The sequence below is a fragment of the Balaenoptera acutorostrata genome, chromosome 3, assembly GCF_949987535.1.
Source record: "Balaenoptera acutorostrata chromosome 3, mBalAcu1.1, whole genome shotgun sequence".
Taxonomy (NCBI): Eukaryota; Metazoa; Chordata; class Mammalia; order Artiodactyla; family Balaenopteridae; genus Balaenoptera; species Balaenoptera acutorostrata.
The window spans coordinates 100,886,759-100,958,847 of NC_080066.1; positions in this window are offsets into that span (position 1 = coordinate 100,886,759).

Consider the following 72,089-nt stretch of genomic DNA (forward strand, 5'->3'; position numbering starts at 1 on the left):
TAGTTGGCCATTCTGCTTTCCACACAGGCATAGTCAGCATACCACTGAAGCTCAAATACACAATTCCCTTGACCAGAACAAATACAGCCTTAGGCTCGACTGTCTAATCCTTCAATTAGTCTAGTAAGTGTACATAGACTATGATGCTCTGTCAGTCTAATAGCCAGCCATTTATTCTATCAAAGTGTATTTCTAACAGTTTCCTTTTCCTTTCTTGTTTTTTTTTTTCCAAAACAGAAAAAAGTTGAGTAATTCATAATATGTTTGTTAGTTGACTCAAAACATTTCACTAAAACAGAGGATTAAAATGCATTTGACAGACAAACCCATTAGATCTTTTCCTGCCCTGGGCAGATTCTCGGCTTCTGGCTCTATTACCTGATTGGCAAGTGATTGAAACTAATTGACAGATGTGGCAGTGAACACCCCAGTGCATTAAACCCAGAATGTCTGGTTTTACAAAGGCAATGCTTAGACTAAGAGAGGAGATTCACAACAGGTTGACTGTAGCACAGGGACTTCCTACATCACTGCACTTGGAAAGTAAAGCTTGCAGAAGCAAAGCTGGCATAAAGCCTAAGACGCCTCAGCTTGGTATATGCTACCAAGGCACAGGGAGGGTGCCATCACCATGGCAGTTTCTGCCCAGGGAACATTCCTCATGCTGCACTATTTACAATGGTGATGAGGGCTTAGGGATGGCAGGGGGCTGAATCAAGTTCTGGAATCACCTTCCTCATCATTTTTATCTCTGAGAGCTGTGCAGAGCAGGAGTGCCCTAGACCTGTCCCCTCTCCTTTTCTACTTTACAGCGGACCCTAAGCTCCATCAAAATAGAGAGGCTTTGGCTGTTTTGCTTTCTTGGTGTGTTTCCAGCTGCTGGAACAGCATCAAGCACTGCTTAGTGGTGGCATAAATAGCACTGGATCTAGAATGGAACCACCATGAGGACAGGGATTTTAATCTGTTTTGTTTACTGCTGCATTACCAGCACCTAGAAGAGTTGATACTTCAGTAAACTCACTTTTCTCTCTACCCCTCTCCTAAGAATACTCTTTCTTTTGGTAGTGACAATATGGAATTGCCTGCCCAATCCCTCCCCTCTTACTTCCCCTTGGATCTGCACTGGTGAAACTACCTCCTCTGTCCCTCAATATCTATATGGTGAGACTCATAAGTTCATTCCCAAATACAGTTGTTTAGCTCAGGAGTAGCCAATTAAAGTCCTCCCCTGAGATATTTCACTCTGTTACTGGGGGATAGGTTTGATTCTGATGGTAGAAGCCATGAAGATATAAAACTTAAGAATGGTCTGTAGCCATTTTGCCTCACAAGAAAGAAATAGTTCCATCTAAATTAAGGAAAAATAAAGTTTATACAAGATATATAGGATAAAAAGATAGAGAAAAAGAGTCCTGGTAGCATCTAAGACTCTGGTTTTCCATTGTGCCTACCTGGACCCAGCTACATCTCTCGCTTTCCCATGGGTTGGTTCTCCAACCCGTTCTGGGTTTTCATTACTCAGTAGATTTCCTTTTTCCCAAGATAGTTTAGGATTAACTAAAAGAGTCTGACGTTCTTGAACTCCATGATCTATTTTCCACATAGCAGCCAGGGAGACATGTTTAAAACATCTCTGCTTTATTAGAATTCTCCAGTGGTTTTCCACTGCATTTAGAATAAAATCCAAACTCCTCTTTTACAAAGCCTCTGCATTCATCTTTAACTCCATCCTCCTCCTTGCTCCCAGCCGTTTTTAAACTCTTTAAACAGTCTAAGTCCCATCCTATTCAGAATTTTTGCACAAGCCAGTCTCTTTGCTGGGAATGTCCCTTCCCCCTGTCTTTACTTTCCTGAGTCTTTCCTGTCATTTGAAGCTCAGTTCAAGTGTCACTTCCTCAGAAAGGCTCTTTCTGACCATCTGATGTAAATGGCTATTCAATCACTCTGTATGTCATTACTTTTTTCTTTTGCAATAGCAGAAAATTATCACTACATGGCAATTTTCTTTTTTATTCATCTTTTAAATTGTTGTCTGCCCCTTCCCACCCCTAGTCTGCAGAACAGAAACTTCATGTGTCTTATTTACCTACATATCCCCAATCCCCTAGAACTGTACCTAACACATAGTCAGTGTCAATAAATATGCCCTGACTTAAGAAATTCATTACACACCTTGTCATCCCAAATTCCAGGCATCCACCAGGCTCCAAAATGAGAAGGAGAGTAGCTCCTATAACAAACAAAGAGTTTGGGGACCTTTCATTCTACTAAATTACCTTGGTAAAAAATTTCAACTTAAAAACAGTATACAGGACTCTCTATTTGATATTCAGCAAGTAGAGTACCCATAATGATTAGATAGGTAGATGATAGATAGATAGATAGATAGATAGATAGATAGATAGTTAGATAGAAGATAGATAGCAAACCGTAGGTGGTTAGGCATTAGGTAAGACATCAGCCTACTTACCAAAGGACTTGTCAATGAAGAATAATTGATGTTATGAAAGACGTATATAAAATAAAACAGGTTATCTTTATTAAGCTATTACAATATGCTAGGCACAAGTGCTTACATGTATTAACTTGTTTAAACCCCATAAAACCCTATGAGGTAGGTACTATTATTTAAAGATTAGGAAACTTGCCCAAGGTCTCAGGCCCAGTATGGAGTTGTTCCAGGACACAAACACAGACAGTCTGCTTCATGCTTTTAATATCACCCTGCACCATTTATATATGCTATGAGAATACACCAGAGCCATCAACTATGTTTGAGCAATGCTAAAGAGCCATCATCTAATTATTTGATTTGGGGATTCTATGTAGCCCATAACTACATAAGAGCTAGCTAATATCTCTTATATGTCCAATAAGTAATAAAAAGCACTTATCAACATAAGGATAATTTTCTTTAAAAACAAGCACAAATATTAATGATAGACACCACAGAGCTAAGCATGGGGCATTGGAGGGCAGAGGTACTTCTTCATTCCCATTCTCATTATTTTTACTTCAGCTCATGAATAACTGGATGGAGTTTGTGGTCTTCTTTCCAAATCAATGAAATGATTTTCAAGTTGGGTAATTTAAATTTACTGTCCATATATCCATGTCATTGCTACCTCTCTTCTAAACCTGATATATATGATTATTTAGGTATCTTTCTAGTTTAAAGCTAGTGTCTACATGATGAATATGCAGGTCCCCATATCAAACACCCTGATTAATGATAATGTGATCATTTGTCAGGGTTAAGTTTTCAACATAACAGAAGGTGAAGCATGATGCTCCCCACCCACCACTCCAATCAAAACTGGCTGGGTCTCCACCCACAAGAGAAACATCAGCCCTTTAACACAGCATGTCACATCACCTGCTGACAGAGTCAAAAAAATAAGAAAAAGAGTATGTGTGTTCGTGCTTCAGTGCTGCCTTATTAAACATGGTTTCCTTTGTGTCTAGGTATTGAAGGGAACACTAGTTTATGGACAGCAACTTTTATTAATAAAAGACAACTAATTTTTGAAAACCCTACCATTGCTCATTTCTCCTCCAAGGGACTGAAATTTTTGTCCAGGAATTTATTTTTGAGCTGAAGGAGCAAAACAGTAGATGAGTCCCTCTTTTTCTGTCTATAGCTAGAATCTAGAGAAAAAGGAAAAATAGAACATACTATGTATGCACCAGTAATTGGACCATTATGAGGGTAAAGTTGGTCTAATGGAGCTCTTTAGTAGGGAATGTAATTTTACCAAATCATCACTGATTATCTTAAGTAATGCTTTGAGAACAATTATAACTCATCTTACTTTGTCTCAGTAAATCCTGCTTTGGAATTTTAAAAATACATATCACTATAATGACTGTAGTATAGGCCTCTGAAATATGTGAGGACAATAAATTCGACAGTGTTGCTCAAGTAGAATAGATGGAAAGCAAATGATACAGGTTTAATGCATGCAGCAATAGACAAATTAGTTTGTCTCATTGTCTCAGTTTCCTTATCTGTAAAATGATTTGAATATACCTAACACATGGAGTTACTGGAAGTTGTACATGAACATTTATATACATCACCTAGCATAGCGCTTAAGGCTGACAGACATTCCATAAATAGTAGCTATTATTATAATTAATAACAATTTATGTAATTATTATAATTATTTATAGCCATTGTGAGAAACGAAAGGGTTGCACCACTGGTGATAAAGATTATTTAAAGTTTAATTTGAGTTTCCTTTGATAACATGGAATTTTTTCAGCAGCAATCTTGTCTATCTTATTCTTAAACATGAAATATTCAAATTGCTCTGTTCAGTTATACATATATTCTACTATTCAAATATGTACATTAATGTATGTAGCATTAACCCTTAGTTTATATATTATGGAAGAGGGCTATTAAGTAAATATTGCTTACGTAAACTTATATAATTTTCATTGTTTCATTGCTTTCCATGACTTTTCTACAAGAAAAAAATCTCACAAGTAATTAAATTGAAAAATTGAGTTGAAGAGCAGTGTGTTTTCATATTTAGCATATCTTCTTAGCTATGGCATCTCTCCTTATCATTTACTTGACTTTCCTTTTTTTCTTCTTCATTTCGATTGTTCCCAGGCCATAAGAATGTCTACAACTAATAATAACACTCTAACAAACATCTCAAATGTCTAGAATTTATCTCTCCAAGTCCTCTTTTAGTCTGGGTTTCTATAAATCAGCAGAATTGGGATGCATTAAAACCTTTTTTTTTTCCCATGTTTTCTAATAATCTTAGCATAATGACTCTGAAATTGGGTTTCAAGGCTATACTGCCTGATTTCAAATCTCTGCTCTGCCACCTTCTAGCTGATAATCCTTGGCCAAGAGACTTCACACTCTTTTCTAAAGACTTCTCTTCCATAAGTGAGAATTATGATAGTAATCCCTATCCCAAAAGGTTGTTATGAGGATTAAAGGAGTTAATCTGTTTAGCACCTGCCGCATAAAAATCACTCAATTTTTATGATTTAATGTTTGTTATTATTATAACAGCTCCTACATTTTTTAGTTTAAGATATTTTCAAGCACGACAAAATAGTTTTATGACCTTAATTAATGTTTCCCCCGCCTTTTTTTTCCCTCAATTTAATGGCTCTAAAGTTCTGTAAAAAATGTCTACTTAAAATACAGTCTTAAAAGTGTACGATATTTCCTATGACTAGTACTTTTCAACTAGTGAATATCCAACAACATCAACTTATCAGCAGACCAATTCTACATTGACCCTTTTTTTTTTTACCATGTTTTATTTAACTAATTGATAGTTTCTTAGGGTTTATTAGCACATCAAATGCATGATTCTTAAAGTTTGGCAAGGAGAAAAGTGATACGCTTATAACTTATTCTTTGTCCTACATAATTAACTGTTAGCAGCAGATACACCTTCAGCTGTCCTAATTGGGGAAAAGTAAGCCACAAATGAAAGAGAAATATTTACAGTCTAGAATGTTGCCCTAGTCATTTCTTCAATTGCTTCCACCTTTAGAAATGCATTATGGAGAGAGAAATTTTAAATTACCTAGGAGGGCTCTCAAAACAAGTTCTGTTAGTTTATTGACTTTTAAAAAGTCTTTGCAACCATAAAAAAAGATTTGAAGCATCTTTACAAGGTCTGAGATGCAAGTTTTGAACTAACAAACTAGACACTTGGGTAAAGTCTAACTTCTGTGAGACATGAAATCTGCATAACATAGGAATACCATCTGCATTCCTGGCGAGAAAGCTCCCACTGAGTGTCGTTCAAACACCAGTAAGAATTTCTTATGATACTCAAATGGTTTGTAAAGTATCATCAAATGCAGTTTCTCTGGTAACAGGAGACAGATTTTACCTGTCTTATTTTTCATCCTAGCACAGATCAGGTCTCTTTCGAATCTTTGTATAAGACAGTCATTCATCAGCCTCAAAGTCTTTCTTATAGCTTGGGCGGCCACTCTAGTTAGGGTCTGTGCCTTTTATTGGTATGCTACTTTACTGACTGGTTTCATATGTAGGAAGACCTTTAGACTATATTAATTCTTGTAGTTTACAAATTAACTTCTGTTCATTCCTCTTATGTTCACTTTTTTGAGTTGGGTAATTAATTTCTATTATTTTTATTCATCATCACAAAATGACATGCCCTGCTTCTCCCTACAGGCCTGCTGTGTTGCCCAAAATAGGAGAGAACTCTACAGAGGAGATATAACTTTCCATATTAATGCTAGGTTTTTACTTAAGTGCAAAATTCTCAAAGAACACAGAATGCATAGTCTCCAAAGCAAAAGAAAAAAAATCTCAATAAAAAATATTTTACCTCAGTGGAAAAGAAGGGCAGGGGTTTTAGAAGATCATTAACTCCTAACACTGAAAATCACAATGTTACAAACACAAAAGCCATGGCATTGTTTTCATTTCAATGATGTCTTTCTTCTTTAAGGTGAAAAAAAGAAGTGATTGAAAATGCAATTTCTGTTTATTTACAATGTGTTAGGTAACAAAAATATTTGCCAAATATTGGACATTCTATTTATTTTCATGAGTCGAGTGGAGCAGAGTCTTCATCAATAAATATTTTTCATTATCAGGTTAAAAGCATGACTTTCATGAAATTGTAGTATCATTAATCCTTTACAACAAGCTGTCATTTTTTTTAAAAAAGTCTACAAAGGATTATGCTTTGTTGCAGGAATATTATGTAAAAAAAAAAAGTTTTTGCTACTGCAGATAAGGTCACAGCCAGCATTCCTTCTGGTCTCACATGATCTTCACTTGTTCTTTCCTCATGTAAAAGGCAACTTCACTTACAATGGACGTTTATTTGAAACTCATATAAATAATGCATGTTCCCATTGTTTGTCAAAGATGAATAAACAAACTGCTCCTATGTCTCAGGACTAGTTTTTGCCAAATCTATCTAACGTTTTTATGTTCTAATTTATATGAGATTGTCAGTGCTTTTTACTTTCAAGAATTTCCTTTTCCAGAGACCAGACTTGAAAACACTTTTCGAGTCAAGTGTTTACCTAATGTCCTGGGTGACTGACAGATCTAGGGCAGACCCAAAGTCAGTTTTGTGCTTGAAGATCAGCAGGAGGACAGTTCAGACTAAAATTAACTTTGCTTTTACTCTGGTTCACTACTGAACTCGCAAGTAAATTCTGTGAGGAATATATAAATTAAGGAGACAAGCAATGCACCACAGCTTACTGATGCATCTCTGGCTTCAAAGACATGCTCCTAAAGTTATTTGATCAACTCAGCCCAAACACAGTGAAAAATCTGCCAGGAGACAGGAACTCATGATGAGTGACTTGCTGCCCTTTTGACAAGGGGCCATGTCCACACCACAAAAAGTGGCCATAGTCCACTCTACAACCATGTAAGAGTGTCTTGCCATAAACATTCTTCTGATTCTATGACATGCTGTGTAGGTGGGCCTATGGCAGGTTGGCCATGGCTGATTGCTCTGTTTCTTGCCAGTTAAGTCATGTGCAATCCTCTGTCATTCAAAGCACTTCATAATTTGGGCCTGCCTTAATGTACAAACATCTGTCTATTCTCTCTCCATCCCTCACAACCCTCAGCCCAGTCAGCCCCTTGTCTATTTATTATTCACATGATTTCTACCCCATGGAATAGCCCCTGCCACCTGGAAAGATTTCTCTTCTCCTTTCTCTTACTTGTGTCTATACTTAACCATGAAATCTTTCCTTAACAACACAAACTCGTCCCAGCTTCTCATCTCTCCTCATCACTGACTCCCCAGCATTTACTGCTGTTAACAAATCTACACAAATTAGAAACTAATACAACTTAACTCTTAAAATCATCAAGTTATATACATCAACTTTCTACAGCTTTTATATATCAACAAAAATTAAGACTAAACACATAGAGTTACAATGGGAGGAGAGAGTTTAAAAAATATTAAGAGCCTTCACAATTACTCACTTTCCATATTCATTCCTATCTTTCATACTCACTGTTCTCAATGCTTTTTTTTCTTCTACTCTCTCATCCCCCATGCATTTATGTACCCAAAAAAGTAAAACCTGAACATTAGTGGGAAAACTAGCAAAACCTGGATAAAGTGTACTTTAGTTTCAATATTAAAAGTGTGTAAGCACTTCAAGGGCAAAGAATATGTTTTTATGACTCATAATTCCATAATAGACACTAGATATTTCCTACTGCTGTTTCTGCTAACAATAATTATTTTGGATATTCTTCGCCCTTCTTCTAGATCCACCTTCCACCCTTCTCAGTCTCCTTTACATCCTGACCTCTATGGACTGCACCAGTGTAGCTCCCAGTTTTGCTCAGACAATGGGAGGCACAAGCAGTTGATCAGGTGGCAGAAGAGAGATTGGGGTATTTATTGCCCAGGCTCTCTCCCAGATAGACTGCAGATTGGCAGAGACTGAATTTCTCCACCAAAGTTTTACAGCTCTTATTGATCATTCTACAGCTGCAGCTACCAATCCCCTTCCAGGTTCTGGGAAATACTTCATCTTCTTGCTCCTTCAAGCTTAATAGTAATGGCATCTTGTCCCTGCTAGTCTTAATATGCTTCACTATCTCTTGTTGGTTTCCCTTAATTCTGTCCATATCTATTGAAATGGTCCTATTGTAAACTCTCTTCTGTCACCCCATTTAAGTGCCATCTATTTCTTGAAGGGTCCCTGAGAAATATGAGGAGGAGGAGGATATGTTTTATATCCCATCAAAAATTAATCAATTTGTTTCTATTTAGCAGCAACTCTCAAACATTTTAGTGAGAAGATGGCATTTTCACATATTTTTTGATATCTGACTTAACAAAAGAGTCTAGATTCTCATATTTGCTTCTGCATTCAATCTGTCGTGATATGTTGTATTGGTGTAGTACATGAAGAAAATCCAGCTTCACATAGACATGTAGATAGAAAAAGGAGTAATATAATTATCCTTTCAGATACTTATGGATGTTCTTATTTGATGATACATCAAAACTTGACAATTAATAGTTACTTAAAGGTTAGTGGCAATGTAGAATCTGAAATTTGTCAATAAGCTTTTCATTTCTCTTTCCGTTAAAATCCATTGATTGCATTTACGTGTCTTTTACTCATACATGATTTTGTAACATCATAAACTAGTCATTTAGAAAATATTATCTCACCAAATTATACAGATATTTCAAATGTCACATTTTATTGTATAGTATCAAAAATAACATTTAATTATATCACCACCAAAATTATGAAAAAGTTTTTTAAAAATATTGGAATGCTATTAAGCTCATTATGAAGAATACGAGTTTTCCAAAATCACACAATTACACAAGTGCTTTTCCTCAAGATAACCATTATACTTAGGTATGCAGCAGAAGTGTTTTATCCATATTTCCCGTAGATTACAAAAAATATATACATTAAAAGAATGAGATTTAATAAAATTTATAATTGTTATTGTTTCAAAAGGACATTCTTAAATGAAACTAGTGTTTATTTTACTGTGAGTGCATGTTGGTGATGAATTCAATAACTGCCAGCACAGTTGGGTGCCACTGCCTTGATTTGTGCTAAGGAACCAGCAATTTTACCCAGCAATGTTTTTGCACCATCAGAGCAAATAACAAAAAAATGTTGGTCCGGGACAAACTGTGAGATCCAAAACAGCTATTCAATACTTTAAAGTACTGTGAATATTTCAGCAGTACTTGTTTGTTTGCCAAGTATTCACACACACAAACAAAGATCTTTGCTGATTTGTTGGTGCAGAGACCAGGAAAACATAAGCAAAACAAGAAGTCCAGCCGTGGCTGTAGAGTCACCCTTTTGTAAGGCAAAAAGCATCATCTGCACAAAGATATTAACTCAGCCTTCAGGTTTAGAGCTAAATCTTTAATTCAATGAGTCAATTGGCACTGCCATGATTTTTCTTTTTCACTGATTTTTTTATCCAGCAGGAAGTCAGCACTGTAAACCATACAAGCTATCGTGTGTATTTCTCCAGTCAAGGCAATGCGATAACTTACCCTGTAAGATGATTCATTTTTCACTTCTAGTTTGAAAAAATGTAATGAACAATTTTTGCCTTTTAAAGAGTTCAGCATGTCTACATTTAATATCCCAAAATAATGCTACAACATAGCTGGCACCCTACTACAATTCAAAAATATTCTGATGCATAAGATACACTAAGGTAAATGTTTAACATCTATAAAACCAAGGATAAGATAACTTGCATCATATTTCCATTTCTTTTTTATGTTTTTCCCAATTTCATTGAAGTAAATTTTTCCTTCCATGAGATTTCATCCTTTTTGGCAACTTTAGACAAAGCACACAACTATACAGAGAAGGCAAGTCTTCTACTGTCCTTTTTTTAAGCAAATGATCCAACTTTAAATACAAAAATACATTAATTTTAAAATTTTAGAACAAATATTACTAAATACTAAATACAGCTTAAATACAACAAACATTTATATAATACTCAAAAATATTTTTCTTAATATTATTGTAAAACAAGACACAAGGTGCCCTTACTTCTTGTGTTTCTATGTAGTTGCAAGGGAAATTTCAGCATTTAAAAGTAACAATTTATTGAATAATAATGAGTTACAGAGATTATAGGAGGCATAATCAAAAATAATTGGTAAAAGCAAGAAAGAAATAATTGAGAACAAACGGATAATTTCTAAAACCACACATGTATTTATACCCCCAAATCACTACCTTAGAAAATTCTATTAAACAAAAGAATTCACAAGCAAAAAAAAAAAATCTATTATTGTCAAATCAATAACAGTAGCACAAGTTATGTGGCATCTGGAAAGCTTTATACTCCTGAGAGAATGAGAGTGAAAAGGCAAAAACATCTTAGTGTTATTATGAAAATAGCTTTGTCCTTGAAGACATCCTGCAAGGATCTGAAGGACTCCTAGGGGTCCCTTGAGCCACACTTTGAGAACCACAGATTATAAATGTTATGGGTAGAATTATTTTATCATTTGCTTTTGAGTTATCAATTTTGAACAGCGAAGTGGCTTGAATTCATTGGCTCAGCAAACTAAATCCTGGCACTACTAAAAACAAGGTTAGAAGTTAAAAATATAATAAATCTCATGTAAGGGGCAGGACTAGTTTACAAACATACTGCCAACTGTCTGGTAATTTTGTAAGCTCATATGATAAATGAGCATGAATAAGATTATGACTTTTTAAGTCTAAGGACATCTTTTTTAACCTTCAAAAATATTTGCAAAAATTCCACATGATAGCAAATGTACTTTTAGTTTCCATTCATTGAAAAAGGAAAGAGGTGTTACGAAGACTACATGGGATAATAAATGCAAACTGTCTAGCACAGTGACAGGCACTTAGTAAATGCCAATTAAGTCTATTCCTCCTCACGCCCAGAAAGTCTTTCTTCAACCTATTGAGTAACACAAATTTACCAAAATTTCCAGGTAAGAATTTAAACTCTGATCAATGCCACAAAAGGTCTTAAGTGCAAAAATTTCAAGAAATATCTTATAATAACCTATAAAGGGATATAATCTGCAAAAAAAAAATGAATCACTATGCTGTACAGCTGAAACTAACACAATATTGTAAATCAACTATACTTCAATTAAATAAATAATTAATTTAAAATTTCAAGAAATATGTATTTATCATAGCAAGGATTTGCAAATTGTTTAGAAAGATTTAAGCTGATTCCAGATAAGGCGCACGTGACCTTGGGTTGGCATCAAACTTCAGGATTATATATATGTAACTGAATGATGAATTTTAAAAGTTTTATTTGCAAATTCCTTTGAGGTCTTAAGACTTCAGTATGTTCAGTATTATAGAACCTTTGTGTCTATTGGTAGTTATCTCTTCTATCAATTAAAACTTCCAGGTATAGAGTATTTATTTCTATCGATCGATGCCATTTCTAATACATAAATGATATTAGAAAAGTAAGACACACTTTCAGCTATTTTTTCCAAAGGGCAATAACAAACCCTGAAATATGCTCTGAATTTATTATTTTTCAATTTGTATCTCTCAATGAACCCAGCCCTACTGCCCTTAGGCAGACTTTAAAAAAAAAGAAATTCTTACAGTTAAATCAAAACATGCCATGTAAGTGATCAGCAAGACAAACAAACAATAAAACAAATATCAACCCATTCTCAAAACTAACATCACCTTTTAAAACAAATTTCCCTGTCTCAGCAACAAGTTCCCTGGAGCACATGCTCTAGCAAATTGATGGATCTTGGCTATGAAATTAAAATGCCCAGAATCTGTTAAAACAATATTGGAAACTGGTTCCATAAAGGATTATCTTCTATTTCAAATGGTGTGTATCCTATACTCCATAGTGTAAATCCATGGCAAGCAAGGCCTGTGGTCTAGTGGATGGCTTTAGGATCAGAAACCTGAGTTTATGATTTGGCCTGATTACTAATAGTTGGTTCTCAATAAAATTTATTAAATATATTAAATTATTGCAATATACTCATGAGTCCACTAAATAGTTAAACAGTGAGCAATTTTAACCAAAAAAAATGGCATAGAGAAGAAAGAAAAAATCTTACATTGTAATATATATGATGCAAAGGGCTTTTAACTAAGGAGTCCCTTCCACAGAGTTTTAGCTTTGTGGAGGATATGGCAGTATATATAAATCTCTTCTCACTAGAGCAACACAGAGAGATGGTAAAGCATTTAAGTGCAATGGTGGTAGGCATATGTACAGAAACTAGAGGATTTCAAGACCTCTTGAAGTTCCAGTATGTGCAAGAATGATGAAAAGCAGCTTAACAAGTGAGAATCAACAAGTGATCCAGAGGTAGAAGACCAAGAAGGAGCAGAACTCAGATCAGAAGCAAGATGTAGTCACCTCTCTTTATAGTTCCTAGTTAAGATTTTCACATATATCTTCTTAGGGGATTGGTTTACTGTATGTAAATATTATACAATTCAGTTTAATAATAAAGTTTAACAAATAGAACTGTGATACAACTATTCTGAGGTCAAAAGTACATCAGTACTTCTTCATATAACATGTCCAGTTATTTCAGTCAAATCCTGTCTCTTTAGTGTGTACTTTTTGTGACATTTCCCTTCCTTTGCTAACTTCATCCTCTCTAGGCAATGAGGTAATTCATAAACTCACATTATGTAAGTTTTTATGCAGTTGAACTCTGTTTTGTTCTTTGTTTTTTGTTGTTGTTGTTTTTTGAGTCTTGCTTTGTTTTATTGTCTTAAGCATTGCTTTCAAGCATTTTTTGATAGAGTAAACTCTATGGATTCTTAGATAGCTTAGTGCTTCCTGTTTGCTTGATTTCTGACAAATTTGCACTTCTTTAACTTTTCATGAAAAGTCAAGGTAGGCAAAAAGATAATAAATCACAGAGAGCACTATTTGGCTTGCTTATTGGCAGTTTGGTAAGCGTACTGAAAAATTAAGATCATTAGTTAATCTAAGTTTTGTATTTTGTGTGTTTTCATTTAATATTGTATTTATTTTCTTTCCTCCTATAAGCAAAAGTTGGCTTGGTAAATAATTGCTTTTGTTCCTATCTGTATGCCCTTGATTAGCTGTGGATGTTTCTCTGCTTTGTTGACGTCTTCTGCAAATGTTTCAGCTCTTACCAGTAAAAGCTGAAATTGAAACAACCTAAGCAACTCTTTGGCCTTAACCTCTCTAGTGAAGTTTCATGATCTCTTTTGATTTACTTCAGAACTAGATTACAGTCAATGGTGGCCTGCAACAGAATAGAGGGGTAGGGTTACAACAGCCTGGGAAATAAAGCTTGAAGCTGGTCTTCCAGGTTACTTTTTGTTGAGGAATTTGTCCTGCCTCCATACTACCATCTTTGCTCAATCAGCCTTCATTTCTCAAAAGTCTGTGCTCCTCAATTTGAACTTAAGAAATAAATTATGCAGATCTTTTAAAATTGGAGCTCTGTCTACCAGACATCAGTCTCTCCCTGCAAGAACTGGAACAGGGTGTGGAAGTGAGGAGAGAGGCAGGCAAGTTGAGAAAGTGGTGAACTCTCTATGCCCTAGTGAATAGAGACAGGATGAGAGCACATTCCATTCTCTCAGTAGGGCAATGCCCTCATATTCAAATGTAAATGAATATAAAAATGTCCCTCCAGAGACAAATACAAACGCTCTGAGGATTATTTCCCTTCTATCAGTGCCGATACTTAGAAGTTGACAGTACCTTGCTAGCTAGGGCTATCTACCCTGCAGTCTTTATCCTTTCAGAAAATAGCTAGCCAAGCAATGCCAGGCTCTGCTCTACAGAGCACGAAGGATATCACTTAAATAAATAAAACCATTCCCTAAAAACCTCACCATGTTTGGATTTCTAAACCTAAACAAAACGATATACATTTAAATATGGCATGGGTTTCTAATCTATGGGTTTCTAATCTATGGGTTTCTACCCTTTGCAGATTGAACCATTACGGTTTTTTTTTTTCAATGTAAACACAGATCTTGAAGTAACTCATAAAAATGAAGTATGTTCACTTTTCAAAGAGAGTTAGTCATTGGACTTTTAGAGAAAATGCCCCAATCTTCAGCTTCCTTCTATTCTTTTAAATATATCTTCAGTGGAAATAGTGGCTTCGTTTAATCTGGCTCAGAAACATACCCAGTTAACTGGAAAAGGAAAACTTTACAGCTGGGCCAGATTACATGGTGTTCATGGTAGGCATTATGCATTTTTGTGTGTTTGTGTGTGTGTGTGTGTGTATTTGTTCATTTATACTTAATGAGCGCCTGTGGAGAGACATCATGAGTAAGTCAATATTTATTCTCCCACGTACTTTTAAGAACATTTGGCAGGTTATTTGTTAATGGGTAGGAGGAAAGGAGATGGAAGAGCATGCCCAAAGCTTTTTAGCATGGCCTGCCATTTTTGTAGATACAGCATTGAACAGATAGCTGTGGCTTCACAAAATTCTAGTTTTAAAGTTGATCACTCTTAAAGGAGCTTGGATAAACCCTTACAAATTCTGGTTACTTTAAACCAAACTTTTATTCTTCATCATACAGAGTAAATCAAATTCTCAGTATGCTTTTGTCATTAACAAAAACTCTGAGGGTGGTTTCACAGGGATTTTTATGCATTGTTCTATGTTCTTTGATTTACAAACTGCTGAGGGGAAATGGGGTTGTAAACCTAATCCAGGTTTATGATATAAAAGGGCAGCACATTTTAGAAACACCTTGTGGTCTTACAAATAGAGTTAACTTTAAGCAATTTATTTAGCTAAATAACTGACTCAACTATGTATTAAATTGCTGCCAGTTGGAAATAATGGAGCTTGGCAGTTTTACTGTCAAATATAGTGGGTATAGGAAAATATGTGGAGACTAGAGACTTGCAAAAGACTGAGCTGCTGTAGCATTTAGTGATGGAAAAATCAAGTAATTCACCCTGACTATACTCAAAGGGAAAAATTTGAAAAGCAAGCTTCCACTATTAAACAGTTAATTATAGTGTGTTTATGTGTACAGGGCTTGATTGTTAATTGCTAAAGCTAAGTTGTCCTATAAAGACAAGTTCTCTCCTAGATTCCTATGTGCTTAGAGATTGATATGAGTGGTGAGCTGGTCTGTTTTGCTGGGTGTAAATTGATTGACATAAATTTGTAGTCTGAATTTTAGAAAATAGGTTTTATTGAATGTCTTGAGCGTAAGATTAACTATGTGGAAAACCCACAACATTAAGGGTAAAATTTAAAATATTACATGCTCAGTCTTACCATGACTTTTGAAGAAGCATTTCTTAGCCTCTTGATTCCTATCAGTGAGAAAAAGAAAAAAAGAAAAGGGGGAAAAGAAAAGACATAACAGATTCTGGATTATAAGATTTTATGGGTTCAGAGGATTTGTGATTAGTTATGGAAAATAAGATCCCTGGGAAAAGATCAAGGAACATGGAATTGTTTGGTGCCAGAGCAAGGAAGGTGGAGGATTAATATAAAAGATCTTCAAGCCTATGAAAGCCATATAGGAAACAGACAATCAGCTATTCTATTTGAATATGGACACGAAGCTTAACAGGCAAAAGTTGCAATAGAAACAATTTGGGATGGAAATAATATGAATCTATAACTGTTCTTAAAGGTTTGTTTTTTTTTTTAATTAGACACTAGGATTATAAGACGACATAGTGGCATTCCATATAGAAAATAGACCCATATTTCAAATTCTGCATTACAAATTCTTATAAACTTTGGTTTTCAAGCCTTCAGATTTGATCAGCATAGGCTTCAGGAAAACTATTACTATGACTTGTAATTTGTTCAAATTATGTTAACTACAGCATGTAGTTAAATTGTAGGCTTATAAATATCCAGAAGAAAAAGAAATAATGATACAAAGTAAACCCAGTGTCAGGTGAGGTCATTCTGTCCTTTACATTTAATTAAAATTGGCTCAAGGTCCCTGCCCCATGTCCCTTGAAAGGTCCATGCCCTCCAAGATTTCTGAAAATTTCCCAAGGCTAAGAGCCCCATGGCTTCAAGGCTATGAGCTCAAGGCTCTTTCCCAAGGCTAAAAGCCCCATGGCTTTCTTTGAACTTAGAACTCTAAGTCTCACTTGGGTCTCAAATTCCAATTTAAAAAGTCATAATAATAAACCCAGTGTTATAAGGCATTGTGTGTAAAATGGACTTTCACATCAAACCAAAATTTTCTTCTTATCTGAATCTCTGTGTAGGTATACTAGTATTCTCAGACATTAAGTGCTGTTAAGTGAGTGAGCCTCAATTATGTTGAGTAAGGATGGTCTATAGAAAAGTATAGCTAGTCTTCGTAATAAATCCGGGAAAAATATACCAAGTCAATTCAAAACGCAAGTCACCAAAAGCAAGTTTCATCATGCCTTTCTACATTGCAGGCTGTCTGTAGCTTACAGAGAAGGGGACATCTGATAGAATTCAGGAGAGTAATTAACTGAAGGACAGCATGCAGTTTTGAAGTAAGTTGTGTCTGGTTCAAATCAGGAGTAGAGAACAGAGCTTTTTGTTCTTTCCTTCTGTGAACTTCAAGCTCCGTGGCGTAAAACTGTTCAAAAAGGGAGTGTGATGGATTAAGCTAAGAGATAAGTATGATCTTAAAGTGATATAATACCTCAAAAAATCATTTTTCCCATTAATAATGGAAGTAAACAAAGGCCTTTCCAACATTTCTTGTTTATAATAGTCCCTGTTTATTTTGTTTTGTCATGCTTGGTGCTTTTCCCTATTATTCTTACTAGCTTTCTTTGAGTTAAAGTATGGCTCTATAAAGAGGAATGAAATCATCTGTTCAGTAACTTTCTATCCAGTAAACTTTTTTTTCCTCCAACTACAGCACTCATAATTTTACTAGTTACCATTCTTCTCATCTATTTTCACATTCTTTAGTTTGCATGTCAGTCCCAAATACCTCAACCCATCAGTTAAATTAATTCTGTTTTTACAACAGCTCACAAAGGGTTTACAGCTGAAACTCTTCCTCTAATCTAGCTCTTCTCACTACATGTACTATTTCTTTATTGACCTTAGCTTGGGAGAGCTTTAAAAATAATACATATCAGCAAGAGTTGCATGCTTTCTAATCATATGTTTTCTCCTGCTAATCATTGTTACCTGATTAGAAACAGATGCAACCTATTTGAAACGTGAACTTAAGAGTGAACTGCTCATAATGGTTGCATATTTTTGAGATATTCTATGTCTATGTTGTGAAATGCCCTAGAATGTTTTCAATAGCAAGCATTTAGATGATATTTCATAGCTACAAGCCTTTTTCCTACCAAATTACCCATTCCAACCAATACAAACTGATAAACAAAACAAGCAACAACATTCAACCAACACTGAAAGCCCCAACATTTATAAGTAATCAGCAAACAAGAATACTGTAACTGTGATAACACAATTTTAAAACAGACAAATCCCCTGCTTTCAAAGAGCTCATGGTATATTGGGAGAAGTAAACACATAAACAACTATTTATTATCCAGAGCAAATGTGATAATTACTTTAAATAAACTACATACAAAGTGTTAAGTAAAAAGAGAGGAGAGAAAAGAATACTTCTAAGTGATCCATATCAATAGCCCAATGCCAACCAAAGGGACTTGAACTGAGCCATGTACAAATTTTGTTTGTAGAACTCCAAATATAAATATACTCAAATATTTGTTTAATCAGACTGCCAACTGAACTGAAATTTTCTTAAAAGAAAAAAAAGAGTAGAGTGAATCTCTTCGAATTAGAACTGAATCTATGTGGGCTTCTTTATTAAGACTTTCTTTTGTTAGGGCAGTTTTAGGTTCATAGTAAAATTAAGGGGAAGGTACAGAGGTTTCTCATCTACCCCCTGCCCCCACGCACGCACAGCTGCCCCCATTGTCAACATCCTCCACAAGAATAGTACATTTGTTACAATTGATGAACAATGGATTGACACATCACAATCACCCAAAGTCTACAGTTTACATTACAGTTGATTGTTTTTACTTTTATAAAAATAACAAAATCAGGGCAATCAGCATGTTCTCAAAATCAAATCTGAGCTAAACTGATATTTATTACATCTGGTTCATATCTGTGGTTATCAATAAAACACCCATTAGGTCACCAAAATTTGGACAACAAATTTTAAGTCTTAGTAAACTGAGGCTTTTACAACGACTATTTGACCATTTGGAGAGTTTTTGTTTAGAATAATTCTCATCAAAGGCAAAACGCAGGGAGAAAGTTTCTAAGCTTAAATTCCCTGGTTCAGCATTTAAATTACATTCTTTCCTGTGGCCAAATGGTTTGTTCAGACAATTCAGGGTGGATACAGAAGTAGTCGGTGGGGGGGGGGGGGGATATTTTTGCTGAGGACCAGTTAGTAATAATAATAACCAGACACATCAAAATTTGCTGCTTCCTAATAAATAAATGCTTGTCAAGTGACTGCTGAGTTCATCCCAATGTACACTCTTTGTACACATGGTCCTTTCAGTAACCATGAGAAGCAGAGAGGCAGGGATCTGACAACTAAATGGCCCTTTTTCCATTGCTTTGATCCACCACCAATTCTATTTAGTCATCTCTGCTCTGAAAACCGAGTTTCTCCGTAACTCTGAGGGCACACGATGGTTTGTTTTGGCACTGACTCTGTGGAGCTAAAACTCTGGGCTACAGAAGCAGAAAGATTTAAGAGCCTCTCACCTCACAAACTTGAGTTTCAGGTTGGGGCAGTGACAACCTGTCAGAATCTCGTTTGTGGCACCCAAGCAAAAACCAAGCACATGGACAGCGGAAATGGCTAGAAAAATCCTTAGACCCTGGTTCTCTTGGTCATTAATTCCATGGATGATTTTGGTGTTTAAATACTGAGACAGGCCCTGGTGCCAGCCAAAAATACAACTAGTCAACTCACATTTCCCTTGGCCTTTTAGAAAATGCAGACGTGCCAAAATCCTAAAAAACAGCTGAGTTTAAAAAAAAAAACAGGTGGGGGGGGGGAGAAAAAGAAAGGAAAAGGAAAGAAGCAGGGAGGAAAAGTGTTCCAAACAAACGAAATGTTGATCTGCCTTTTATTAATTTCATTTTTTATCTTCTTGTGTACAGACGTTTGACAGCTGTGACATTCATGGGCAATGCATTTGAAAAAGAAGACATAAATATTCAGAGACATATTAGAATGCTGTTCAATGTAAGCACCTGTCTACTTAGTGTTGACAGAAAATCATTTACTTTGCTTTATGCATGTTCTCTCCAGAGACCACAGAGGTCCTATTTTATTTAAAGAGCTGGTCCCAATATCAGTGCTTGCTCTCGAAACTGCAGTATATACAGCTAATTATATTTATTGAGGAAACAATTCTGTTTTATATTTTCAATAATACTTAAACAATTTTGTCAATCTTGACCTCAGAAACAATTTCCCCAAGGATTCAGTTAACAGAAGATTTCATACAAGGCCTGATACCAATGTCCTTACACTACACTATTTCCATTATCACCTAGGGAAGTTTTTCAAGTATAACATTCATGGAGGAGAAGTGTACAAGATGAAACTGCAAGATCTCTGTGGATATTATGAAAAAACATCACAGTCAATGAAATCCATGCTGGTATCTGTACATATGCATTTATTATTTATTATACTTTGATTTATATGCTCAAACAATATTAGTATTACGTAAAGTAATACATTATTAAAAGACACATGAATCATCATAACTTTTAAATCATATATATCAAATTTGGTAAATCTTTGTTCTTTCTCTGGTCAAATCACAAAAGTAATTTTGGAACTTAATTGAAACAGGTGGCCAAGCACAGAGAAAAGAGAGAAAGAAAGAATAAAGAAAGAGCAAACTGTGTCAGGATGCTAAGCTTGCTGTGGGGACCTCATGAGGTGGTTTTGATATGTGTTCTCGAAGCCTTCTGACTTGTTCCCAAGTGATTAAAATAGGTATGCTTAAGTTAAATTAATTATTCACCCAAAATTTAATTTTCCTTCCTGTACTTGGTACAATGCCTATCTTGAAGGTGTATGGCTTGTAATGGGTTAATGTTGGACTACAGAGAAGCCTCCTTTCGCTGAATCTTGGGTCAGAATTACAAATGTACCATATTATCAGAGATATAATGAAACACAGACCGAAGTGAACAAAGCCTAATTTTTTGGCTATGACATTTCTCTCCCTTTTAGTTTTACCTGACCTGAGTGTGTAATGATGTTAGCTCGGCCTGATGAGGTGGGGCCGGGGGATGCGGGGGGTGTGGGCTGTTGTTGAGGGGTGCAGGAAAGGCAGAACAGAACAGGCAAAGACCTCAGAGCTCAAGACTTCCAAAACCTTACAATGCTGCCACCTACAGGCCAAAACTTTCCAGGCGGATTCCATCAATGCTGTTTTCCGACGCTTTACAATGAAAAACATGCCAAATCGTGGTAGGAGACCAGAGCCCCAAACTCAGAATCCCGCAAAGAGTTAAATCGCCAGGTGATATGAAAGCACAGGCCCTTTGGCTTAGCTAGTTCAGTGCCGTTACATAATTTAATTAGGATCATCACACGGCAACCGAGGCTGTCTAAAGGAATTATGAGCCACAAGTTCAGATCACATGTGAATCCTTTTGCTCAATTAAAGCTAAGCAATTTTTAAGGTTTTTTTCCTCTTTGCAGTATATGCAAAGAGCACTGAAGCGTGGCCTGCATATTTTTCACATTAAAATTATTACATAAAGCCTGTAGCATTTGAAATACTTATGGAAATCAAAATGTTACACTCTGACCTTGGGCATTTAAACTTCGTCATTTTTAAAGCTATTGTTGCCATGCTCTCCTTTGTTCTAAGAAAATTACTGTGGTTAGTTATAAAAGCCGAATGAATACTTACCGCAAGAAGAACAAAAGTATGTAATAGTGCTGAAATAATTCTTGAGCCTGTGTTACCACTAAACAAAGTTTTAATTCTGTTTTGAAGACCCAGCATTGTGACTAAAGGCATTATCCTACTTCTCCTTACCCTACTGTGCCTACCAGTAAAAGTCACCATTTCCCTTCTCAGCAGACTTTCCAGTCTGCTTACCTGTATGTCAAGGAAAACTCTGCTAAGAGCTTGATGAGGGGAGAAAATTCCTGGCGGAGTCTGTATTTTATGATGTAAGCACATGCAGTATGAAGCATGTTAGGTTCCTTACCAAGATTTTTTTCTAAAGTTTTAAACTTCCTTCAGGCTTTTAGCTTCCTTTCTCACTGATTGTATCAAGCAGACAGAAAAGATGGCAGTACTTCCTGGTTTTAATTATGCTTTAAACTTATATAATTAGACACAAAATTATAATTTTAGTAATTTAAAATTACAGTTTGGGATCATACTTGTTATTTGTGCTTATGAAAATGAATACTTTCAAATCAAGCTACTTTAAATTCCCCATACTAATGGGGATTTAAAGTTAATTTTTAAATGTTTATTTTGGGAAATAAGTATTACTCTTAATAAAAGATCATTCTAATAAAAATGACAAAATGGGAAGATGCAAAGAAATGTCAGAGCTAGGCAGAAGGTTACATTCAGTTGAGAATCTCAGCAACTTGGAGTTGTTTTATTTTTTTATTTGTTTGCTTTGTTTAAAAAATCCTCAGTATTTCTAGATCTATTGCTTAAGATAGTTGAAATTAGAACAAACAATAAAACTTCCAGTGAGTACTGTGGGAAATTCTTCACTAACTCATAGATCAAAGAGAATAGGCAAAACTCATTTTTCAGTAGTATAGCCTACTTATTTGCAATAGGAAAAAATATTTCTAGATTTGAAGGGCACATACAGTGTTTCCAAGTCACATATTGTTTATTAATATCTTAGACAAGAGGTACACAAAATGCAAAAATGAGGCAATCCTTAGTTTCACAAAATCTGAAAAGGTTAATTCTTTCTTCTTTTGCAACCAGATATTTGCAGGATTAACAACTTCTTTAAACACTAGTTAGATTTGGCTATAATAAGAATATAAATACAATAAGACATTCCTAAGGGGAATACAATTTTTTAAAAATTTCCATATTTGCTACAATAAATGTTATGCCTAGAAATTTTATAGCTAACAGAAACACAGAAAATACTATACCCAGAGCTAGAAAACTGTTCTGGTACAAAGCAAGTCTGATATATTACCTCCCAAATACACAGCATATCCCTGGTAAAGTTGTAAATTATGGTTGCAAATGAGGCCACAAAAAAAATTTTGCTCAAGGCATGAATCATAAATTCAAACAATAATCATATCCTACGTGAGGCACAACTACTTTGTTTACTTCTTAGACACTGTTTCCTAAACATGAAGATGAAAGTAGGTCAAGGAAATTTAGCATCTTTTTCTCATGAAGCATGATCTGATATTGGGTGCACTGTCTTATTTACAATTGCACAAACCTTTTAAATATTAAAAATGTGTGTTTTCACAATGCTGGGTCCTTAAGCATATTGATGCTTTACCTCATGATGACACAATATCGTCAAAACTATAGATGATTACTGAGGAAAAACAAGCACATCAAAAAGTAACCTGCTATGTGGAAGTCAGAGGTATTTTTCATTTTGAAAATAAAAGGATATTAAGCTAATGTTCAGTGGTACTTTTAATCTACTTATTAGTTGATTAGATATAGTTGTTTGCTATCGCTTGCACGTATCTGAGGAGTCAAAGGTTTTTCTTTTTACATTTTAGAATTTCTAAAAGCCTGATACCACTAAACCCTTTTTAAGCATGAAGCTTAAGAAGGCTGTCCTTTAATTAAATCTGTTCAAATCATAGAAAGAATCATTAAGATAAATCACTTAAGCACCAGTTCTGAGGATTACCTTGAAAGAGCATACAATTGTAAAATATTGTTTGGAATGCAGATTTTGAATATTAACCTAATGATTTCTATTTATGGATAATAAGAATGAATAGCAACATGCTTATTCACCTCTAAGGAACCTAAATGTCACAAACTTCCTGTTTTTTCAGCACTGAATATCAATAGCAATAACAATCATCACATTAGTGTTTACAATATACTTAAAACTGTGCTATGTACTTTATGTGAATTATCCCATTTAATTTTCACAATAACTCTTTAAAGTAGGGGTGATGTTTATATCTGTTTTTGATTATGAAACTGAGGCTTGGAGAGAAAAAGTAAAACACCTTTTCCATGTCACCATGAGCTAGGCACTGGGTATTCAAAGATAGGGGGAAGGGCAGTTTCTTCTATTTCCTGAAGAAACCATTACAATTTTGTACCAGTGTATAAACCAAGGGGAGACACACAAAATTTGATTTCTTTTAAGTCTACTCAATTGAAATAAGACAACTTACAGGTAGTCATATGAACTAATAAACTGGCACAATGATCTATGTGATGCAATCATTCATAAAATATTTATTAAATGCCTAGTGTGTACCACTGTCTACTAAGTGGTATGAATTCAGTGATGAGCAAAATGGAGGTATCCCTGTTTCTGCCCTCAAGGAGTTTTTGTAGTAGTGGAAAATCAAACAAAATATTTTTAGGAGAAACCAAAGTGTGTATGCACCAGGAACAGGTGTGTGGTGAGTCCAAGGGTCCAAAATGAAGGGTCTTTGTTTTCACATCCACCCACCAATCTTCTCCGTCTCAGTCACATCACCTCCACCCAACTGTCCAAGCTGAAAAGATAGCAGTTGTACTCAATTTCTCTTGGCCCTCACACCCCGCATTCACTCAATCAACTAGCCCTGTTAGCTGGAACACATTATTCTGAATCTATCCACTCCTCTTCTATTCCCCATCCCAGTCCAACTTATACTCATCTCTTGCCTGGACTACTGCTATAGCTCCCTAACTGGGCTGCCTGCTTCTACCTGGCTTCCTTCAATTCCATTCTCCTCACTGCAGCCAGAGTTACCTTTTAAAAATGTAAAACAGGGCTTCCCTGGTGGCGCAGTGGTTGAGAATCTGCCTGCCAATGCAGGGGACACGGGTTCGAGCCCTGGTCTGGGAAGATCCCACATGCCACGGAGCAACTGGGCCCGTGAGCCACAATTACTGAGCCTGCGCGTCTGGAGCCTGTGCTCCGCAACAAGAGAGGCCGCGATGGTGAGAGGCCTGCGCACTGCGATGAAGAGTGGCCCCCACTTGCCGCAACTAGAGAAAGCCCTCGCACAGAAACGAAGACTCAACACAGTCATAAATAAATAAATAAATAAATAAAAGAATGTGAATTTCTTAAAAAAAAAAAATGTAAAACAGTTCACATACCTAGCCTACATAAAACCCTCCAATAGCTTTCCTCTGTTCTTCCTTCTGATATCCATATGATGTGTTCCATCTTGTCTCTCGGATTTCCACTTAAACACCACCTTCTAAATGAGGCCTTCTTGCATGGCTCAATCCAAGATGGGACCTGCTCATTCTAGCACATTATATTTATTCTTTTTAACTTTCTGTTTATGGTGTATCTTCATCTCCTGGAACATATGCTTTTTGAAGAAGAATCTTGTCTATCTTAGAAGCTGTGTCTCCATCACTTAGGACAATACCTAGCAGACAGTAGACACTCAAACTGAAAGGGTTGAAAAAGTATGCAGAGGTCAAATCATCCATTGATCTTTTGGTCACAGTAAAGAGTTAAGGTTTGTATTCCAAATTCAGTGGGGAACTTTTGGGAAACTCTAAGCAGGGGGACAAAAATCACGCCGGCTGTTCTTTATGAAGAATAGACTGAAGACGAGCATGAGTAGAAGCAAGAAAATGGATTAGGAAGCCAATTCAGAAATCCAAGAGAAAGATGGTTTTAGCTTGCACTAGGATGGCAGTATTAGAGACAGAGGAGAGATGGGTAAATTTGTGATATAATTTCACTTGCTGATGGAGGAAGGAAAGTAAGAGATTAAGAATTATTCATATACTTATATATTGTATGTCATATATATATGACATACCATATATATATATTTGACCAGAGATGGCAGGAAAGGAGGAGTTAAAGGAGGATGGACCTGGAGATAAGACAATGAATTTGAATTGCATGCATTTAATCACCCTGAGCCAGATTTTATTTTCTGGTGACACATTTGGGTTTGCTTCAGGTCTGGTATTTCTCCTCAGAGGGGCAATTTAAGGAAAGGTCAATCTATTAATGGAAAGAAATATATCTTTAGCAGCCTTCCTGCCTTGATTGGATGGAAGCACCATAAGATGCAAATAACAGCCCATGAAGGATGATGAACATTTAGTTCTTTGTTTTTTTATACCGGTTTTCCAAAGAGGCCGAAAACAATTTTGTCAAAGAATTTCCAGCCCTAAATATAATATATGGAGGAACTCATGGATTAGTAAGCTTTCACTGCACTTAGTTGACAGATGGTGATGCTGTAGGTTTTTACTATTCCATTCCACCTCAAAATCCCTCCACGCAATCTGTAGCAACAGGGGGATGCAGGACAGAGAGGAGTAGAGATGGCCTGATGCCATTAGCAATGTGTTAGTCATTGTTAGTTAGGGAGGCCTGAGAATATGAATCATAGCAGTAGAGCTGAAGGAGAAAGCCTATGTAGGAGTCCAAGAGTAACAGTGATTGTGGTAGGAGCAGTGGTTAAAGGATAAATAAAATTGGATAAAGGAGCATAACAAGAGAATGGAAAGTACCTTGGGTGCCTCTTGATTCTAAAATGAAATGAAATGTTGCTTTTCAGAAGGTTTCCTAGTCCATTTGAAGATTGATATTCTAGTAGTTATCAAATTATTAAGAAATTAAAAATCCCTTTCATTGATATTTTATCTTTATGACCAAGGTAGCTATTATATTCATCTTCATTCTTCTAGTAATGTTGTTTATGAAACAAGAATGTACTGGGCTCTAATATAATTCCAAATTTGTGAACATCAAGTAAACATAGATTTTAAATGCATGGTAAAGATTCAGAATGCAACCAAAAGTAGGTAAATGACAACAAAGACGTTACTTTGGATATAAATTGTTCTTAACATCCTTGCAGAAAAAAATAAAATAACCATTGAATGTAACTTCTAAGAAAAAAACAGAACCATAGTCAATATTCTACTTGGCATAGATTATAAGAATTGAATGATTAATATTTCTAATTATAATTTTAATGTTGTAAAAAAAGGAGGGGAGAGAATACCAAAAGTAATATGATTGTTATGAACATAACTGAATTTCAATAGTAACCTTAATACATAACCAAATAAAACATGGATAAAGGGAAAGCATGCACTAATGTAAGATCAACAAAATAAGCTGGATATCTCCTTTACAACATCCCTATATTGTTAATTAAGAAATTTGTGCCAGGGATATCTACCCGCTGCTCACCCCAGCTGCGGATGGTTTGAAGTACTTAAGTGTGGACATAAACTACAGGCACAGGAGTGTCTCTTCCTCCATTCTACTGGGTCCAAGGTCCTGTTAGGGATTCTAAGTCTCCTGGTCTCCTGGGGCACAAATAATCATTTTCCTCAAGGGTCCAAACATCAAGTAAGCATAGATTCAGCCCCCAAATAGTACTGATTCCCTCTTGTAATGACTGGACAACATGCTGGTAGGATGAATCCTCCTTTGGCCTCTATTTTGGGGCAGGTTCTGATTCTCTTCTACATAGCCCCTGGGTACTTGAGAATTTAGCTTCACAGCAGTTCTTCTCCCAGGCAATTGGCCACAGCACCTTTTGACCACAGGCTGCGTAGTGGATAACTTTCAGGGGTGGGGGACACAGGCCCAAACATTCCTGCCCCACTCTCATTATTTTTCGAGCTTCCTTTCTTTATTTGCACTTCCTCTATCTTTTGTCCTTCATCCCACTTGTTTTCTCCCCATAGGACTTAACATCCTATCAGAAAGAGACTGTCAGCAAGGACCTCAGCATTCAGCCACATGTAATTTATTTACCTTCCTTGAAGTAGAAGGTGCCAAATCCTCAATACACAACCTCCTTTCATAAAGGAGAGAGGAAATGTTTTCACTCCTCTTGGTGTCTTGGACATTTTTAGGGTGGCTTGTAAATAGAAAACATTAAATAGTAAACATACACACAGAGGGAAATGTGTTTTCATACCTGATTATAAACACTCATATTTAAATAATTCCCTTCCATCAAGTGACTTCCTAAATCTTTAGATCCTACCTCCTTTCTCTTTTGTAAAATGGACTAAAAATGACTCCTTACATGACAGTGATGCTTTGAAGCATCAGAGAACCTCAAAAATGTATCTTGCCAGCCTAGAGCAAAGTGCTATTTTAACCCGAAACCAAAAAAAAATTACCAATACTAACCTGACTCAATTTGCATATGGCAAAATTAGTAAATAGAGCAGAGTATTCTAGAATACACAGTGTCCTTAAGTCCCTTTGAGAAAGAAGACAGAATTTCTAAAACTTTAATCTTTCCAAAAAATAAAATGAAGTGGTTCTTGTTCTCCCACTTCAGGTGAATATATATTTATATATAGTGAAACCATTTAGGCATACGATAAAGCTGAAAATGGTGATACACCTGCATAACGGAATAAAAGCCAGCATAGTTGAAAAGCCCACTAGATCCTCCTAGTAGAAGTGATGCCATCTACCCATTAGAATATATTTGTAAAGATACTGCCATAACCTGTTAGGGTTAAAGCAGACTATTTTGAACTACACTTTACCATAATTTAGACCCCCATTCATATTAAACACAGCACTCCATTGGTTTTGAAAATTTGTACTAATTCACACTTCAAAACTGACTGAGATCTCATCTTCTGAGCTTCAGTCTGGGCAAATATTTTATAGGCTAGTCATAAACCCTAAATATGGAGAGTAGTGATGAAAAGTACAAGCCCCCCAAAAATGATAATAATACATTCAATAAATCTTTTCTTTCTAGTCTTACCAAACTACACGTGAAAAATGTAAGCATATAAATTCATACCATGTGTAAATAGAATGGAGGAATAAAATCCAGTAGGAAATGAGAATCAGAAGCTGTAGCCTGAAGTATGCAGGTACAGTGAGAGTTTCGAGAGCTATTTCTCTGCTTCCCATAATTTCATTAATGTGTGCCATTTGGCTTTGCTAATGTCTGATACTCCATTTTTTTTTTTTTTGTAACAGCCTGTAAAACAGTCCTGTGAACTGCGTTAGTACTATTCCTACATTACAAATGAGACACTGAGGGAAAGAATGGCCACACAGCTAGCCAAAGTAGGTAAGGAGAGATTCCATACTCTTTGTGTTTGACAGCTCTGCACATTAGGGGTCAGCAAACCATGAGATTCACGGTCAAAACGTAGCCAAAAGCCATCAGGCTGCCCAAAAGATCACCTTCTGGATTCAAGAGGAAACGCTAACATAGACAAAATATGATTCTAGCAACCTCAGACTTTGTTTTAAATCCATCAATGACAAGTACATGTGGTCTTTCTCCTCTTTGTCACTATTTTCTGCTACACTGTGTTGAAGGACTATACCCACATGTATGAACTGATTGGCAAGGCTATATAGGCATTTATATTAAAGATATGGGTAATTTACACATGCCTATGAAGACAATACTTTGTGTCCTTGGACCACTTTCATGATAACAGTCTCATACACCAGAAGTCAATAGATCAATGATAAAAAGAATAAGACAATCACCAAGTAAATGAGTACTGACTGATCAAGCAAGAAGAGAGAAACTCAATGCTTACCTGCTGTTCAGTCCTCTAAAGAAAGAACTAGAAGACACAGTATAGCCCACTAAAAACTTTTGCTAAAGGCTTAGAGGCATGATACCATTGCTTCAAGAGAATTAAAGAAGTAAAAAAGCATTCTTCTTATTCTAGAGAAGCAGAAAATCCCGTTGAGAGGAAAAATAGATACTACTGGGGACAAAAGAGACTTGAAACCCTTCAAAGCAATAAAGTCAAGAATGAAAAAAGTAAAGAGTTAATTTTCATAATGTAATAGTAAAATTGAAAGAGGAGGGATTTGGAGTCAGAGAACCAGGGCTCCATCATTCAGTGGCCAAATGGCCTCAGGCAAATTCCCAAATTCACTGACCCTCACTTTTTTCATAGTGAAATGAGGACAATACTAGCAATCATTACCACAAGAGTGTGTTGTGTGAAATAAGTTAGTTATTATAATCCAAAATGAAGTCAATTGGAAACCTCACCAGGAAAGCCTTGTGACTAAGATGTCAAGTCTAAATTCGAATAGTTTATCTTTAAGAGTTTTCCTTATCTATAGCGTACTGTCAGAGAACCCAGGAAATTCAAAGACGGTGGCTAGGTAGAGAGATTTTAAGACATTTTAAAATGGAACTGAGTAAATGAAAAATAATTTATAAAGTTAAGGAAATTAAAGCATACGGCAATTAATTACTTACCCAGACTTCTAAAACACTTCTAAATGTATAGAAGTATTTTAACCAAGAGTCCATTCTAACTCTTGATAACACACAGTGACAATAGGAATTTTATCTATAGAAGTAGCTCTAAGGCAAGGCTTGACAGCCTATCTGGTACTGCAAGAATCAACAATGATTATTGAACATCTACATGCCTTCCCAATGCTGTGATATTACCAAGTACTCTAAAGATTTTGCATTTAACAAAAATCACATGTTTTTTTTTTCTTATCCTCCTCCAATTTAACTGATCTCCATGCCTCGTAACAGCCTGAGGTCTGGAGGCCTGGCTCATATAAGGACTCACATCTGCTGGTTCTGTAGAGTCTCAGGGGTTTCTGCAGTAGCAACATTTACATTTTCATTACGGAAACTTCCCAACCAGATAATGTCACCTCATACGCTATAGACCCTCTGAGTCTTCCAAACGCTTGGCATCGGCTCCGCAAGAGCCTGTTCTTATTAGACAGTTTCCTTTCACTCTCCTTGCACTAAGCTGTTTGCTAGGCCAAAGATTCGCCTTACCTTGCCTTATGACCCATTTCTTCAAGATTTTCCTTTGGCAGCAAGATTTCCAGGGGAGTCTAAGTATTGAATCCCTGGGTGCTTTTAGTTGCACCTGTTTTATTCTTTATGGAGTCATTAGAATTTGGCTGAGAGGACTGAGCAGCAGGTAAGCATTGAGTTTCTAAACGAGCAGCTCAGCATGGCATTTTTTTCCAAAGTGCAGTGGAGTGCATCTTATAACAGAAAATTTAGCCACAACCAACCACCTTAGAGTTTTATAATTTGGTGCTCTCACACTATCCGTTCCTAGGATTTCTCCCTCTGGTCTTGACGCTTCAGGCAAATTCTGAATAATGAATGGGAGGAGCTGGGGTGGGGGAGCTGGGGAGAAAGTGTCAAGAACCCTATACCAGGAAATGAAAATAAAAAGACCCTGTGCAGTCTATATTGGATACAGATGTACACAAGGCAGCAACTCCATCCTGTAAAGTTGCCAAGAATGCACCAGCTACATATGGCCTCGTAGTAGGATGGAGAACAGTGATAGGATAATCTAATAAGCATTCTTTTACTATTAGAAACAGAGCTATAAACGGCACTGTGGTCCTGGATCTACCTGATACCTCAGCAGTTAATGAATACCCAGTGTGGGCAGAGGACTGGGGTAGGGACAGGAACCATGTCGCTCCTATTTGCCTTTTTTCCTCCCATGCCCACAGTCACTGGTCAGGCTCTCATTAATTCTCAGCTGGATTCTTAAAATCATTTTCTAATAGATCTCTCCCCTTCCAGACCAGCTTTCCCACCACCATAGGATTGATTTTTCTAAAATATAGCTTTGATCATTTCACTCATCTGATCAAAAGCCTTCAGCAGATCTCTACCATAAACCCAATTAAGTCCAAAGGTCTCAGCTTAGCATTTAAGACCCTTTACAAAATGGTCCTTTTCTCCTTGCCTTTCCCCTCTGCTCTCTCTGGTCTGGCTTCTGGGCAAATTCCATGAAGTCAGCAATTCTCTAGACTCTCCAAGGTAAGCAAGTGTGAAACAGCCAGGGTGTCAAGGCATTCTGGGAATTTCCTCTAGGCTCAGGGATTGAGGGGGTGCAGGAGTATCCCTGGTGCAAGGAAGGTTGGTGATGGCCAACAAACTGTAGGAAGGGATTCATGGTAAAGCTAGGAAGGAACCTCCAACCTGCAGACAGTGTAGATGTTACATGTTTCACTCACATCACTCAGCCAGATAGTTCTCACTGGAAGCCATTCTCAAAAGTACAGAGCTAATATGTATAAAATGGATAACTAATAAGAACTTGCTGTATAAAAAATTAAATGAAATAAAATTCAAAAATTAAAAAAAAAAAAAAAGCACAGAGCTAAGCCCACATGAGGCTAGTGATCCCTGATGTTTGCATATGAGGACATGGTGGTAACAGCAATTATGCCCAGCTTTCCTTTTCTCCCTCCCTTCCACCAGCCTAAGGACTGACCATGCAAGCCATCACTTTTTCCTCCCTGACTTGGAGAGTATTCTTTTCTTTTTTTTTACAAAGAGCTCCAGATTACATAAGAAAACACTTGTTACTTCAAATATTGTCACCCCATTCTGACTGGCATTCTATATGTTTGTGTACCTTAAAAGTGCAGGAGAGAGCAACACTGAAGTCCTAAGTGGTAGAGATCTGAGTAAAGTGAGTGCAGACTGAGTGTATGGATCACCTGCATGGTACAATCACCAACACCTCCTCCCTGAGATGAGAAACAAGACAACTATGTTTGCAATTTCCACTTCCATCAAACACTATATTGGAGGTCCTGGAGAGTACAAAGAGGCTAAAACAAAGAAACAAAGAGTTTATAAGACTTGAGAGCTCATTATTCACAGATGACATGACTGTGGCTGAATAATCTACACATACACTCTCAGAATTAACAAATTTAGCAAAGTCACTGGATGCAAGAGCACTGTACAAAAATTAATTATACATCAGCAAAAACAATTAAAAACAAAATTTAAAAATTTACAAAAATATCATTTACAATAGCATTAAAACCAATAAATACCTAGGAATAAATGTAACAAAAAGTTGTACAAGTCCTCTAATAGAAAACTAAGACCTAAACAGTGGAGGAATATGTAATGGTTGTGGATTGGAAGACTCAGTGTTCTAAAGATCTTAATCCTCCTCAAATTGATCTATAGAGTGAATCAAAATCTGACCAAATGAGGTGGTTATTTTTGCTTTGTTTTGTTTTGATGTTGTTTGGGAATACATGGTATGCACGTGTGTAGAAATCAAGAGGCAAATTCCAAAATGCATATATAGACCTGCAAGGTGTCAAAAATGGCCAAGACAATCTTGAAGATGAAGAACTAAAGTGAAGGATTTATACAACTAGATATGTAAATTTATTATAAAACTATAATATTTAAGATACTGTGGTACTGGCACAATGATAACCAAAAGGATCAATAGAACAAAAGAGACCAGAAACAGATTCATGTATATATAGAGACACCTGCTTTATGACAAAGGTGGTGTGACAGTGTGATAAGGAAGAAGGTGGTCTTCGGAGTCAAACAGTGATCTATAGGGAGAAAAAATTCATCTTGACCTCCACACCTAATATCATACACTAAAATTAATTCCAATTAGACTGTAGATCTACATGTGAAAGGAAAATCAATTCAGCTTTAGGAAGATAGGAAATATTTTCATTAGCTTGGAGTAAAGCAAAAATTTTCTTAAACAAGACACAAAAAACCCTATCATAAAGGAAATGATTGACTTGAAATACATTAAAATTAGAAACTTCTTTTCATCAGAAACACAATTAAGGGAGAGAAAAGGCAAGCCACAGAGTGGCAGAAAATGTTCAGAGTAAATATGATCAACAAAGGACCCATTTCTGGAATGACAAACAACTCCTATAAATCAATTTATAAAAGACAGATAACCCAATAGAAAAACAGGAAAAGATTTGAATCAAGGCTTCACAAGAGGCTATGCAAATAGAAAATTATCATGAGAAAATGTGTTCATCCTCATTAGTAATCAGGGAAATCGAAAATAAAACCACAGTATACCACAACATACCCACCTAAAATTTCTAAAATTAGGAAGACTGACAATATCAAATGTTGACAAGGTTGTGGAACAACTGGAACTCTCATACACTGCTGCTGGGGGAGTAAATTGTACAATTGCATTTGGAAACTGTTCAGCCTCATCTATTAAAGCTGAACATACCCAATCCAAAAATGGGCAGAAGACCTAAATAGACATTTCTCCAAAGAAGATATACAGATTGCCAACAGACACATGAAAGAATGCTCAACATCATTAATCATTAGAGAAATGCAAATCAAAACTACAATGAGATATCATCTCACACCGGTCAGAATGGCCATCATCAAAAAAATCTACAAACAATAAATGCTGCAGAGGGTGTGGAGAAAAGGGAACACTCTTGCACTGTTGGTGGGAATGTAAATTGATACAGCCACTATGGAGAACAGTATGGAGGTTCCTTAAAAAACTAAAAATAGAACTACCATACGACCCAGCAATCCCACTACTGGGCATATACCCTGAGAAAACCATAATTCAAAAAGAGTCATGTACCAAAATGTTCATTGCAGCTCTATTTACAATAGCCAGGACATGGAAGCAACCTAAGTGTCCATCATCGGATGAATGGATAAAGAAGATGTGGCACATATATACAATGGAATATTACTCAGCCATAAAATGAAATGAAATGGAGGTATTTGTAGTGAGGTGGATGGAGTTAGAGTTTGTCATACAGAGTGAAGTAAGTCAGAAAGAGAAAAACAAATACAGTATGCTAACACATATATATGGAATCTAAGGGAAAATAAAGGTCATGAAGAACCTAGTAGCAAGACAGGAATAAAGACACAGACCTACTAGAGAATTGACTTGAGGATATGGGGAGGGGGAGGGGTAAGATGTGACAGGGTGAGAGAGTGGCATAGACATATATACACTACCAAAGGTAAAATAGATAGCTAGTGGGAAGCAACCGCATAGCACAGGGAGATCAGCTCAGTGCTTTGTGACCACCTAGAGGGGTGGGATGGGGAGGGTGGGAGGGAGGGAGATGCAAGAGGGAAGAGATATGGGAACATATGTATATGTATAACTGATTCACTTTGTTATAAAGCAGAAACTAACACACCATTGTAAAGCAATTATACTCCAATAAAGATGTTTAAAAAAAAAAAAAAAGCTGAACATATACTAACTCTAAGACCCACCAATTCCACTCAAAAGAAATGCATACATATGTGCACTACAAGTATGTACAGGCAGCTTCTCAAAAAGTTAAACATAGAATTACCATATGACCCAACAATTCCACTCCAAGAGAAATAAAAACATACATCCACACAGAAACATGTTTGAAAAAGTATATAGCAGCATTATACAATATATATTTTGAAAATAGTCAAAAGGTAGAAACAACCCAAATGTCCATAGATGAATGCAAGAACAAATGGAGGTATATCCATGCAATGGTATCTTAATCAACCATAAAAAGTAATGAAGTGCTGATACATGCTACAACTTAGATGAACCTTGAATACTTCATGCTCAGTGAAAGATGCCAGATACAAAAGTCACATTTTGTTTGATTCCTTTTATATAATATATCCAGATAGGCAAATCCACAGAGACAGAAAATAAATTGTTAGTTACCAGGGAATGGGGGAGGGAAAACAGGGAGTGATTACTAAATGAGTACAGGATTTTGTTTTTTTAGTGCGATGAAAAATTCTGAAAGTTGAGAGAGGTGGTAGTTATACAACACTGTGAATACACTAAATGCCACTGAACTGTACACTTTAAAATGGTTAATTGTATGTTATATGAATTTCACCTTAATTTTTTAAAAGATATTTAAAATGGCCCTTTTCTGTCCTTACTTTAATATTCTCTGGAAACTATATCCCTATTCTATACAGGTAGTCCTCACCTTGTGCAGCACTTGTGTGAATTTCAGTTACCACAGTTAAGTTCAATTATACCAGTCCCCCAACAAAATGGCTCCAATTTCAGTAACCACAGTATACTTACTATGAGTAATTGCATGAAGTACAAACTTTGTACCTAGGTTTTCAGTCCACAAATCACTATGTAAATAACAGCCAAGCATCATAATCAGTGACCAATCACATCACTTTTTCAAAGTCTGCCAGTGAAGACTGCACATCTGGTACTCAGTTCCAGCATGAACAGGGAAGCATACAATTGTGTTGTTTCCCAGTGATAAACTCACATGCCATTCTATAAAAATGGATAAGTGAAAGAGGGAATTGGCCAACAAATACAAAAATGCTAGCAAAGAAATGAAAAGTGATAACTTCAAAAGTGAAATTCTAATCCAATGTAAATAGAGTTATGGAAGAAATAGTTGACCATGGGATTTTTGACAGGGCTACCATTTGAGAGACTCAGGATATACAGCCAAAGGAACTTAGTAAAGGTGAACTTATCAACATACATGAGGAAAGTGGTTTTGACAAAAAGAATGAAGATGTCCCAGAGGAGACGATGCTGGCAAACAACTTCAACATTAAAGGAGCTCTCAGAAATATTTTGCGACATTGAAAGCACGAAGAATAAAATGTTGGAAATTAATCAAAACTTAGAAAGGAGTATAACAATATGCCAGTGCACAGAAAAATGTTCACTCCCTATCATAAATTATAGGCAAGAAAATAACAAGTACCATTAAAACTACTTTTGATAGGTTTTTTACAAAAATAATAATGTATTTTAATGTTCAATGTTTCTCATGTCTTTGATTACAGTGTATTGAATAGTTTCAATGTTTTAATTTCCCTATATATTTATAACTGACAACAACACAGTTTTTACTCTTCTGACAATAATTTTTTAAAAGTCACTGAACAATTATAATTTTCCCATTGATTATTTAGTTCACTTTGCATGGTTTCAGCTTGCACAGCCATTTTTATGATCCCACACTACTATGCAAAACTACAACAGCCTCTACTCTATCCTTTATACTCCATATCCCAGTCAAATATTCATTATTAACACCAATTTAAAATATTTCTATACCTCCTAGCAATATCTCTGCCACATGATATTGGCTTAAGAAATTTTATTTCCACCACTCCCTCCCCACCCAGTGACTTTGATTGATACTTCCATACCCTATCATTTCTTCCTCTTACAATTTTAAATTCACCTTCCTTCATGAAGACATTTTCTGATTTCCTGCTCCCCAAATTAAGGGGATCCCTCCCTCCCTCCTTTGAAGTTTCTGCCTACTACAATAAAAATACTTCTTTAGAATTAGCAACAGGCACTTCTTAATACACCTTTGTTGTAAAGCCATATATGTCTGGGCTTTGGTTTTGGTTTTCTTTTTTGTCTATGTTTTTGCAAATAGAGAATTGTGTGATTAAAATGGCATATAGCTGAACATGTGCCTATAAAAATAAAGGCAAAATGGATAAAGGAAGGGAAAACTAGAACTTCTCTTTTATTTTTAATAAATATAAAAATTCCAAAGCAAAATTTTCCTGGAAAAGAGTTAACATACTATTATGGCTTTTTATTTGAGTATTTATAGAATATTGGATACTCCTAAAACATCTATGTTAATAACAAAGTCTATGTGAGTTTTATTCCTCAAGGGTGTGGGGAAAAGACAACATTGTGCACTGTATTTCAGCAGTCACTCTAGCAACCTCCCAATTGCTGTGTTCAATTGCACTTTTATATATTGCCCTTGAATAAATAGTTACTTGGCTCTGAAATTTCTTGAACTGACAGCTCTTTGTTGAAGACCTCACAAGACTTTTAATAAAGACAACTCAAAAGCAATTGATTTTCCCCCTGGTTGTAGTATGTATTCAAAAGAGTGGTAAACAATATCCACCATGTTCTCCCTTAAGAATGCATCCTTTGATTTGTACTTTGAAAAAAAAAATATAAGTCAATATTTGTTTTCTTTGTATAATAACCACATGCAGAATTTTCTGGGACAGTAATACAATATAGCTACTGTTGTTGAAGATTGGGACAAATGGTTTTTGTTCACACTCTCATTCTATGTGACTTAGTTGAAATTAGTTCTAGCTGATACCTGTTTGGATCAGTTTCTGCCCACATCACACAAAACATGCTATATTACACTGCTGGGCACTCTACATCCACTGCTACTCCATCCATGAAGGTAGACACATCAGCTGTCACTTTATTTATAACCCCATCCCCTTGGCCATGGTTGATTGGACCAAGGATGTGCACCTGCCTCAATCTCAGCCTAACAGACTCCCTTCTCCCAGAAACTGAATTTACAACTTAAAGGCAGTCCTTTTAGGGGTGTCTGGACCTGTGAGATGTACACTTAGAAATGTGAGAAAAAGATTTCATTTGTCATGCAGAAGAAACCAGTCTTCAGAAAGGAAAAAAAAATTTTTTCTAGTCCTTGGTTTCAACTCCTTCCTAATCCCAAATTCCTTCCCACTACTAGATTCTATGAGACATCCTTGTATCTTTATAATGTATTCTTCTTGCCAACTTAAGCTTACTAGAATTGCTTTATGTTACTTGCTACTGTGACTCATAACAAAAACAAGGAATTTTCTAATATGGTTCTGTGTAGAAACTTCATCTTTGAAACAGGAATAATGATGACATTATTATTATAAATCTCAATAGTAGACAAGCAGAACAATGAATGCCATTTTAAAATTGGAATCAACTACTAATTATTTTTACATACAAAATTTTCAAGCTTTTCTCAAGAAGGCTTTCTTACCTGTCCTAAGCATGCTGTGTAGGTCTAAACTGCTAATTTGCTACACTCAAATTGATCTGCTACTCCACAAAAGCACATCAGCCTTTTAAGCCTGCAAGTAACTCTCCACCTGAGTGGGATATGTAGTCTCAAACAGTGTAGTACATCTTTTATATGAGACACTCTTCTAAATGAATAACAATTTCAACATCTTAACAGAGTTCGTGTTGGTTTCCCTGGTGCCACAAGGTCCTTGCTGGGGAAAGTGTCTCTAATCTGACTACTGACCATAATGGTGTTTGTTTGTTTCCTGTCTAATATTATTTACCTTTAGAAATGTTTAGTTATTAATTTTTTTGGCTTAATATTTTCTAAAATGCACCTCATATTCTCTCCCAGAGGATTTTTTCTCTATTCCTATTCAATTTCTCATGGGTCTTTAATCCCATTCTCATCACAAAACGGTATACAAGAATAGAATATCTAAACTTGCTATAAATTGGGAGAGCTGGATAAACGGATCCTAAGTATAAAGGTAGGAGAAAGGCAATATTGTAAGTTTAGCAGACAATGCAGACCATTATTTTCCCCCAAAGCCATTGTTAATTTATTAAAAATAGAATGATTATACAATCAAGACCCAGAATAAAGAGTCATTTCTCCTTTACTAAATACACAAACAGTAGGATTTATTTCCAATATTTGTACTTACCTTTGAAAAAGTTTGCAATTATCATCAGATGGTTTAAAGGTGTCTAACCTCCAAATTTTTACTGGTCCCAACAACACAGTTCAGGCTAACATTTTAAACAATCAATTAGCTAATCATTTATAGAGTATCTAGAGAACAGTTGGGAAAGCCATTAATTTACTATTCTACTGTAAAGGTTAATAGTTGCTTTCTTTTAATTGTGATGTGTTCTTTTTTTTAAGTCTTCTTTCCTTGCTGTAAATTAAAACGTGTTTGATTTTTATAAATATGTTTAAATAAAATAGAACATTTCATAGCTAGGATATGGGTCCAGGTAATCTTTTCAGGAAAACGGGGTATTATATAAATAAACAAACAAAAAAGAGTAAAAGGAACCATAAATAATAACTATTATCAATGTAATTCCTAAAAATGGCTATCTATCTATCTATAATCAACAATGTAACATTGATTATCAATTAGTAATATAATCATTTTTTTGGTTTGTCTCTAATACTGGCTGCAATAGCATAGTAAAAATTTTGAGTCAGAAAAGTTTAAGGAACAAGCAATGGGTGTTTAAACTAAATTCAACTTAACTATCCAATACATAAAATGGAACTCTAACCAAGGAATAGTTTGTACAGAGAAGTTAAAGTAAAAAGAAAGCATAGGTAAATTGATAGAAATAGGACAGTTGTTGAATGTCAATTATACATTATTGACTTATAAATACTTATATTTTTGCTGCTTTGGAACACAGTTTGGAAGGTCCTCAAAAAGTCAAACATGGAATTACCATATGACTCAGCAATTACACTTTTAAGTACATTCTCAAGAGAATTGAAAACAGTTGTTCAAAGACTTGTACATGAATATTCATAGCAGTATTATTCAAAATGTGGAAACAATGTAAATGTCCTTCACTTGATAATTGGATAAACAAAACATGGTTTATTCATACAATGGAATATTATTCAGCCATACAAAGAAGGAAATAATCAGCAAACTGATTCAAATTTTATACGGAGAGGCAAAAGAACCTAAATAGCCAACACAATGTTGAAGCAGAAGAACAAAGTTGGAGGACTGACACTGTTTAACTTTAAGACTTACTCTAAAGCTACAGTAAACAAGACATTGTGGTACTGGTGAAAGAATAGAGAAATAGATCAATGGAACAGAATGGAGAGCCCAGAAATAGATCCCCATAAATATAGTCAATTGATTTTTGAAAAAGGAGCAAAAGCAACACAATAGAGAAAAGACAGTCATTTCAACAAATAGTGCTGAAACGAATGGACATCCACCATGCAAAAAAATGAATCTAGACACAGATCTTACACACTTAAAAAAAATTAACTCAAAATGGATCACAGACTAAATGTAAAATGCAAAACTATAAAATTCCTAGAAGGTAAAATAGAAGAAAAACTAGATGACCTTGGGTATGGCAATCCCTTTTTAAATACAACATCAAATCATTGATAAACTGAACTTTATTAAAATTAAAAATTAAAAAATTTCTATGAAAGACAATATCAAGAGAATTGGAAGAGAAGCCACAAACTGGGAGAAAATATCACACATGTGATAAAGCAGCAGTCCCCAACCTTTCTGGCACCAGGGACCAGTTTTGTGGAAGACAATTTTTCCATGGACCGGGAGTGGGGGTGGGAGGGGGGATGGTTCAGGTGGTAATGCAAGTGATGGGGAGTGGCAGATGAAGCTTCGCTCACTCGCCTGCCACTCACCTCCTGCTTTGTGACCCAGTTCCTAAAAGGCCATGGACTGGTACCAGCCCATGGCTCAGGGGTTGGAGACCCCTGTGATAAAGGACAATTATCCAAAATATTCAAAGATCTTTTAAAACTTAACAATAAGAAAACAAAACCCAATTTAAAAATGGGCCAAAGACCTTAACAGATACCTCTCCAAAGAAAATATACAGATGGAAATAAGCATATAAAAAGATGTTCCACATTATGTGTCATTGGGGAAATGCAAACTAAAACAATAACGTACCACTACACACCTACTAATATGGCAAAAATCTGGAACACTGACAACACCAAATGCTGGTAAAGATGTGGAGCAACAGGAACACTCATCCATTGCTGGTGGGAATACATAATGGTACAGTCATTTTGGAAGATAGTTTGGCAGTTTCTTACAAAATTAAACATACTCTTACCATATGATCCTGCAATCACACTCCTTGGTATTATTCAGATTATGTCCACACAAAAACCTGTACACAAATGTTTATAGATATTTTATTCATTATTGTCAGCAACTATGACAGCAACTATGATGTCTTCAGTAGGTAAATTTGGTACATTCAGACAAAGGAATATTATTCAGCACTAAACAGAAATGAGCTATTAAATCTTGAAAAGACATAGGGGAAGCTTAAATGCATATTACTAAGTAAAAGAAGCCAACCTGTAAAAGCTACTGTATGATTCCAACTATATGACATTCTGGAAAGGCAAAACTATGGAGACAATGAAAAGGTCAGTGGTTAACAGAAGTGGTAGTGGGAGCTATATAAGCAAAGCACAGAGGACTTTTAAGTCAGTAAAAATACTCTGTAAGATAGTATAATGATGGAAATATGTTATTACCTACTTGTTCCAACCCATAGAATGTACAACACCAAGAGTGAACCATAATGTAAACTCTGGACTTTGGGTGATTATGATGTGTCCACGTAGGTTCATCCTTGGTAAAAATGCACCATTCTTGTGAGTGATGTTGATAACGGGGAGGCTATGCATGTGTGGGGGCAGGAGGAATATGGGAAATATCTGTAACTCCCTCTTAATAGTGTTGTAAACCTAAAATTGTTCTAAAAATGAAGTCTTTATAAAAATAAAAAGAATGAAATACTGATACATGCTACAACATGGATGGACCTTAATATATTATGCTAAATGAAAGAAGGCAGACACAAAAGGCCACATATAGTATAATTCCATTTACATGAAATAAAGAGTGGGAGTCACACTGGAAAGGACTGGGAGGGATCCAGAGAAAGAGAATGGTGTAAGTTGCAAGCAGGCCCAGAAGAAAAATAGTGTTGCACTTCAGAAGCACCTTTGGGACTTTGGATCCTAAATTATTAGAACGGGGTCCCCAACCCTTGGGCCATGGACTGGTACCGGTCCGTGTCCTATTAGGAACCAGGCCACACAACAGGAGGTGAGCGGCGGGCAAGTGGGCTGTATTTACAGCCACTCTCCATGGCTCACAGTACCACCTGAGCTCCGCCTCCTGTGAGCATTATGGTGAGTTATATAATTATTTCATTATATATTACAATGTAATAATAATAGAAATGAAGTGCACAATAAATGTAATGCGCTTGAATCATCCTGAAACCATCCCCCCAACCCAGTCCGTGGAAAAACTGTCTTCCAAGAAACCGATCCCTGGTGCCAAGAAGGTTGGGGACCGCTGCATTAGAAGAGTGCTAAAGTAGAAATACGAATTTAGAACAGCTTGCAGAAAATGGACTGAAGTATCCATATAAATTTGGATGTTAGTTTAGTGCTAACCACATGACGTTTCTCTGATTCTTTGCGTACCCTGCGTTAGTCCTAATGCCAGGCTTTCCCAGATGTTTTTCTTTGCCACAAAACATCCAAGAGGGAAAAGAAAATAAATTTTCAGTAGTCATGCAAGTGAACACCGTTGGGGTTTTTCACAGGAGCTGATAGAACATTTCACCTTTTTGATGCAGTATCTTGATAACACTAACCCTCATTCTGTTCCCTCCCTAGGCAGAGCCTTCTATTTCCACCAGTGCCTCAGAGAATGAGATCCCAATTCCTTAGTGTACAAGTGTTGAAATTTATCTGTAGTCCCAGGCAATGTCAGTATACCAAAATGGATGCATTTAGTGTTAAGTACCTTACCAGCAATTTCCCTTTTGAGCATTGGGATGTGATAAAGCATCAGAGCTTTACTCTTTGGAGTGAAATGTAATACTGCATGGGCTGCAAGAAAATAGATTGGGAAGAACTTCTTGCAGCCATTTGTCCCAGTAATTGACCAATAGAGAACAATAAAGCAGTATTCCTCAATGCTAGTATCCTATTGGAAGCTTCTTGCCCTTCCTCTTACACATTTTATAAATTAGAATGCTAGTAGGACAAGCACACTTCTCCATTAAATGGATAAATTTGGTCCCTGGAACATGAGCAACAGCAGCGTAGCACCTACAAACAACAAGGAGGAGATCCATTTCCATTGCTTCCCAGAACTTGTGGGCCTCTTTAAGGATGAAAGCAATCTTTTCACATTCCATTTTGAGGTAGTGACCGGATTGGCTCTGAAGCTGGCACCTGCATCTGACACATTCTGACAAGAAGCATCTCCAGCTGACTTTCTTTCCAAGTAATTCCCAAACTTTATACAATTAAATAAGCTGATGGAAAGAGTGAAAGGGTTCCACTGCAGAAAGAATACCATGGCAAACAGAAAAGTGAGGATTTCACCAAAGACTGCTTCTTTCATGGTAAAAATGCATCATGCACACGTGCAATAATTAAGGGATCCTGTTCATCTGAGAAGCATAATCTCCTAACACATCATTTTACATGACAGATCATCCAACAATCTACTCATTTTTGGCTTAAGTCTATAATAGCTCAGTTGGAATAGTTTCACAGAAAAGAAAAATGTTCTTTCCCTAGGTAACAGTCTAGTAGGTTTTCCCGCCTCGATTCCTTTTTCTCTCTACTATCTCTGGCCCCAGTGTGCAATTTTTTTAAAGCATTGCAAAATGTCAATACACAAACAAAGGAGACCAGAAGCAAACCTCTGCTATCACAGAATCTTGTTGTATAAACTGAGAAACACTGACATGTAATGAAACCTTATTCCCTTTTTTCCCTCCTCTTTGTAAATGATTTGCTTCCCCCTCCTTCTTCATGTATAAATAAACAGAAAAGTGTCTGTGTATTTGGTGTTTTTTCTCCTTTGGTCTTCATAATCAAGGGCTATTACAGCAATAGATCTTATCTGTAGAATGGCAGTCCCTCTGCACCTTCAGTTCAGATTTTTGTTTATGCTTGGCTGCCATTGTGGCTGTTCCTGATAGTTTCAGGTCAGCCATGACAGACTATGGGTGACACTAAATAAACAAGCTGGGAGTCTGGGACCAGCCAGGAAGGAGTGGTACTAGGGCTCACAGTTTGATTTTCCTTGATTAATCACCCCTTTTACTTAGAATAACTTACTGTGTACAGTACCTGCTTGTCTGGCTAAGCAAATTACACCATCAACAGGCAAGGGCTTAGAAATCCTCATAAACAAAGAGAAACAAGGAAGACAAGTACAGCTTACTCAACTGCAAAGTGAAGCTGCCGGCTTTAGGAGCATGATCACGGCTGTTTATTTATTTTCTTAAATAGCATATAGCTCTTTCTTCTGCTGCTTGTTATCCTGCTCTGACCTAAGTAACCTTGTCAAGCCACCTCCCAGGTTGCCCAGATGGCCACAACCAGCAGACTAATCATTCTGAATGATAAGAAAGGGCATGATTCCTAGTGATCAGTGTCTCAGTATCCATCTTGGCTCCCCAGAAGCACTCTGCATCTGAGTGTGTGTGTGTGTGTGTGTGTGTGTGTGTGTTACAACTATTAGGTTTAGAAAAGAGGCTGCTGAATGGGATCACACCTTATTATATTTTCTGCTCTGAAACTCGGTTCAGAATCGTCCTCAGTTCCTACTGTGTGTCAAGAGCTGTAGCACTTTTGTAAATAATCATTATCCATTAATTTCCTCATATTGTGCTCATGAATTAAGCAAAGATGGGTGACTTGTGTAGCTGACTATAACCATTTGGGAAGAAAACAATTTATTCCTCAAATTTTATGTAGTTAAAAAGCATGTCTGTCAGGAATATTGAGAATCCTTCAGTTCAAATTCAGCAGGTTAACAAATGGTCCTAGGTAGGAGTTGTCTGCATTGCAATAACAAAGGTAAGAATAAAAATAGAGTTTAGAAAAGTATACAGATATTTAGATGAGAAAAACAGCTACCAAATGCTATGTACAGAGAATTCATGGACAAATATTAATAAGGAACATCACCAGTAATGAAAGAGGATAAATAGTATTAAAATATGAATTTTCAATTATTAAAACTGCAGAGTTTTCTTTTAATTAAGGGTAATACTCCGTGCTGGTGAGATTATGGTGAGTTGAGTTTTCTTATACTGTCCTTCTACCAGTAGAAAAATTAATTGATACAATCTTCCTGGAGTGTAAGAATTCCCATGGCTACAACCATATTCTAAGAAATTCCTTTTAACTTTAATTTAAGAATCACTTGGGGATCTTTTTAAGAACGTGGATTCTGATTGCATAAGTCTGGGTGAGGGTTGAGATTCTTCATTCTAACAAGCTTCAAGACAATGGGGATGTTTCAAGTTCAGGGACCATATTCTAACTTGCCAGGTGTTAGAAGGCTTCTCAATAGTTCCCCCAACAGAGCCTGTACTAAGGAAGTAGGTGTGGAAGGCAAACACCACACATGTGATAACCATGGTACCGGACACTGAAAGAGGAATGACCCAAAGATAAGGTCAAAGCTTTAAGCTTAGAAATTTCCTAAGAAGATGGTAAGTTCCATTTTGGATGTGTTACTCGTGAGGTTCCTATGGTGTAATCATGTGGATATGTATAAAAGGCAGGGCAACATACAAGTTTGGAGCTTCATGAAAGTTTAGAGTAGAGACGTACCAGGTTGAGCCATATGAAATTGCCAATAGCCAACAACTTTCAACCTACAAAAATGGCTGTGTCATATGGTTCAACCTAATAAATCTGAGGATCATTTTCATGGAGGTAATACCTAAATGTGTGAAGATATGTGATATTAGCAAAGGTAAGCATGAAGACTGAGGTAGGGACTGAACTTTGGGAAATGTCTACATTTAGGAGATGAGCAGATAGAGAGTAAAAAATGAAAGAGTCTATATTCATTTGTGAGGGCTGCTGTAACAAAGTAAACAGACTGGATGGCTTAAAACAGAAATTTATTTTCTCAGACTCCTTGATCTCTGGAGTCTGAGATCAAGGTATCAGTAGGGATGGTTTCTTTGGAGGCCTCTATCATTGGCTTGGCTTATAGATGGCCATCTTCTCCCTGTATCTTCACATGGGCTTCCCTCTGTAAATGTCTGTGTCTTAATTTCCTCTTCTTACAAGGACACCAGTCATATTACATTAAGGCCAATCCTAATAACATCATTTTAATTTATTTACTTCTTTAAAGACCCTATCTCCTAATATAGTCACATTCTGAGATCCAGGGAGTTAGGGTTTCAACATATTAATTTGGGGGGAACACAGTCAGCCCATAAGAGAGAATGACAAAGAATTTTCAAAAAGATAGGGAGAACTAGCATTGCACTCTCAAAATCTTAAAGAAGTCGAATTTCAGTAATGAAGCCCAGAACAAGAATGTAATGGGAGGAATGTGGATGAGTTGTTGGAAGAACCACTGGATTTATAATTTGGAGGTCTTTGTTGACATTTGGAAAAGCAGTTTGAGTGATAAAACTGGGGGTGGAACTCAGAATAGGAAGGGGAATAAGTGAAGACCTCACAAACAAGATTAAAGAGACCCACTGGATCAAATAAAACAAGCATAAATCCTTAGGCAGTCCTTGGTCCAGCCTTGCTGCGACCTAACAACTCCCTTTCTCTCCCACTGAGGTACCGCTTCACTTACCCAGAAGGAACCCAAGTGTCTATACCTAAGAAAATGTGTAGTCCTAGGTCCTGGGACCACACTAATTTCAGTACTACCCTCTGAACATTCTGGTACCTTTAGAGTAAAGTGTACAGTGGGAATCACTGACAAATCATCTGCCTCCAGTAGATAGAGTTTACCAAAGATCACTAGCTTCAAAGAGAGGAAGGAAAAAAGTTCTTTTTTTCTCAAAATTAATCTGGGACAAAGGGTCAGCAGTGAGGCACCCAAGTGCCTTTGGTGTTTATGTGGTATCATTTCCACAGCACCATATGGCAAGGTCATGAAATTACCCACACCACTCTGGCAAATCTCCCTACTGGCAGATATCAGGAAAAATGAAGTAAATTTAAATTTAATAAATTACCTCAGTCATTCCAGTGTAAAGCTTCCTTTTAGTTTAGGCATTTAATTCACTGATAATTCATTTTAAATCAAGATCCACTAAAGTACTCTCGTTTGGATATCTGCACTTGGCAAATTTTGCCACCTTCTCCCTTCTCTTCTCAAAATGGTATCCGGGTATATGTTGGGGAAGGGGCTTACCAGGTCTTTGTGTCAGTGGACTGAAGGAGTCCTCAGAGCTGATGGTAACTCTGCTATCATATTTCTTTTTTGCCTGGTTGCTACTCCCTCTGCTGGCACTCAGGTCTGAAGTCAGTAGCTGGTGTGCTTGATGGGTGGCCCGTTCCAACTTGATTGGGGTCAGATGGTAATCCCCTGACTCTTACTGTTGACTTGATATGGGCATCCAGCATTCAGGCCGTGCTTTGATTTACCTCACCAGAGCAGATACCATCCCATCATAGGCCCACTGGATCCCAACTCTACCCCAACCAGAATAAGAGCTCAGCAAAGGCAGAGATTTATCAATAGATTTTATTCACTGCTATATTCTCAGTGCTTAGAAGGGTCTCTAATCCATAGTCATCATTCAGTAAATATTTGGGAGAAGTGAATTTTCTAGGCTTGGCTCTTGCCACGCTAAAGGAAGAGAATCCTTTCTCAATCTCTCTCTCTCTGTCTCCTTACCTAGTTTCAAGTTTATTTGTCAAAATCCTTATTTGAATATCAGCAACTGAATGTTAACTTTTTAAAATTTGTATCACTTCTCTAATGAGCCTAAATCCTTCCTCCTTCCTCTCTTCTCACCTCTCACAGAGGGAGATAGTTCCCTCAGCCCACAGAAAGAAGGCCATTCAAACACACACATGCATGCGCACGCACGTGCACACACACACACACACACACACATTTAGTGGCCCCAAAGTTCATAAAGAAGGAAGGTGCTTCCAAAAAATCTTAGGTTCCATGTCTTTCATGGCCAACTGAAAGGAAAAATCATAAAAGGCAATATCCACCAAAATTCAAGCACCTTTGTTAGGAGGCAATGTTTCTTCCCCCTCCTATGTCTTCCTGTGAGGGAGTTCAAGGAGAGTAACACTGATCTTTTTGCTCTCCTTTCACTTCACCAGCAAAGATGAGAACATAAGAGGCAAATGGAGTTACTTATCAGATAAATAAATGTGATATGACCCCGCCCCTCCCCTTGCCCCTGGGAGCAGTCCTGCCCACCTGCCATAGGTCACTGTTGCCTGTGACTAGTGAGTGAACCCCACCGGATTCTGGGATTCAGCTCTAGCCCATCTGAATGCACTCTAAGATATATTGTTCGAATTTTATCAGTAATAAAGGTGATCTTTCAGTACTCCATTAGCTTACTGCTGATTTATTAATTGATTAGTTCAGAATCTGGGCAAGGTAGAGAAGCATTATTTATTACACTGCCTCAGAAACCCCCAAATTGGAATATTCTCCTCAACCTAGATCTATCATTAGATACTTAGTCATGAGATAATGAAAATCCAAAGTGTGCATAGTATGGATGAAATAAATGTCTAGGTTGAATCATTTAATATGTTGCAGAGTGTAGGACATAACAGAACTCCAGCATTCTGACGCTAACCAGTCCCCTCTCTTTGCTTCCATCTGTGCCAGGGCCACTTATCTTCTCCAGATTTGTTGAAACAAATTTCAAGAACTTTCTTTGTTAACCATTTCCATTTCTTTTAAGATTAGCATTATAAAATTCTTCACTGGCTTACAGTAATGCAATGGAAGAACTCTAAGCTGAGAAACAGAGAAACTTAGTTTATATCCCAGCCGTAAAGGGGTCAGGTAGACTAGATGTGCACTAACATGCCATTCTGTACCTTTTCTAGACAATTCATCCTTTTTATCTCATAAAATAAGAAGAAAGTTGTCTCAGTTAGAAAGCAAAGATAATTGATCAGCATTCTTCATTAAGTAAACTTTTATAAAGTCGCCTCTAAATTAAAGACATTCTTAAACTCTATTTTTCTAATTTAGTAAAATCACCTTAGCATACAGCTTCAAGATGGTGGAGGAGTAAGATGTGGAGATCACCTTCCTCCCCACAAATACATCAAAAATACATCTACATGAGGAACAGCTCCTACAGAACACCTACTGAACGCTGGCAGAAGACCTCAGACCTCCCAAAAGGCAAGAAACTCCTCACGTACCTGGGGAGGGCAAAAGAAAAAAGAAAAAGCAGAGACAAAAGAATAGGGATGGGACCTGCACTTCTGGGAGGGAGCTGCAAAGGAGGAAAAGTTTCCACACACTAGGAAACCCCTTCCCTGGCGGAGATGGGGGGTGGGAGGGAGGGACGCTTCAGAGCCAGGGAGGAGAGCACAGCAACAGGGGTGCAGAGGGCAAAGTGGAGAGATTCCCGCACAGAGGATCGGTGCCGACCAGCACTCACCAGCCTGAGAGGCTTCTCTGCTCACCCGCTGAGGAGGGTGGGGGCTGGAGCTGATGCTCGGGCTTCGGAGATCAGATCCCAGGGAGAGGACTGGAGTTGACTGCGTGAACACAGCCTGAAGTGGGCTAGTGTGCCACAGCTAGCCAGGAGGGAGTCCGGGAAAAAGTCTGAAACTGCCTAAGAGGCAACAGAGCATTGTTTCAGGGTGCGCGAGGAGAGGGCATTCAGAGCACTGCCTAAATGAGCTCCAGAGATGGGCGTGAGTTACAGCTATCAGCGAGGACCCCAGAGACAGGCATGAAATGCTAAGGCTGCTGCTGCAGCCACCAAGAAACCTGTGTGGAAGCACAGGTCACTATCCACACCTTCCCTCCTGGGAGCCTGTGCAGCCGGCCACTGCCAGGGCACTGTGATCCAAGGCCAATTTCCCTGGGAGAACACACGTCATGCCTCAGGCTGTTGCAATGTAACGCTGCCTCTGCCGCTGCAGGCTTGCCCCATTCTGTACCCCTCCCTCCCTCTGCCCTGAGTGAGCCAGAGCCCCCTAATCAGCTGCAACTTTAACCCCGTCATGTCTGGGCAGGGAACAGATGCGTCAGGCAACCTATACGAAGAGAGGGGGCCAAATCCAAAGCTGAACCTCAGGAGCTGTGTGAACAAAGAAGAGAAACGGAAATATCTCCATGCAGCCTCAGGAGCAGCAGATTAAATCTCCACAGTCAAATTAATGTACCCTGCATCTGTGGAATAACTGAATAGACAACGAATCATCCCAAACTTGAGGCAGTGGGCTTTGGGAGCAACTGTAGACTTGGGGTTTGCTTTCTGCATCAATTTGTTTCTGATTTTATGTTTATCTTAGTTTAGTATTTAGAGCTTATTATCAATGGTAGATTTGTTTATTAATCTGGTTGCTCTCTTCCTTTTTTTATATATATATTTTTTTTTTCCTTTTTCTCGTTTTGTGAGTTTGTATGTGTATGCTTCTTTATGTGACTTTGTCTGTATAGCTTTGCTTTTACCATTTGTCCTAGGGTTCTGTCTGTCCGTTTTTCTTTTTTGTTTTTTAGTATAGTTTTTACCGCTTGCTATCATTGGTGGATTGTTTTTTGGTTTGGTTGCTCTCTTCTTTCTTTCTTTCTTTTTTTTATTACTTTTTTCTTTTTAATAATATATTTTTTATTTTAATAACTTTTTAATTTTATTTTATGCCTTCTCTCTTTCTTTTTCTTTCCAGGGTCTTGGTGCTCCAGCCAGGTATCAGGCCTGAGTCCCTGAGGTGGGAGAGCCAAGGTCAGGACATTGGTCCACCAGAGACCTCCTGGCCCCACGTATTTCAAATGGTGAAAGCTCTCACAGAAATCTCCATCTCAGTGCGAAGACCCAGATCCACTCAACGACCAGCAAGCTACAGTGTTGGACACCCTATGCCAAACAACTAGCAAGACAGGAACACAACCCCACCCATTAGCAGAGAGGCTGCCTAAAATCATAATAAGTTCACAGACACCCCAAAACACACCACCAGATGTGGTCCTGCCCACCAGAAAGAAAAGATCCAGCCTCATCCACCAGAACACAGGCACCAGTCCCCTCCAACAGGAAGCCTACACAACCCATTAAACCAACCTTAGCCACTGGAGACAGACACCAAAAACAACGGGACTACGAACCTGCAGCCAGTGAAAAGAAGACCCCAAACACAGTAAGGTAAGCAAAATGAGAAGACAGAAAAAGACACAGAAGATGAAGGAGGAAGGTAAAAACCCACCAGCAGAAACAAATGAAGAGGAAATAGGCAGTCTACCTGAAAAAGAATTCAGAGTAATGATAGTAAAGATGATCCAAAATCTTGTAAATAGAATGGAGAAAATATAAGAAACGTTTAACAAGGGCCTAGAAAACTAAAGAGCAAACAAACAATGATGAACAACATAATAAATGAAATTTAAAATTCTCTAGAAGGAATCAATAGCAGAATAACTGAGGCAGAAGAACAGATAAGTCACCTAGAAGATAAAATAGTGGAAATAACTACCACAGAGCAGAATAAAGAAAAAAGAATGAAAAGAATTGAGGACACTCTCAGAGACTTCTGGGACAATATTTAACATACCAACATTCGAATTATATGGGTCCCAGAAGAAGAAGAGAAAAAAAAAAGGACTGAGAAAATATTTGAAGAGATTATAGCTGAAAACTTCCCTAATATGGGAAAGGAAATAGTCAATCAAGTCCAGGAAGTGCAGAGAGTCCCATACAGGATAAATCAAAGGAGAAACATGCCAAGACACATATTAATCAAACTATCAAAAACTACATACAAAGAAAAAATATTAAAAGCAGCAAGGGAAAAGCAACAAATAACATACAAGGGAATCCCCATAAGGCTAACAGCTGACCTTTCAGCAGAATTTCTGCAAGCCAGAGGGAGTGGCAGGCCATATTTAAAGTGATGAAAGGGAAAAAACTACAACCAAGATTACTCTACCCAGCAAGGATCTCATTCAGATTCGACAGAGAAATTAAAACCTTTACAGACAAGCAAAAGCTAAGAAAATTCAGCACCACAAAACTAGCTTTACAACAAATGCTAAAGGAACTTCTCTAGGCAGGAAACACAAGAGAAGGAAAAGACCTACAATTACAATCCCAAAACAATTAAGAAAATGGTCACAGGAACATACATATCAATAATTACCTTAAATGTTAATGGATTAAATGCTCCAACTAAAAGACATAGACTGGCTGAATGGATACAAAAACAAGACCCGTGTATATGCTGTCTACAAGAGACCCACTTAGGACCTAGGGCCACATACAGACTGAAAGTGTGGGGATGGAAAAAGATATTCCATGCAAATGGAAATCAAAAGAAAGCTGGAGTAGCAATTCTCATATCAGACAAAATAAACTTTAAAATAAAGACTATTACAAGAGACAAAGAAGGACACTACGTAATGATCAAGGGATCAATCCAAGAAGATATAACAATTGTAAATATTTATGCACCCAACATAGAAGCACCTCAATACATAAGGCAAATGTTAACAGCCATAAAAGGGGAAATCAACAGTAACATAATCATAGTAGGGGACTTTAACACCCCACTTTCACCAATGGACAGATCATCGAAAATGAAAATAAATAAGGAAACACAAGCTTTAAATGATACATTAAGCAAGTTGGACTTAATTGATATTTATAGGACATTCCATGAAAAACAACAGAATACACTTTCTTCTCAAGTGCTCATGGAACATTCTCCAGGATAGATCATATCTTGAGTCACAAATCAAGTCTTGGTAAATTTAAGAAAATTGAAATCGTATTAAGTATTTTTCTGACCACAATGCTATGACACTAGATATCAATTACAGGAAAATAACTTTAAAAAATACAAACACATGGAGGCTAAACAATACACTACTAAATAACCAAGAGATCACTGAGGAAATCAAAGAGGGAATCAAAAAATACCTAAAAACAAAGGACAATGAAAACACGATGGCCCAAAACCTATGGGATGCAGCAAAAGCAGTTCTAAGAGGGAAGTTTATAGCAATACAATCCTACCTCAAGAAACAAGAAAAATCTCAAATAAACAACCTACCTTACACCTAAAGCAATTAGAGAAAGAAGAACAAAAATCCCCAAAGTTAGCAGAAGGAAAGAAATCAGAAAGATCAGATCAGAAGTAAATGAAAAAGAAATGAAGGGAACAATAGCAAATATCAATAAAACTAAAAGCTAGTTCTTTGAGAAGATAAACAAAATTGATAAACCACTAGCCAGACTCATCAAGAAAAAAAGGGAGAAGACTCAAATCAAGAGAATTAGAAATGAAAAAGGAGAAGTAACAACTGACACTGCAGAAATACAAGGATCATGAGAGATTTCTACAAGCAACTATATGCCAATAAAATGGACAACCCGGAAGAAATGGACAAATTCTTAGAAAAGCACAACCTTCCGAGACTGAACCAGGAAGAAATAGAAAACATAAACAGACCAATCACAGGCACTGCAATTGAAACTGTGATTAAAAATCTTCCAACAAACCAAAGCCCAGGACCAGACGGATTCACAGGAGAATTCTATCAAATATTTAGAGAAGAGCTAACACCTATCCTTCCCAAACTATTCCAAAATATAGCAGAGGCAGGAACACTCCAAAACTCATTCTATGAGGCTACCGTCACCCTGATACCAAAACCAGACAAAGATGTCACAAAAAAGAAAACTACAGACCAATATCACTGATGAACATAGATGCAAAAATCCTCAACAAAATGCTAGGAAACAGAATCCAACAGCACATTAAATGGATCATACACCATGATAAAGTGGGGTTTATCCCAGGAATGTAAGGATTCTTCAATATACACAAATCAATCAACGTGATAAACCATATTAACAAACTGAAGGAGAAAAACCATATGATCATCTCAATAGATGCAGAAAAAGCTTTTGACAAAATTCAACACCCACTTATGATAAAAACTCTCCTAAAAGTAGGCATAGAGGGAACTTACCTCAACATAATAAAGGCCATATATGACAAACCCAGAGCCAACATCTTTCATCTTTGGTGAAAAACTGAAACCATTTCTTCTAAGATAAGGAACAAGACAAGGTTGCCCACTCTCACCACTGTTATTCAACATAGTTTTGGAAGCTTTAGCCACAGCAGTCAGAGAAGAAAAATAAATAAAAGGAATCCAAATTGGAAAAGAAAAAGTAAAACTGTCACTGTTTGCAGATGACATGATTCTATACATAGAGAATCCCAAAGATGCTACCAGAAAACTACTAGAGCTAATCAATGAATTTGGTAAAGTAGCAAGATATAAAATTAATGCACAAAAATCTCTTGCATTCCTATACACTAATGATGAATAATCTGAAAGAGAAATTAAGGAAACACTCCCATTTACCATTGCAACAAAAAGGAAAAAATACCTAGGCATAGACCTACCTATGGAGACAAAACACATGTATGCAGAAAACTAAAGGACACTGATGAAAGAAATTAAAGCTGATACAAACAGATGGAGAGATATACCATGTTCTTGGATGGGAAGAATCAATATTGTGAAAATGACTCTACTACCCAAAGCAATCTACAAATTCAATGCAATCCCTATCAAACTACCAATGGCATTTTCCACAGAACTAGAACAAAAAATTTCACAATTTTTATGGAGATACAAAAGACCCCAAATAGCCAAAGCAATCTTGAGAAAGAAAAATGGAGCTGGAGGAATTAGGGTCTGGACTTCAGACTATATTACAAAGCTACAGTCATCAAGACAGTATGGTACTGACATTAAAAACAGAAACATAGATCAATGGAAGAGGATAGGAAGCCCAGAGATAAACCCACACACATATGGTCACCTTATCTTTGATAAAGGAGGCAAAAATATACAATGGAGAAAAGACAGTCTCTTCAATAAGTGGTGCTGGGAAAACTGGACAGCTACATGTAAAAGAATGAAATTAGAACACTCCCTAACACCGTACACAAAAATAAACTCAAAATGGACTAAAGACCTAAATGTAAGACCAGACACTATAAAACTCTTAGAGAAAAACATAGGCAGAACACTCTATGACATACATCAAAGCAAGATCCTTTTTGACCCACCTCCTACAGAAATGGAAATAAAAACAAAAATAAACCAATGGGACCTAATGAAACTTAAAAGCTTTTGCACACCAAAGGAAACCATAAACAAGATGAAAAGGCAACCCTCAGAATGGAGGAAAATATTTGCAAATGAAGCAACTGACAAAGGATTAATCTCCAAAATATGCAGGCAGCTCATGCAGCTCAATATCAAAAAAACAAAAAACCCAATCCGAAAATGGGCAGAAGACCTAAATAGACATTTCTCCAAAGGAGATATACAGATTGCCAACAAACACATGAAAGGATGCTCAACATCACTAATCATTAGAGAATTGCAAATCAAAACTACAATGAGGTATTACCTCACACCAGTCCGAATGGCCATCATCAAAACATCTACAAACAATAAATGCTGGAAAGGGTGTGGAGAAAACGGAACCCTCTTGCACTGCTGGTGGGAATGTAAATTGATACAGCCACTATGGAGAACAGTATGGAGGTTCCTTAAAAAAGTAAAAATAGAACTACCATACAACCCAGCAATCCCACTACTGGGCATATACCCTGAGAAAACCATAATTCAAAAAGAGTCATGTACCACAATGTTCACTGCAGCTGTATTTACAATAGCCAGGACATGGAAGCAACCTAAGTGTCCATTGACAGATGAATGGATAAAGAAGATGTGGCACATATATACAATGGAATATTACTCAGTCAAAAAAGAAACAAAATTGGGTTATTTGTAGTGATGTGCATGGACCTAGAGACTGTCATACAGAGTGAAGTCAGAAAGAGAAAAACAAGTGCCATATGCTAACACATATATATGGAATCTTAAAAAAAAAAAAAAAGGTTCTGAAGAACCTAGGGGCAGGACAGGAATAAAGTTACAGACATAGAGAATGGACTTGAGGACACGGTGAGGCGGAAGGGTAAGCTGAGACGAAATGAGAGAGTGACGTGGACATATATACACTACCAAATGTAAAATAGATAGCTAGTGGGAAGCAGCCGCATAGCACAGGGAGATCAGCTCGGTGCTTTGTGTCCTTCTACAGGGGTGGGATAGCGAGGGTGGGAGGGAGACGCAAGAGGGAGGAGACATGCAAATATATGTTTATGTATAGCTGATTCACTTTGTTATAAAGCAGAAACTAACACACCATTGTAAAGCAATTATACTCCAATAAAGATGTTAAAAAAAAATCACCTTAGCATTCTTTCTTAGATATTATTTGTTAACCAGTTCTGAGTGGTAACTTTTTGCTTCCAAAATGCACTTTAAACAGTGATGCTTTTTTTTAAGTGGATATTGGCCAGAGTATCTGACACCAGGATAGTTTAATTAGTTATGCATTCGCCTCCTGTCCAGGTCCAATAAATATGCATTCATCAGCACAGCTGCATCTCAGCATGCACATTTAAATTAAAGAGGCTTCCTCAGAGGCTGAGGCAATCCTCGCATCTCTTCACTTTGCCAGAAGACACATCAAATACTGAATCAGTTGTTTCCTTAGAATTTCTTCATAGGTTCTTCTTGTGACAATCATAAACATGTTGCCAGATTAGATTTTCACACTGTTGCTTAATAACCTAGGGATTATTTTTAAATGAAATAATAGCACCTAGTTCTTTAATAAAATCAATATTTTCCTCTCTGTCTCTTAAATGTAAGTGCATAAATGATATTTGATATAAGAGACTCAAGATTATTGTCCCACGCTTTTCCTTTGATATTCACTGTGGCTTTTCTAGAATAAAGCATCATTAGTTGAAAATTAAATTAAACCCCAAAGATTCTATTTTTTGTACATTAGAATCCAAATGTAAGTTACCCTAGCTAATAGACATCAGATTAGCAGTTTTTCAAAATGAGATGCTATTTCTTGAATGTTAACATTTCAAATGATGCAGATATTATTTTCTTCCCAGTCAGAAACCCCTAGCTAACAGGGAAAAGGGGCATTGTTATGGAAGTTCTAACCAGGGCTGTGTCAGTCTCTGAACATTCATCCACAGCTTGCACCTGACATAGGCAATGATGAATGAGCCAACTTGCTGTTTGCTCTCCCCTGCAGAGAGGGCGAGCTTCCTTTTTTTCTAGAGAGCCAGAGGGAAAAAGATGAGAAGGAGATGGATGGGCATTTAAGAGGTACCTGCAGGGGGCGCTGTATGTGTGACAGGCATCAGTAGCACCTTCCACCACAAGGAACCAGGCCAGAAGGCTTTAGGACCTGCATCAAGTCCTCCCCCCCAGACTTGGTCCTCAGGTCCTCTGGTCCTCAGGGTCGATCCAGAGCAGAAAAGATGTCACGTAACCATGTGTAAGTGATCTCGTTGAGGGCTGCCCACATTGAGACTTTACAGATGGGCACCAAGTTACAACTGCCGCCATCCACATGTAAGTAGGGGACTCTACACATCTCAAAGACAGCTATAGCATAAATGAAAATGAGGGGAAGAGTATGGTGGGGTGGGATGGGAAGGGGCCGGGGTGGATGAAGAAGGGGGAAGTGAAGAGAGAGGTGGTGAAGAAGATCTTAGATTTTCTTCCAACTGTTCACTTCTTTAAATAACAAGAAGGTTAATGGTTTCTGCAGTCCTAAAATATACCTATGCCTGACGGGTTCCTGAAGGTTAATTGCTGCTGCTAGGGAAGCTGTCCTAATTTGTTCTGCCTTATAATGACCTTCCTATAGGCAAACGCCAGAAGAGGCCTGCCTGCAGGTGTGCTGCATGTACAGGAGATGATGACCCCTCCTAGAGAAATGGGGAATATGAGGTTGAGTTACTGGAAAAGTTTATCAGTGATTGGCAGTGATTGATATTCAGGGGCAAATGTTGCTAGACAATTTCACATTTTCATCTGTCTTATAGGTTTTTTTAGTGGAGTTTTCAATTACATGTCAACTGTTCCTTTCCTGTCACCTTGAAGTTCCTATACTATCCACAACATGCTCCTGTAATACATTCATGCCTTTGAGAGGTTGACAAGAGAAGTGAATGGCATGAGGTACCCAAGATCACAGCCACACTGTTTCCCTTTCCCCTGGTGACGACAAATATGTTCAAATCCAAAAACTGAGATATACTGACACCTGTCTGAAACAGGAAATTCCAGGACATGTAATGACCGTAACTTTTTACAACAAACTAGTTCTTAGTGACTCAGTGATTAAACTGATCTACATTAGGCCAATTTCCTAACCTGAAAAGTGTATATTAAAAATGTATATGATGCTATTATTTTGATAGAAATGTACAAACTGTTACTATGCATTCAGGTTAGTTTAGCCACTCATTTTCACTAGCAACATCAGAGAGATTCTTTGCTTTCCTTTGAAGCAATTCTCACATACATGACCATCTCCCATCTTTTTAATCAACTGACAATGAGACACACTCATACCCCCTGGTCCCCTACCTCAAGCTATTTCTAGAAGTAGGTAGAGAAGCAGGCAGCCACCTTTGTGCTGTGTAAAAGGAAAGGGGAAAAAACCTTCTTCCAGTAGTAGTCATAATTCTAGAATAACTCCATTCCAGGAGTCCAGAGGGGCTGCCCTTACTATCACTGTAGCTTCATTTCTTTGGTTTTGGAAAAAAATTTCTATCTTCTTGGGGTCCTCTTTTTTATGGTAATGAAATTGGTAGGGGCTACATGCTTTATTTGTTCACTGTATTAAGTATAGTGTGGAAAAAAATAAACATGGCAATGGGTTTAGTGTGGAAAGATATGATTTTGAGTCCCAGCTCTATCACTGGGAATTAGGATCAGGCAATTTGCTCTCTTATGCTTCAGTTTAGTCATCTGTATAAAATGGAGTTAATACTCTTTGTCCCACGTATGTCCCTGGGTGGTTGTGAGGGTCAAAGGAGATATTTTATATAGAAATGCTATGTAAACTATAAAGTCTCTATCAATTCAATATGTTATCATTATCAATTAATATCTTGATCAAAATCAAGTAATAGCTCAGTTAAATCAAGTGCAAAACAGAAAAATGCCTGGACTGAGGTGGGTAGTTCTAAGCTGATGAATGCTGATCATGGTGAGGGAAAGAAAAGTATAGAGAAGGAGGGAGGCATCTAGGGTAATCAATAGTACTATTTATCAAGTATTTATTCCTTTCCCAAGCACATGGAGGGATTTCATTTCCTTGCCCAACTAAAGATATTGTGGCCATGTTATTTGCTTCGTAATGAAATATGAGCAAAAGAAAACATGTTCATCAGCAGGATACTTTTACCTACTAGATCCTTGAGAGGCTATAACATATAGGAATCTCTGGTAACCAATCTTAGATATGAAGTATGAGTAAGAAATAAAATTTTGTTGTGTTAAGTCATTGAAATTTTAGGATCATTTGCTAGCCTATTCTACTGCTATGGATCAAAAGTAAATTTTGTGCATAAACCATCTGCCTAGATTTGACCATATCTCTGCTGTACTTTATCTCCTGCTCTTTGAGGGAGACAGAACTTTGATAATGGTTTCCCTATGGATAATTTACATTTTATAATAGCGATTCAGGGTTGGTCTAACCAGTAAGTTATTTTGGTTTACTTCATTAAAAAGTACAGGAGTGGATACGTAGTGGCTTAATTTTTTATTTGCTTAATATTTGGTGGCTTATTCTGATGCAAATGCTAAGAGATCTTCTCTGTGCAGGGAGAGCCACCTTTGATGTTTGGCAAATAGCAAATGACTGGTAAGCAAATTCTGGAGGAACGCTGAATGAAGTTAGTTTTCATGAAAAAGAGTGAAGTTTGAATAAATACCATAAAGGATGGAAAGGTAAAGTTTAGCAGCATGAAGAAGGAAGAAATTTTAGGAAAACCAAAGAGTAAATTTCTAGTCCCAAAAGAGCCTGTCCTGCTCTTGACCAGAGGTGGGAAAACCAACTGCACTGGAGGATATTTGAGGCCAATTCCATTATATCTCAATTGGAAGTCTCTGGTTTGTAATCAACAAAAACCAACTCTAATTTAATCAACAAAAAACAACACTAAACAGAAGTTTATTGGAAGGATAATGAGTAGTTCACATCATCGTGAAGAAAGCTGAACAGTCAGACTCAGCAAGGATAAAAGCTACAGCAACATTAGGGGTGCAGGGAGCAGGGGCAGATGGTCAATCTCCTTGGGGTGAATGAGCTCCAATCATTTTCAGGCTTTTTGTCATTCTGCTCTGCCAAATTTCAGGGAAAAGGTTTGGATCATGGACTTTTGCCTAGGACAAAGGAGGTCAGGGCACCTTTATTGACAGTTTCAGTAGATTTTACACAATAGAGCAAAATTGAGGTAATGTTACCAGGAGAAATGAGTGTTGTGTGGTAAAAAAAAGTTCCACCAAAACCAGCAATAGAAATGTAATCCTGTAGTCATAAGACTGAGTTTAGATTTGGCTTAACAAATAACTAGAAGGTATAGTAGGTAGACTGCACATGGAAATGGCATTCCCTAAATGCCATGTACTTCTAGTAGACGATCCTTACTTTGTGTACCGGACAAAAAAGTAAAGAAGATAAAACCAATAGTGGGGTAATCGATTACTGGAATAGTATGCATTCATGTGAGGTAGTCACTTCCTGGGAGGTGCTGACTTTTCAAAAGAAGGGATGAATCTGAACCCTCTGAAAAAAATGTCAGGGGGCAGCTAATTTGGGGGATTGAAAGAGAGGGGAGCTAAAGGCAACTCATGCTGCAGCAAGACAATCAAATCATGTAGAAAAGTTTAATACTGAGCAGATAGTGGTAATTAAAAATGATTCTCATTTAACAACTTTGAATGCAGCACACTGATTTAAGAACTCTGCAGTGAGTAATCTTTTCTCTACATGATAAATTGAATTGAATTTCTATGTTTGGACTCAGTGAATGCTGATGGGTCCAAAATCTCCTTTTAAATCCATTTTTTAAAAATTCTTTGCCTCTCTTCCTTCAATTCATCACTGTGAGAAATGTTCTTCAGATTGTGGTGAGTTCTAAATGGATTGATTGCTTGTTTTAAATAGCTCTCTCATTTCCTTTGGGGAAGGAATTGTACTTTTAAGAAGGTCTGCTCTGAGGCATAATGCAAGATTACGATTCAGGGCTCCTCTTATATTTTAAATCAATAATATGAAACAAGACATCTACAGTACCTGAGGAGAGTTAGAACTTTTCTCAGAAGACAGGAGATTTTGTTTTTTTATCTGCATTGTGTGTGTGACTGTGGGGTACACACATGCATATTCACAAGGCTTCAAAGATAGGCAGAGAAAGGGCAATAATGTTGAGAAGTGTGATAAAAGCAGCACTAAAGGAAGAGAACGCATCCTTATAGGGAGAGAGGCTGTGACAAGGAGGAGGGGAGACCTTCGGATGACAGACAATGAAGTGGGAGGATAGAAGCTTTCAAAGGTTAATAACTTAATGAACTTTAAATTTCCAAAAAAGGGAGGAAAAGAAGATATATGTTCCTATTTAAGAACTCTATACTCAGAGTTAAGAATGTTATTTTACTTAAGCAAAATAACTTGTACAGAGGAAAGAGTTTGGAATCTAAGTATTAGGTTTAAAATACACCTTACTCTAGGAATAATGAGCTCCAAGTTCAGCTGGCTTTGCACATCTCCCCCTATCACTACAGAGGGACTTATTGAAGAATGGACTGTGAGGAGAGATCTTTACTGGGGCCTTTCAGAAGATCTTCAGAACCAAAGTATTTTGTAGTTTGAATGGACTAAAATGAGTCCCTGAGGCTTAAGACTCTAAAAGAAATCCTAACTCTTGGGGCAGGTTTGGAAGGCTTTTTATTTATAAGGTTCACATACAAAAAATGGTGACAAGCTGTTCTCCTGGTCTGGTCCTTGCCAAGACCAGAACAAGAAGAAAGGATCTAAATCACAAAAAGAGGGTTGTTTAATCATAAGGAAAGACTTCCTGCTTTGATTCAGCGGGGAAAAAAACACAGTACTACAATCCCCCAAACACAGATTTAGACAGAGCTTTGTCACTAGCTATCAGATTGAAAAGCACAAGTTATATAAAGTGTATGAGCCCCAGTTTCCTCTTCTTTAGAAAAATGGTGTTGAACTAGATTCTCATTCATGTCACTTCTACAGTAGTGGCAGAGCGGCGTCTAGAATCTATGATTCTAAATGCCATTCACTTCCTTAACGCACCATCCTCTTCCAACCTATGTAATAGAAAGCTTGTATAGACTGGGGAGAAAAGAGGTCAGGATTTCTTTGGAAAGAGTTGATTAGAGTTATACATTTGAAGGGAAAAGGTGCTTCCTTATGATCAAGCCAAGTTGACAAAATGATTCAGGAAAACCTTGAGGATACTAGAACTGTCCTTCACCTGGAAAAGTTTAATGATGAGTAGCTGCCTCTATTAACAGAGAATAAGGACTACAATAGATGCAACACTTTAATCAACTGCAGGTAAAGGTGCTTATTTCTCTTAAGTGGCATATAGTAGCAGAACTTGAGTACTTGGAAAAATCCCACCCAATAGATCTGATAGACTGAAAACCTCTGTGAGTCGTGTATCACCAGAAGCAGGAGCCAGGAGTGGTCATGCAGAAGGTACATCATCTGTTCCAAGGAATGGTTAAGCAAGAGGTCCCTGCCAGGGATTTCAAAAGAATCCACAAAATATGTCATGATACAAAGGACCAGTACCTTGCCATGTGCTATACATAGGACCCCAATTTATATTACAGAAGACTAGCCACATTAGAACTTGCTCTTTCCTTCTAACCATCCTTCTTTCTGGCACTCAACTTTGAAGAAGCCAGAAATAGCATGTAAAGTTAGAAAGTAGGTAAAGTGAAGAAAGGAGAAGAACAGAAAGAAAGAAAAAAAGAAAGGGAAGGAAGGAAGAAAGGAAGGGAGGGAGGGAGGAAGGAAAAGAAACTGGCCATGCTCCCTTTCCCCACTACAGACTTCTAAATATGGATCAAGCCTGAACTACAGTGGGGAAAGGAGAAATTTAGGATTAGATAGGATATTAAAAATGTGATATTAAACTCAACTGGACCTAACTTTTTTTAATAGTATATAGATGATTGTCCAGCAATGATTCATCCCTCTCTACCTCCTGGAGGAGCATGCATGCATTATTCAAATATGTTGGTTGGAAGTGACTGTGTGAACATTCCAAGCCTAGACCTTTAGTTAGAAGCATGAGTGTTTTTTGTCACCTCTCTGGGACCTCTGGCCTCACTACAAAAAGAACATGTCCCAGAAAGTCTCTGCCCCTCCAGCTGGGGCCCCAAAATAAGACAAATGAAGTAGAGCCACCACAGGCAATCTGCACAGTTGCAGCCTGAAGCAAGCCACTCAGCCGAACCACTTGTCTATGAGCATGAGAAGCAATGCTTACGGCCCTGAGTTTGGGAGTAATTGTTATTATGCATCATTATTGTGGAAATAGCTGACTGAGCTCAATAGTAATACATTCAAGTAGATTAAAAGTCAAAGAGAATAAAAAGACATTCAGTGAAAAGTTTCCTTCCCTCTACAGTTACCCCAGCCAACAACTTCACCTTCCCATGGGCACATCTTTTTATTAATTCCTTGGGGATATTCCAAGTAGTATTTAATACACATATAATTAAATATAAATATGTATGTTTTCCCTTTATTACATATTGGTAGGTTATTCTGTTCACTCTCCTGGTTTTTTTTCCCACTTAATATTTTGTTTCTGTACGTAAAGAACATCTTCATTCTTTTTGCCACCACATGGTATCCATTATATTAATGCATGGATTACAATTTCTAATACAGTACCTGAAAAGTGATCAAGAGAAGTTAGGGGATCTGCTCAATATATTGACCAGGGGTAGTCATGGAGAACTAAGGGAATGGGATTGAAAGGCTGTGTTAGGAAGAGAAAAATTATTTCCTGCCTTGAACCCTACTGAGCCCAGTCCATTCAGTGAGCCAGTTAGCATTAAATGACTTAATACATGTAAATCACTTAGAAAAGTGTTTGGCACATGGTAAGAGTTCAGTATATATTTACTATTATACTTAACAATCTGAGGTCCACCCCAATCAACATATTAGAAAACTCTCTGAGGTGGCATCATGGGCCATCTTGCCACTCACCCCAAATTTTTAAGTTCTCACCCCTCTTTTCTGCCACATTTAATATAACTGTTCCCTCCTTTCCTTCTCTCTAGCTTGGCTGTGCTTGCCTCATACAACATAGAGGGGTTTCTCCCTCCATCCCTCGGAGAACATCCATGCAGTGTCCTCATCCCTTCTCCTTATTGTCTGTGTTTCACACATCTCTGTCCTCTTAGGACCTGCACCACATGGATTTGGAAGTCAGACAGACAGGTTCAAATCTGAGCTGTGTGTTCATTCTTGTGTGATCTTGGACCTTGCTATGCATCACTTTTCCTATTTTGTAAAATGGGGAGAACTATATACATGTCACAAGATTTTTGTGAAGTTTAAATGAGATGTAAATAACATGCCTAGCACAGAGTAGCCTCTCAATAAATGTTAACTCCCTTAACTCCAGTTTTCTCTCCTGTCTTTTTTTATTGAGTCTTGTCTTTTCCATTTTGTGACTTCACCTACTATCTCCCTGTAAGTGACCCTAAATCTCTATAGATCACCTCATTTCTATTTTGCAAATGAGAAACTGGAGTCTTGCTCTTTCTCAAGTTTCCAAGGAGCTATCAGATATCAGAAAAAGATGTCATTGGCCTCTCCATTGCAACAGATCCAAACCTTTCCTTGCCCACTGATTCCAAATTATTCTCTCTGCTTGACTCTCTTATCTGTGAATGACACTAGTCACCCATTCCTCAAACCATGTTTGATTCTTTCTTCTCCCTTCCTTGTATTTATATTCTTTTGCCCAGCCCATACATTCACAATAATTTTTATGTAATTAAAGTTTTCAAAGCTAGGAGGAACTTAGGTGATTGCATAGGAAACCATCCCCATTGCACAGATGAGACAAACGGAGGCCTGGAGAAGTAAGGGGAGGTCTAGTTAGAGGAGAGGTAGGACTAAGACCTGAATCCTTTGAGATGCGGGACAGTGTTCTTTCCATGTCACTTCACTAATAGACGTCTTTCTCAACATTTCTGCTGCCTTCACCATGGTTCAGGCCATCATTATATCTGTTCCATTATTGCAGTAGCCTTCTACCACTTCTCTCTACCACAGTTTATCTATATATACCTCCTGACTAATCTCATGACAGTACAGTCTGCCATTATACAGGAGTATGGCATCTGTTCTGGTTCCCACAGTGTAGACCTAGGGTATTGTTTTTCATACTTGGTCATTTTGCAATCACCTTCACAATGTCAGTCATATTCATATTTACATACATTTAACATTTACTTAATAGTTTATCAACTCAGCCTTACAAAGACTCATTTTCTCTTTCCTTAACTTCATCTTATGCAATAATAATCTGTGAAATCATGAGTTTGGTACACTAGTATATTTTTTGAATGTATGTTGAAATATATAGTATCATTAAAATTAAAAGACAATTTCCTGTATATCACCTAAAACCATGTCAAATACCACATTTTGCAAGACACTAAACCAGCAAATGAGTGAAAATCCAAGGATGGTTGGTTGAAAGAAGAATTTTCAAACAATTAGAATGTTCTGAAAACTAGGTAGTAAGTTTCCTCTCACTAAAGATATGCAAGTCAAGATTGGTTAATCACTTTTAAGGGATATTGTAGAGGGATCTTATGCATTAAAAACTTAGAATAGATTATCCTTAAGGTTTTGTCCAACCCTGAGATTCCATGATTTTAGGGACTAATCTAGTACTTTTTAATTAGTTACTATCAAATTATTGTTTTGTAGTATAAATTTTAACTCACTCATCCCCCATGAGAAAGTTGTGATTGTTCTCTATTGCCTTCTAAATGAAGTTTTTTGTGAAATGAGTCGATTACTCCTTCCTTTCAACTTGGAAGTTTCTAATGAATAAAACCTACTTATTTCTTCAAGCAAATAATTTCTTTTCACTTACACTTCTCCAGACTCTCATTTTAGCTCCTCTCCCAAAAGAAGACACTTCAACCCCAAGTCTAAGGTCATTCCTTAAGTAGGAACTTCACTAAGCCAATAGAAGGCATGAGTCTTTTAATTCTTTTAGAGTTAGGAACATTTTTGCCTCATACTAGATCACAGAATTAAACCTAGACTACTCCAATTCCTGAATTTCTATTTTGTTTTTACTTCCTATTTCTTTAAAAAATAACAACTACAATATTCCTCAAAAGGGTGAGAGGCTCTAGACTACTAATCTCTCTCTGAAGAAACGAAAGAGAATTTATAGCTTTTAATGGTTGTGAAAACCAGGAAATAATAGAGAAATCATGCATTCTGCAGGAATTCTCCTGAGTGTATTAAATTAAACTGACAGCGTTGATATCGCTATTCATGTTGAAATAATTAGCAATTCTAAGGCTATTAATGGTGTACTGTATCACTGTTTTAGAATTGGTAGGATGAATGCAAAAACCTTTTGGTGACTTTTGCTCCTACTAAAATTTAATTAGCCTTAGTTACTGACCTCATGTTTTATGTAACAGTACACTCCAAAATGATCTCATAAAGAACTGAAGTTTTAGAAGAAAGTCATTCTTGCTTTAAAAACTAGCATCACATAAAAGTTCTCTGAGTGTTTTTTAACTACTTTTGCAAAGTATTCTTATAATTGCTAACATTACATATGGGACTGACTGACTTTGAATTTAATTGAAGCAAAAATGCATCTCTTTGACAAGGTCACTTTTTAAAGTGGAGCTGCACTACTTTGCATTACAGTTCTGATTTTTTTCTTTCTAAATTAACTATGATCTATAAAATTATCGATAAAGAGTAATACCTTGGCCATCAAATATTAATAATGATTACAAGAGGGGGAAACTACCTTTAATGCACATAAAATTTATGGATGGTAATGATCTCTACTAAATCTGGAAGACTGGGTCTGTGCAGCTGGGGGTGGGCAATGCATTGGGGTTCAATGGAAAGATCTGAGCCAGAAAAGCTATGCTTCATAAGAGATTGGAGACTAGGAAGTCTAAACTGGCTGAGACCAAACAAAGGCTTAAAAACAAAACAAACAGGAAGTACCACAGATGGTGAGGTGGTGTTGTTGTTTGGGGGTAGGTGGGAAGGAGTTAATCCACCAGTATCTCTATGTTGCTTAATTGGAGTTTTACTAATGCTTTGTGATTGTTCACACTGTTCTAAAAACACATTATGGAAATGACTATTTTGTATTAATAGATCATCTTTCTTTGACAATTTTGTACATATTGGACTTTCTGCTCCTTAAGAAAGTTGCTACTAAATGTACCCTCCTCATTCTGAGAAAAAGGTATCTGAGAAAAAGGTAAAGGATGTTCTAATCTTCCCCCTGGTGGGTCAATTGGCCCAGAAGCTTACACTAAACTTCCTTTTGAGCTGAAGCCAGAATCATGCTGGTCAAATGAAGCATGAGAGCTCAATATGCTCAGAGTGCAATGTTTGAGCTACATGTGGCTCTTTTTCATGCAACTTTCAGTTCTTTAAGGCCTCTTATTTCAGTATTACAATTTTATTATGCTAGAAGCTACCAAGCATATAGTAGTCAAGGGGCTCTCTTGGTTAATAGTATTTGCAAATATCACTTGAGGCAGGGTTGTTACTTCAGGATGAGTCACAAACTGTGAGCATTGCAGTGATAGCTTTATGGAATGAGAAGCAGCCTGGTGGGTTGGAAACAGCATGAACCCCAGAGGTAAAAAGAAACAAAACAATACACTGGGTTCAAGGTTCGACTACTTGTAAGATGTGAATATGGACAAATCACTAAATCCTTGGGAGCTTCTGTTTTCTCTGCCATAAAATGGAATCAATATATTGACTCCCAGTTTTCTTGTAAGAATCAAATGAGATAATATATATTAAAAATACTTGAATTTCCAAAGAGCTGTTATTAATAAAAATAACTCAACTTGGCCGGGTCAGATCATGCTCTCATTTGGCGCTCCCTGAACAGGATACATGAGCTACTAGACACATTCCTCTTCTGGTTCTATCCCATCTCCACAGAGAAGAAAGAGTTGTACTAATCCTATACATTGTGAAGTAATTTATTGTGCCCATGATTCATGTCATATTATGATCAGTCAAGTTCATATCTATTGCATGCTCTGTATGGAGCTATATGTTAGGCCCTTTGGAGTTAAAAAAAAAAGTGATTAAAAAGAGGAGTGTAATTAAAAAACTAAATAGACACATCAAAGAGCTAAAGAAGGGATGTGAAAAATATATGAGGTGAAATGAAGCTATCTAGGTATTCATAGATGACTGAACTGTGTCAATAAAGGAGGCTTTATTAAAGAGGCAACTTTTTTAAAAGGCCTGGTCGTGGAATAGTAGAGAACAAGGGGGAATGGCATCTTCTGGGAGAAAGAATAGTACGGACAGCAAGGACCTAGTCCATAGCCTTCTGCAGTTGCCTGTTTCATCTAGCAATCATATATTCTCCCCTTGCTTCTCCTCCTGACATTTGTCTTGACTGCTGTAGAGATTAAATATATATCTGCCTTTTAGAAGCATAAATCCTAAAATAAAATTAAAGCAAAAAATGAACTCTATCAGGAAGATTTTAAAATATTCCACATATGCCCTTCCAATAAAGAGGGCTTCTTGGAAAAGATGATTTTTTTTTTTTCTTTTTACACAGTGAGCTTCAATGGACACACATATACGTTCCTAGTTTTTCCTTTTTCTTTTCTTTTCCAAGGGAGAGCAGGGTTGGGTTGGGCTTTTTTTTTTTTTTTTTTACTCATAGATACAATCCAGCACTAGAGGTTGAAAATGTGAGGTTTGTGTACAATGAGAATTGGTGCCCCTGGGCAAGTCACTTACCCTCCTGAATCTCAGTTTTTCTATTTCAAAATAAAAATTCTTTGTGCTAGCCAGAATTTTTACAACAGAGTATATTGAATTCTTCATAAAAAAAAAACTATAAAGATTATTTATTTCTGTTAATACTCTCTTAAAAACAAAATCTAAAATACCCGTAAAAAAAACTTATCAGCCTTCCTTGAGCACAACATTTTCATAATAGTTAACTCTTACGTCAGCTGGAACTGAGCCATAAGAAAGTCTGCGACAGATAAGAAAAGCTTAAGATGAAACTTGGCCCTTGTCTATGACCTGGAGATGCGCAGAAAGGTATCCAACCAAAGAAGAAAGGATTATTCTACCTCATCGTGGATGACTGCTCTTCTGCTTTTATTGAAAATTTTCTAAATCCTCTACTAATTACTGCTAAATGTATACATAAATTAGCCACTCAACCAGAATAGTTAAAATTTCCTTCCAATTATATTTCTGGACTTTAGCTTCTCAAACTAGTTAGGAAAAACAAAGAATTCCATTAAAAAAAAAAAAAGCTAACTTCTCTGAGATCTTTCCCATAAAATGATCAGGAAAGATGCCTTCTTTAATGACAGTATGATGCGATACAGTATAAATTAAAAAAAATATGGGAGAGGGTATCTGATCCAGAGGCCTACTTTAAAAAAAGTAACAAGTGAGTAAAAAAATCATGAAGTCGCAGTATCTTCAATAATTCTACATGGGTGTTCAAAAACAAGGACTTACCTCTCATTAATCAAGAGAATGTAAGAAATGCTATGCTTTATTTTCTCACATGAATTTTAGGTGAAGACTTGAAAATGGATTCTTTGAGTTGACAGCAACTGTAGTCAAATCCCATCCTCTAACCCCATCCCCAAAGGTCAGGAAAAGCTCTTGAAAGTGGCTTATTTTACATCATAGCCCCAGGTTAAGCCAAAATAATCCAGGAGGAGGAAAACAACAATCATAACAACAAAAAAATTCCCACAGTGAGCTACACACCCCAGATGCCCAGACTTTCCATGGGATCTTAATGAGGGTCAGAGGTCAGTGCTAAGGAGCCTGGTGAAACAGTGAGAACCAAGATCCTGTTTCCATTTTAATGCCCTTGTGTTTATGTTTTGCGCTCTGCAGGGGAAAGACCGAGACAATCCTACTTCCAGGGAGGCCAGAGAAAAATGCACTGGATATAGTAGTTTGACAGAAAAATAGGGGTGTTCCATGAGGCCAAGGGTAGCCTCAGTTCAGAAAAACACAGAACTGCCAAAAAGTATACTGTTAGCTGAAATTTCTCCTCCAACACTGGCCTAAAATTAAAGTACATTATGAAAATAAAGACCATTGTTTTCAATCTGCCCCTTCACCTCTCCACCCACACACGTCCAGAGAAGGCTGCTGGTGTTTAAATTTAGCGGAGATGTTAGTTATATAAGAGTCATGAGCCAGCTCAACATCCAGTCTCCCAATTTGTCACGCCTGACCTTCCTATCGCACTCTGATAAACTTCATTCTATTACAGCTGCTTATTTTGTTTATCTTAGAGACTCAGATTATAGTTTATCATTAATTTAAAGTTACCTGCTCTCTTGGCCACTATTTCAGTCAAAACTTGTTTTCCTCTCTACAGAATAATTTTCCCCTATGGGTAAAATGCTAGATGCCCTCCCACCGACACTTAAACTTCCATCCCTTTCTCAGCTCCTGAACCTTTGATAACCTTTGAAACTAGATCCAAATCAACATTTCATGGAGTTCCTGAGCTTACAGCTTTGGGATAACTTTAGCTTCTGGTTTCCAGGACAGGCCTAGCTGGAAATCCTGAAACAACATGAGTATGTTCATCCTAGAGGGAAGTCCAATGGGGATCGGAAATGCCAGTCTCTTCTATTCTGACCTCACCAAATGTCTAGTTCGTCCTTACTGAGATTTAGAAGGAACGAGTTTCTCAGACCATTTTGTGGTTAAACAGATGAGAGAAAATGATATGACAGCCTCATCCAAGAGACCAGGGAATGCGGTTCTTCAGCCTAGGTCTAGTACTAAAAATAAAATAAGCCACAGTCTCTGATGGTTAGCAATAGCAAAGTTTATTGAATCCCTATTCTGCACCACATCCTGGGATGTGCACTTTTTTTTTGAGGGATTTTTTTTTTTTCTTTTCCCTTTGTGCTGAGTCTAGTGTCACTTGCCCATAGAGGGCAGCATTCAGGGGCCTTGCATGGTTTGCTTCAGACCAGAGTTCCTGGATTTTATATGGATTATCTCCTTGAATCCACCCAACGGTCCTATGATGGTAGTTATTTTTATTCTCCCCATTTTATAGATTAGAAAACTGAGGCTCAGAGAAGTTAACCTTAAAGTTAAAAAGCTAAAAAGGGCTAGAGCCAGTTTTGAAACCCAGTCTTGGTTGAACTTGGCAGCAGCCTGTTCTCTTCACTAGGGACACATTCTGTTAGCATATGGCTGTGTGCCAGAATAACCTGATGAATTCTGATACTGTACACCCACCATCAATACCGATTCCCAGAAAGATTCCATTCTCTAAGTCACGTTGGGTTGCAAACATCTGCACATTAAAAAAAAAAAAAAGTCTACCCAGGTGATACAAACCAGAGTTGGAACCACTGACTACTATAGATAATAATGTAGGTCAGAGACATCCCTGGTGGTGCAGTGGTTAAGAATCTGCCTGCCAATGCAGGGGACATGGGTTTGAGCCCTGGTCTTGGAAGATCCCACATGCCACGGAGCAACTAAGCCCATGTGCCACAACTACTGAGCCTGCGCTCTAGAGCCCGCGAGCCACAACTACTGAAGCCCACGCGCTGCACAACAAGAGAAGCCACCGCAATGAGAAGCCCACCCACTGCAATGAAGAGTAGCCCCCGCTAGCTGCAACTAGAGAAAGCCCGCCTGCAACAACGAAGACCTAATGCAGCCAAAAATAAATAAATAAATCTATTTAAAAAATAATAATAATGTAGGTCAATAGATTTATGAACTGTCAAGCACTCCATGAATGCTTTTAGAATCAATAGGCTCC